At 45.2% G+C, this 72,089-nt stretch overlaps 2 long non-coding RNA genes across 4 annotated transcripts; both read right to left on the bottom strand.

Moving 5' to 3' along the window:
- Window positions 1–48,569: 48,569 nt before the first annotated feature.
- Window positions 48,570–52,561, bottom strand: LOC127348741 (uncharacterized). 3 transcript variants are annotated; one of them, XR_011756633.1, is made up of 9 exons: window positions 52,413–52,561; window positions 52,178–52,340; window positions 52,001–52,041; window positions 51,793–51,840; window positions 51,062–51,205; window positions 50,697–50,750; window positions 50,582–50,615; window positions 50,331–50,458; window positions 48,570–50,122 (listed from the first exon to the last, which is right to left on the bottom strand). It is a non-coding gene; the product is annotated as an uncharacterized lncRNA (long non-coding RNA). The 3 variants fall into 3 exon arrangements; XR_007879918.2 differs by having other exon boundaries at window positions 50,582–50,750; XR_011756634.1 differs by having other exon boundaries at window positions 50,582–50,750; window positions 51,157–51,205.
- A 155-nt stretch (window positions 52,562–52,716) lies between these two features.
- On the bottom strand, window positions 52,717–53,192 carry LOC127348740 (uncharacterized). Its single transcript, XR_007879917.2, has 3 exons — window positions 53,105–53,192; window positions 52,888–52,976; window positions 52,717–52,801 (listed from the first exon to the last, which is right to left on the bottom strand). It is a non-coding gene; the product is annotated as an uncharacterized lncRNA (long non-coding RNA).
- Between the last annotated feature and the right edge of the window lie 18,897 nt (window positions 53,193–72,089).

Here is a 72,089-nt window from a genome sequence, read left to right as displayed (position 1 = left end):
TTGTGTCCGAACTCATTGCTGAACATGAGAAGGAAACTGGAAAGCTTTGGAGCGACATCCTCTCACTTCACGACACCACCAACAAGCTCCAAGCACAACTCTATGACGTTCAGAATCAGAACTGTGAGTATGAAAACAGGTTTAAATACATAAGCCGTGCTGCCAGTTTCAGGATTCCCGAGACCAAGATGTCGTTTCTTGATGGAGAGCCTCTTCCTTGGAAGTTTGATGACGGGAGTTCATCACCACCATCGCCGCAGGAGTAATTCATCATCGGTATTGGCATCCCCTTGGTTTGTTCCAAGCTTGGGGGAGTGCCGCGGTATCACATTATCACTACCTTTTACTTTTTATTGTCAAGTAGTGTCATATCATGAGTAGGGAAGTTATCATATAAGATGGGTTGCAGTTTGGAAGTATCTCTCCTTTAGTTGGTTATCTATGTATCCCTTGGTGTGAGTTATCGTTATGGAATATTAATGAGAAGTCTTATCATTTACATATTGCACATCTTATTTTAGTTTGCAATCTCTACTATATGATTTACCTTGTTGTTAGTATTGGTATCACTTTGGGAGCATTGAATAAATCTATTTGGTTTTGGCAAACTTAGCATTGGTCAATAGCAACAACACTTTGAGGTTTAGTTAGAAAAGAGAAATACATATAGACGTTTCATTGTCTTTCTTTCTTGTTAGCTCATAGCTTATTATTCTGAAGTTAAAATTGTTTGTGCTTACAAGGAAGATGCATGATTGTTTCTATCACATGTATATTTGTTTGTTTCCCTCGACTCTTATGCTTGCTAATTAACCTTGCTAGCCAAAGACCTGTACTGAGAGGGAATACTTCTCGTGCATCCAAACCTTAGCCAAACCTATGTCATTTGTGTCCACCATACCTACCTACTATGTGGTATTTTCTGCCATTCCAAGTAAATATTTCATGTGCTACCTTTAAACAATTCAAAACTTAGTATCTCTTATTTGTGTCAATGTTTCATAGCTCATGAGGAAGTATGTGGTGTTTTATCTTTCAATCTTGTTGGGCAACTTTCACCAATGGACTAGTGGCTTCATCCGCTTATCCAATAATTTTGCAAAAAGAGCTGGCAATGGGATTCCCAGTCCCAAATTAATTAAACTAAATAGACACTCCTCCATGGTATGTGATTGATGGATGGCACCCGAAGGATTCGGTTAGCCATGGCTTGTGTAAGCAAAGGTTGGGGGGAGTGTCATCATCATAATAAAACTAAAATAAAAAGGCACTCCTTCATGGTATGAGATTGTTGGCAGGCACCCGAGGATTCGGTTAGCCATGGTTTGTGAAAGAAAGGTTGGAAGGAGTGCCACATAAAATGAAAATAATATGGGAGCCGCTCTTTGAAGGTTGTCTGGCAAGGGGGTTAGAGTACCCGCTACCAGTCGTTGACAACAACAAACACCCCTCAAAATGTTACTTTTTATTCTCTTTATATGATTGCAAAACTGAAAAAGCTCTAGCACATGATTTCATCCCTGCTTCCCTCTGCGAAGGGCCTGTCTTTTACTTTATGTTGAGTCAGTAAACCTATTTCCCTCCATCTCAAGCAAGCATTTGAGTAGTTGTGATCAAACCATTATATTGTGATTTGCTTCATCATGTCTTTTATTCTTCCTTGTTTAGTACAAGTTTTATCTGAATGAATATAGCTTTGCAAGTTATCAATGATCATGAAAAGACCATTATGATTGAGTATGCAAGTTGTGCCTTATAAACTTTAAACATGAGAGCGCTGCTCAATGAGATAAGTATAATCTGTTAATTGTTCTCTGACCAAGAACGAAGTTTGCCATCACCAATTATGATTTCTTATGCACCTTTACTTGTGATTACCTTATACTTGTTTCAAGTTGAGTTATAAGAGGTTGTTTACTATAATGTCTTGTGTGAATGAATATGATGCTTCTTGTCCGTATTTTATTTATCGACTCTTCACTCCATAAACATGTGGTCCTGTCTATCGAGCTCAGTTTTGCTTGGGGACAAGCGAAGTCTAAGCTTGGGGGGAGTTGATACGTCCAATTTGCATCACTATTTTATATCATAATTTGATGTTATTCATTGATATATTTCATATTGGGACACAATACTTATGTTATTTCATCTATTTTGCATGTTTCATCATTATTGGAGGATCAAGCACCGGAGCCAGGATTCTGCTGGAAAAAGCACCGTCAGAACGCAATATTTCGGAAGATCAACTGTGGAAGGAAATTATACCAAAAATCCTATTTTTCAAGATGACGAAGGAAGCCAGAAGGAGGAGCCAGGAGGACCCAGGGTGGGCCCACACCCTAGGGCGGCGCGGCCCATGCCCTGGCCGCGCCGCCATGTGGTGTGGGGGGCCCACAGCCCCTTTTGCCTCCTTTTCTTCGCGAAATCCTTCATCCCGAAAACCTAAGCCACAGAGGGTACCTCGCGAAGAGTTACAGCCGCCTCTGCGGGGCGGAGAACACCAGAGAGAAAAGAGCTCTCCGGCGGACAGGAATCCGCCGGGGAAATTCCCTCCGGGAGGGGGAAATCGACGCCATCGTCACCGTCATCGAGCTGGACATCATCTCCATCACCATCATCATCATCTCCACCATCATCACCGCCGTCTCCACCGCTGGACACCGTCATCGCCGTAGCAATTTGGGTTTGATCTTGATTGTTTGATAGGGGAAACTCTCCCGGTATCGATCTCTACTTGTTGTTGATGCTATTGAGTGAAACCATTGAACCAAGTTTATTTTCAGATTGTTATTCATGATCATATCACCTCTGATCATGTTCCATATGATGTCTCGTGAGTAGTTCACTTAGTTCTTGAGGACATGGGTGAAGTCTAAATGTTAGTAGTGAACTATGGTTGAGTAATATTCAATGGTATGATATTTAAGTTGTGGTGTTATTCTTCTAGTGGTGTCATGTGAACGTCGACTACATGACACTTCACCATTTATGGGCCTAGGGGAATGCATCTTGTATTCGTTTGCTAATTGCGAGGTTGCCGGAGTGACAGAAACCTAAACCCCCGTTGGTATATCGATGCAGGAGGGATCGCAGGATCTCAGAGTTTAAGGCTGTGGTTAGATTTATTCTTAATTACTTTCTTGTAGTTGCGGATGCTTGCAAGGGGTATAATCACAAGTATGTATTAGTCCTAGGAAGGGCGGTGCATTAGCATAGGTTCACCCACACAACACTTATCATAACAATGAAGATTATTTAGCCGTATGTAGCGAAAGCACTAGACTAAAATCCCGTGTGTCCTCGAGAACGTTTGGTCATTATAAGTAAACAAACTGGCTTGTCCTTTGTGCTAAAAAGGATTGGGCCACTCGCTGCAATTGTTACTCTCGCACTTTACTTACTCGTACTTTATTCAACTGTTTCATCAAAACCCCCTGAATACTTGTCTGTGAGCATTTACAGTGAATCCTTCATCGAAACTGCTTGTCAACACCTTCTGCTCCTCGTTGGGATCGACATTCTTACTTATCGAAAATACTACGATACACCCCCTATACTTGTGGGTCATCAAGGCGGCGCAGGAGGTGCGCCAGGCTCCCTCCCCATAGACCGGCGCGGCCAGGGAGGAGCCCGCGCGGCCCTGTCGTGTGGGGCCCCCTGGCCCATCTTTGTCTCCCCTTCGGTGTTCTGGGGTCTTCCGGGAAAAATAAGACTCTGGGTCTTTGTTTCGTCGAATTCCGAGAATATTGCCCGAACAGCCTTTCTGGAACCAAAAACAACAGAAAACAGGAACTGGCACTTCGGCATCTTGTTAATAGGTTAGTTCCGGAAAACGCATAAAAACATTATAAAGTGCGAGCAAAACATGTAAGTATTGTCATAAAACAAGCATGGAACATCAAAAATTGTAGGTACGTTGGAGACGTATCAGGCCCCAGCAATCGTATAGTGCTACGCTATACAGCACGGAAACACCTCCTCTACCTTAGGTAGGTGACTTGAAAGGCTAAGTACTTCGTCCAGGGACTCCGCAAAACGGACCCGTGGCTCGTGCTGGCGTGTAGTTGACACACGTCTGTTGGGAACCCCAAGAGGAAGGTGTGATGCGTACAGCAGCAAGTTTTCCCTCAGTAAGAAACCAAGGTTATCGAACCAGTAGGAGTCAAGGGCCACGTGAAGGTTGTTGGTGACGGAGTGTAGTGCGGCGCAACACCAGGGATTCCGGCGCCAACATGGAACCTGCACAACACAATCACAATACTTTGCCCCAACTTAACAGTGAGGTTGTCAATCTCACCGGCTTGCTGTAAACAAAGGGTTAAACGTATGGTGTGGAAAATGATGTTTGTTTGCGAAGAACAGTAGAGAACAGAGTTTGCAGTAGATTGTATTTCAGATGTAAAAGAATGGACCGGGGTCCACAGTTCACTAGTGGTGTCTCTCCAATAAGATAAATAGCATGTTGGGTGAACAAATTACAGTTGGGCAATTGACAAATAGAGAGGGCATAACAATGCACATACATATCACGATGACTACTATGAGATTTAATCAGGGCATTACGACAAAGTACATAGACCGCTATCCAGCATGCATCTATGCCTAAAAAGTCCACCTTCAGGTTAGCATCCGCGCCCCTTCCAGTATTAAGTTGCAAACAACAGACAATTGCATTAAGTATGGTGCGTAATGTAATCAACACAAATATCCTTAGACAAAGCATTGATGTTTTATCCCTAGTGGCAACAGCACATCCACAACCTTAGAACTTTCTGTCACTGTCCCAGATTCAATGGAGGCATGAACCCACTATCGAGCATAAATACCCCCTCTTGGAGTTACAAGTATCAACTTGGCCAGAGCCTCTACTAGCAACGGAGAGCATGCAAGAACATAAACAACACATATATGATATATTGATAATCAACTTGACATAGTATTCCATATTCATCGGATCCCAACAAACACAACTTGTAGCATTACAAATAGATGATCTTGATCATGATAGGCAGCTCACAAGATCTAACATGATAGCACAAGAGAAGAAGACAACCATCTAGCTACTGCTATGGACCCATAGTCCAAGGATGAACTACTCACACATCAGTCCGGAGGCGATCATGGTGATGAAGAGTCCTCCGGGAGATGATTCCCCTCTCCGGCAGGGTGCCGGAGGTGATCTCCTGAATCCCCCGAGATGGGATTGGCGGCGGCGGTGTCTCTGGAACTATTTCCGTACCGTGGCTCTCGGTAATAGGGTTTTCGCGATGGAGAGTATAAGTAGGCAGAAGGGCAGAGTCGGGAGGCGCGTGAGGGGCCCACACCATAGGCCGGCGCGGGCCCCATCCAGGCCGCGCTGCCCTATGGTCTGGCAGCCTCGTGGCCCCACTTCGTATGCTCTTCGGTCTTCTGGAAGCTCCGTGGAAAAATAAGACCCTGGGCGTTGATTTCGTCCAATTCCGAGAATATTTCCTTTGTAGGATTTCTGAAACCAAAAACACCAGAAAACAGCAACTGGCTCTTCGGCATCTCGTCAATAGGTTAGTGCCGGAAAATGCATAATAATGATGTAAAGTGTGTATAAAACATGTGAGTATTGTCATAAAAGTAGCATGGAACATAAGAAATTATAGATACGTTTGAGACGTATCAAGCATCCCCAAGCTTAGTTCCTACTCGCCCTCGAGTAGGTAAACGATAACAAGGATAATTTCTGAAGTGACATGCTATCATAATCTTGATCAATACTATTGTAAAGCATATGAGATGAATGAAGTGATTCGAAGCAATGGTAAAGACAATGATTAAACAACTGAATCATATAGCAAAGACTTTTCATGAATAGTACTTTCAAGACAAGCATCTATAAGACTTGCACAGGAGTTAACTCATAAAGCAATAAATTCTTAGTAGAAAGCTTTGAAGCAACACAAAGGAAGATATAAGTTTCAGCAGTTGCTTTCAACTTCAACATGTTTATCTCATGGATAATTGTCAACACAAAGTAATATGATGAATGCAAATAAGCAAGTATGTAGGAATCAATGCACACAGTTGACACATGTGTTTGCTTCTAAGATAGAAAGAAGTAGGTAAACTGACTCAACATAAAGTAAAAGAATGGCCCTTCGCAGAGGGAAGCATGGATTACTATTTTTGTGCTAGAGCTTTTCATTTTGAAAACACAGAAACAATTTTGTCAACGGTAGTAATAATTCATATGTGTTATGCATAAGATATCCTATAAGTTGCAAGCCTCATGCATAGAGTACCAATAGTGCTCGCACCTTGTCCTAATTAGCTTGGATTTACATGGATTATCATTGCATAACATATGTTTCAACCAAGTGTCACAAAGGGGTACCTCTATGTCGCTTGTACAAAGGTCCAAGGAGATAGATCGCATTTGATTTCTCGTTTTTGATAGATCTCAACTTAGGACATCCATACCGGGACAACATAGACAACAGATAATGGACTCCTCTTTAATGCATAAGCATTCAACAATAGATAATATTCTCATGAGAGATTGAGGATTGATGTCCAAACTGAAACTTCCACCATGATTCATGGCTTTAGTTAGCGGCCCAATGTTCTTATCTAACAATATGCATACTCAAACCATTTGATCATGATAAATCACCCTTACTTCAGACAAGACGAGCATGCATAGCAACTCACATGATATTCAACAAATGTGTAATAGTTGATGGCGTCCACAGAAACATGGTTACCGCTCAACAAGCAACTTATAAGAAATAAGATACATAAGTACATATTCAATACCACAATAGTTTTTAAGGCTATTTTCCCATGAGCTATATATTGCAAAGACAAAGAATGGAATTTTAAAGGTAGCACTCAAGTAATTTACTTTGGAATGGCAGAGAAATACCATGTAGTAGGTAGGTATGGTGGACACAAATGGCATAGTTTTTGGCTCAAGGATTTGGATGCACGAGAAGTAATTCCTCCCAATACAAGGCTTTGGCTAGCAAGGTTGTTTGAAGCAAACTCAAGTATAAACCGGTACAGCAAAACTTACATAATAACATATTGCAAGCATTATAAGACTCTACACTGTCTCCTTGTTGTTCAAACACCTTAACCAGAAAATATCTAGACTTTAGAGAGACCAATCATGCAAACCAAATTTCAACAAGCTCTATGGTAGTTCTTCATTAATGGGTACAAAGTACATGATGCAAGAGCTTAAACATGATCTATTTGAGCACAACAATTGCCAAGTATCAAATTATTCAAGACATTATACCAATTACCACATGAAGCATTTTCTGTTTCCAACCATATAACAATGAACGAACCAGTTTCAACCTTCGCCATGAACATTAAAAGTAAAGCTAAGAACACCAGTGTTCATATGAAACAGTGGAGCGTGTCTCTCTCCCACACAAGGAATGCTAGGATCCGATTTTATTCAAACAAAAACAAAAAATAAAAACATACAGACGCTCCAAGTAAAGCACATAAGATGTGACGGAATAAAAATATAGTTTCACTAGAGGTGACCTGATAAGTTGTCGATGAAGAAGGGATGCCTTGGGCATCCCCAAGCTTAGATGCTTGAGTCTTCTTGAAATATGCAGGGATGAACCACGGGGGCATCCCCAAGCTTAGACTTTTCACTCTTCTTAATCATATTGTATCATCCTCCTCTCTTGACCCTTGAAAACTTCCTCCACACCAAACTCAAAACAAACTCATTAGAGGGTTAGTGCATAATCGAAAATTCACATATTCAGAGGTGACATAATCATTCTTAACACTTCTGGACATTGCACAAAGCTACTGAAAGTTAATGGAACAAAGAAATCCATCAAACATAGCAAAATAGGCAATGCGAAGTAAAATGCAGAATCTGTCAAAACAGAACAGTCCGTAAAGACGAATTTTTCAGGGGCACTTAACTTGCTCAAATGAAAAAGCTCAAATTGATTGAAAGTTGCGTACATATCTTAGGATCACGCACGTAAATTGGCAGATTTTTCTGGGTTACCTACAGACAGGGCTACTCAATTTCATGACAGCAAGAAATCTGTTTCTGCGCAGTAATCCAATTCTAGTATCAACCTTACTATCAAAGACTTTACTTGGCACAACAATGCAATAAAATAAAGATAAGGAGAGGTTGCTACAGTAGTAACAACTTCCAAGACTCAAATATAAAACAAAAGTGCAGAAGTAAAATAATGGGTTGTTTCCCATAAGCGCTTTTCTTTAACGCCTTTCAGCTAGGCGCAGAAAGTGTGAATCAAGTATTATTAGGAGATGAAGCATCAACATCGTAATTTGTTATAATAATAGTATCATAAGGTAACTTCATTCTCTTTCTAGGGAAGTGTGCCATACCTTTATTGAGAGGAAATTGATACTTAATATTCCCTTCCTTCATATCAATAATAGCACCAACAGTTCGAAGAAAAGGTCTTCCCAAAATAATGGGACAAGATGCATTGCATTCAATATCCAAGACAACAAAATCAATGGGGACAAGGTTATTGTTAACCATAATGCGGACATTATCAATCCTCCCCAAAGGTTTCTTTATAGCATTATCAGCAAGATTAACATCCAAATAACAATTTTTCAATGGTGGCAAGTCAAGCATATCATAGATTTTCTTAGGCATAACAGAAATACTTGCACCAAGATCACATAAAGCATTACAATCAAAATCATTGACCTTCATCTTAATGATGGGCTCCCAACCATCTTCCAACTTCCTAGGAATAGAAGTTTCAAGTTTTAATTTCTCTTCTCTAGCTTTTATGAGAGCATTTGTAATATGTTTTGTAAAGGCCAAATTTATAGCACTAGCATTAGGACTTCTAGCAAGTTTTTGTAAGAACTTAATAACGTCAGAGATATGACAATCATCAAAATCTAAACCATTATGATCTACAGCAATGGGATCATTGTCCCCAATATTTTGAAAAAATTCAGCAGTTTTATCACAAACAGTTTCAGCAGTTTTAGCAATTTCAGCTGTTTTAGCAGTTTCAGGCAATTTTGCACGCTTTGCACTAGGAGTAGAAACATTGCCAACACCAATTATTTTACCATTGATAGTAGGAGGTTTAGCAATATGTGAAACATCATCATTACCAGTGGTGGTAATAGTCCAAACTTTAGCTACATTGTTCTCTTTAGCTAGTTTTTCTTCTTTTTCCCACCTAGCATGCAATTCAGCCATCAATCTGATATTTTCATTAATTCGAACTTGGATGGCGTTTGCTGTAGCAAATGACTTAATATCTTTATCTTATTTAGGCATAACTTTCAATTTTAAAAGATCAACATCAGAGGCAAGACTATCAACCTTAGAAGCAAGAACATCAATTTTACCAAGCTTTTCTTCAACAGATTTGTTAAAAGCAGTTTGTGTACTAATAAATTCTTTAAGCATGGCTTCAAGACCAGAGGGTACACTCCTATTATTGTTGTAAGAATTACCATAAGAATTACCATAACCATTACCATTATTAGAAGGATATGGCCTATAATTGTTACCAGAATTATTCCTATAAGCATTGTTGTTGAAATTATTACTTTTAATGAAGTTCACATCAACATGCTCTTCCTGAGCAACCAATGAAGCTGAAGGAACATTATTAGGATCAACATTAGATCTACCATTCACAAGCATAGACATAATAACATCGATCTTATCACTCAAGGAGGAGGTTTCTTCAACATAATTTACCTTCTTACCTTGTGGAGCCCTTTCAGTGTGCCATTCAGAGTAATTGATCATCATATCATCAAGAAGCTTTGTTGCGGCGCCTAAGGTGATGGACATAAAAGTACCTCCAGCAGCTGAATCCAATAGGTTCCGCGAAGAAAAATTCAGTCCTGCATAAAAGGTTTGGATGATCATCCAAGTAGTCAGTCCATGGGTAGGGCAATTCTTTACCAAAGATTTCATTCTTTCCCATGCTTGGGAAACATGCTCATTATCCAATTGCTTAAAATTCATTATGCTACTTCTCAAAGATATAATTTTAGCAGGAGGATAATATCTACCAATGAAAGCATCCTTACATTTAGTCCATGAATCAATACTATTCTTAGGCAAAGATAGCAACCAATCTTTAGCTCTTCCTCTTAAGGATAAAGGAAACAATTTCAATTTTATAATGTCACCATCTACATCCTTATACTTTTGCATTTCACAAAGTTCAACAAAATTATTAAGATGGGCAGTAGCATCATCAGAACTAACACCAGAAAATTGCTCTCTCATAACAAGATTTAGTAAAGCAGGTTTAATTTCATAAAATTCTGCTGCAGTAGCAGGTGGAGCAATAGGTGTGCATAGGAAATCATTATTATTTGTGCTAGTGAAGTCACACAACTTAGTATTCTCAGGAGTACCCATTTTAGCAGTAGTAAATAAAGCAAACTAAATAAGGTAAAGTAAATGCAAGTAACTAATTTTTTTGTCTTTTTAATATAGAGAACACAAACAAGACAGTAAATAAAGTAAAGAAAGTAACTAATTTTTTTGTGTTTTTAATATAAAGAAAGCAAACAAAGCAGTAAATAAAATAAAGTAAAGCAAGACAAAAACAAAGTAAAGAGATTGGATGTGGGAGACTCCCCTTGCAGCGTGTCTTGATCTCCCCGGCAACGGCGCCAGAAAAATTCTTGCTGTCGTGTAGTTGACACACGTCTGTTGGGAACCCCAAGAGGAAGGTGTGATGCGTACAGCAGCAAGTTTTCCCTCAGTAAGAAACCAAGGGTATCGAACCAGTAGGAGTCAAGGGCCACGTGAAGGTTGTTGGTGACGGAGTGTAGTGCGGCGCAACACCAGGGATTCCGGCGCCAACGTGGAACCTGCACAACACAATCACAATACTTTGCCCCAACTTAACAGTGAGGTTGTCAATCTCACCGGCTTGCTGTAAACAAAGGATTAAACGTATGGTATGGAAAATGATGTTTGTTTGCGAGGAACATTAGAGAACAAAGTTTGCAGTAGATTGTATTTCAGATGTAAAAGAATGGACCGGGGTCCACAATTCACTAGTGGTGTCTCTCCAATAAGATAAATAGCATGTTGGGTGAACAAATTACAGTTGGGCAATTGACAAATAGAGAGGGCATAACAATGCACATACATATCACGATGACTACTATGAGATTTAATCAGGGCATTATGACAAAGTACATAGACCGCTATCCAGCATGCATCTATGCCTAAAAAGTCCACCTTCAGGTTAGCATCCGCACCCCTTCTAGTATTAAGTTGCAAACAACAGACAATTGCATTAAGTATGGTGTGTAATGTAATCAACACAAATATCCTTAGCCAAAGCATTGATGTTTTATCCCTAGTGGCAACAGCACATCCACAACCTTAGAACTTTCTGTCACTGTCCCAGATTCAATGGAGGCATGAACCCACTATCGAGCATAAATACCCCCTCTTGGAGTTAAAAGTATCAACTTGGCCAGAGCCTCTACTAGCAACTAAGAGCATGCAAGAACATAAACAACACATATATGATAGATTGATAATCAACTTGACATAGTATTCCATATTCATCGGATCCCAACAAACACAACATGTAGCATTACAAATAGATGATCTTGATCATGATAGGCAGCTGTTGGCGTCCGAAACTCACCGGCAAGTAGCGACGGGCAACACGTGGAGCCGGGAGGCTCCCAGAACTGCGGTAGGCCCTGGTCCCTCGTGCGACGGCCCGCAAAGCTCCGGCACGCACGTCCGATGCTGGTGCAAGGGCGTGCCACCTGACCTATACCTGGTCAGGAAGGTGATGGATTGCTTCGCTTAGTTTCCTGCATGGCATACACGTAAACATTAAATACGAGCCTCGATCGGCTCTCAGGTTGTCCTGTGAATCGGCTCAGGGAGCCGATCCACCCATGATTCGTATGAGGTCTACGATAACATGGTGGTCCTGCTTGATCGATATAAAGCTAAAACGACCTACGACGATTTAGGGTTTTCACCACATAATCGGAACATCCTACACGTGATTGAGCCTGGCAGCCACGCAAGATGATAATAAACCAGCCCTAGATAAGGCCTAAAAACCAACATGGAGTTGATTCCCGGAACATCTTATCTAGGGCTAGCAAACTATACCCTACGTGCTACTGGATCCTTCAACCCGTTTGCAAGGCCTAACTATGTAGATATTAAACTAATCCTTGAAGAACAAGGAGCAATCATAACGGATCGGATCTACTAAACAAGGATCAAGCAAGGTGCTGCCCTTACACCTAAGATAGATGTAAAGGCAGCTAGATGTCTAAGGGCAGCATGGATAAAAGCATATATCGTGGTAAAACAATGCTAACCCTAACACATCTACGATAACTACGTTGCTCGCCATCAACAAGGCTTCAGCACGAGCAACGCATGAACAACGAATAAACGTATACTGCCTAGATCGCAAGATGCGATCTAGGCAGCATGATGCTTACCCGGAAGAAACCCTCGAAACAAGGGGTTGGCGATGCGCCTAGATTGGTTTGTTGTGAACGTGATTGTTGTTTTTCTTAATAACCCTAGATACATATTTATAGTCCGTAGACTTTCTAACGTGGGAATAATCCCAACCGTGTACGAGCCAAATTCTACCTAACCGACACGTATTCTACTATATTTACAGATACACGGGCAAACTAGCCCAAACTTCGTGTACAAGGCCGATTCATGTATATCTTCCGTGTATATTCTTCAAGCCCATCTTAATCACGGCCCACCTCTGATCCGGTCAAATTCTGGTGATAACACATGCCCCCCTGGTTTTGGAAATGATAATTCCAAAACCACTCTGCCTTTTCTTCGTTGGGTCACGTCGTGGCAGGGTAAAACCGCCGCAGTATCCTTCATCATGATGCCTTGCCTTCTCAACTTCTCAGCGTGATTTGACAGTTGTTTTTTTTTCTTTTGGCACCACTTCCTCGGAAACTGATGTTGCATTAAATCCACTATACCCCCTTTTATTTAACCGCGCTGAACAGTTCGCCTCTTCATCCCCTTGCTCTGTTCTAGCCATCGGCACCCAAAAATTCCCCATCTCCTGTAGCAATGTCTTCCTCTTCTTCCTCCTCCGCCTCATCGGATCTTTCTTCCCAGTCCTTCTCCTCTTCGTCCTCCTCCACCTCGTCGGATCTTTCCTCCCAATCCTCTTCATCTCGTGAGCCGACGCCGGAGTGGGGCTCGCTGGCGGAGCACGACATCCTCGCCCCACCGGAGTGGGACAAGGAGGACCACGAGCCCTTCGTCTGGTCCGAGGACGACAAGTCCTTGACCAGCGGCGATGATGACCTCCAGTTCCTTGCCGATGGGGAACTAGAGGCGACGAGTGAGGACGACTCGTTCTCCTGGGACGGTTACACTTCCTCCGAGGAGGAGGAAGAAGAAGACGACGACGACGTCTCCCTCGAGGACTATCCGCCGGCGAAGTGCTTCCGCGCCGGATCGGATGACGACGACGACGATGACGACGAGGAGGAAGCTCCCATAGAGGGCTATGGGAGCAGCGACGAGGAGCCCGCCGGCAGCAGCGCCGACGAGAGCTCCGATGGCGACGACGAGGGCAGCGACGGCCCGTAGGGTAGCATCTACTAGTATAGGTCTAGTAGTAGTAGCAGATTGGTCAATAGACCTTTCTTTTGTTCTTCCTTCCTCGAGCAATCGGTTCTTCCTTTGTAAGAAATCCCCTTTATTAATGAAGAAAATATTCCTCTATTGATTTTGCTTTCTTGTCAATTTTTGCCGATTGCCAAACGAAGTCAACGCGCAAAGAGCCGATGGCAGGGCATCGGCTTTTGCTGAAAAACGCGATTTAAGGCCACAACAGGTCCAATCCGTGTCCGCGCCATCCTCCAATCTCAAACGCACAGATTCAACACCTCAGCAAATCCAATGGGAGAATCATCTCAAATGCCATGGACTCTGGCCTGAAACTGATCTGTTAACCTGCTCAACTGAGCTTGTTCCTCTATAGTCGATGAACATGCATCGGCTTTTTCATTATTCTAAAGTCGATGTCCGAGCATCGGCTGTACTGGTATCCATGTTCCTAAAGTCGATGTCTGTGCATCGGCTGTGATTTGCAGATAAATTTTTTTTTATTGGCCGATTTTATACATCGGCCCCCATGTTTCACTGTCCATCGTCCCACATGCTTGGGAAATATTTCTTGAGGTGTTGACCATTGACGGCTACTGGGAATTTAACACCGTCCAGCTGCTCGAGCATGTATGCATTGCCCTTCAATACCTGATCGACTTTGTACGGACCGTGCCAATTAGGAGACCATTTGCCATATGCTTTATCCTTAGTTCCTAATGGTAACACGGCTTCCCATACTAGATCACCAACCTGAAACTCCTTTGGTCTCACCTTCTTATTGTATGCACGAGCTACCCTGGCTTTGTTCTCTTTAATCTTCTCCAAGGACCAAAGTCTAAGTTCCGTTGCATCCTCAATAGTATCACTCATCAGGGCTGCATATTCTTCAGCTGTTAGATCATTTTGAAACGTAACACGTCTCGATCCAGCCGTAATTTCCCAAGGCAATACGGCTTCTTGCCCATAGACCAGCTGGTATGGCGAAGTTTTTATGGCTCCATGGCATGACATACGATAGGCCCACAAAGCTTCTGACAATGTCTCATGCCAAACCCTAGGGTTCTCGTCAATTTTCCTTTTAATCAGCTTGATCAGGCTCTGATTGGACGCTTCAGTTTGCCCGTTGGCTTGAGCATAGTATGGAGATGATCGGATCAGCTTAATTCCCATGTCATCGCAGAACTTTCTGAATTCTTTAGAGATGAAGACCGAACCTCCATCGGTCGTGATGGTTTGGGGAATCCCGAACCTATGAATGACATGTTCTTTCACAAATTTGATAACATCTTCTGATTTTACCTTCTTCATAGGGACGGCCTCCACCCATTTAGTGAAGTAATCCGTAATGGCCAAAATCCACTCATGGCCTTTGCTCGACGCAGGATGGATTTTACCGATCATATCCATGCCCCAACCTCGAAATGGCCAAGGCTTGATGATGGGATTCATTGCTGATGCGGGTACCATCTGAATCTTCCCGAACATCTGACACGCTTGGCACCCTTTGTAGTAGTTGAAGCAGTCATCAAGCATGGTGGGCCAGTAAAACCCTGATCGCCTGATCAGCCACTTCATCTTATGAGCCGATTGGTGAGTTCCACAGGCGCCTTCATGCACCTCATGTAAGAGCCGATTAGACTCAGTTGGTCCCAGGCATTTGAGTAATAACCCTTCCAACGTCCTGTAGAACATGTCATCTCCTATAAGGACACATTTCATGGCCTTGTACCTTATCCGTTTAGGTGCCCCCCGAGCCGAATCCTTCAAGTAATTGAAGATATCGGCTCTCCAGTCATCCTGTTCCAGGAACTGCACCTGAACTTCCGACCCGTTTGTTATGTCCTTGTAGCCTGACGCCATATGTGCGAGATCGTTGGCCTCGGTATTTTGAGATCTTGGGACCCAATTGAAGTTGATGTACCGAAATTGTGCCATCAACTCGCGGCATTCCATCCAATATGGGAAGAGTGACTCACTTTCGCACTTGTATTCGTCCGTGAGCTGGGAGATCACCAACTTCGAGTCTCCAAAAAGTTCCACCGCTTCTGCCCCGGCTTCCAAAAGCAACTCCATTCCCTTGCGTATCGCCTCATACTCAGCGACATTGTTGGTGCAAGGGGTAGATAGCCTGATGGAGAAGGAATATGTTGCCCCCCGAGGCGACACGAGCAGAATGCCGATGCCACAACCATCATCACAAGCCGATCCATCGAAGAACATAGCCCATGCACGTACAGATAGTGTTGCTATATTAGTATTGATCCGTTCAGCTATGAGATCGGCCAATGCTTGTCCCTTGACTGCTTTCGCAGGCTGATACCGGAGATCGAATTCCGATAACGCAAACATCCACTTACCAAGTCGGCATTTCAAAACAGGAGCCGACAGCATGTGCTTGACAACGTCTGACTTGCATATGATGATGATTTCTGCCGTCAAAAGGATGTGATGAAGCTTGGTGCAGGTGAAGAATAGGCAGAGGCATAACTTCTCGACCTCAGGGTACCTTGTCTCCGCATCCAACATCCTTCTGCTGAGGTAGAAAACGACCTTTTCAACACCCTCATAGAGTTGCACCACCACTGAAGCGATGGACGTGTCAGCTACTGATAAGTAGATATAGAACGGCCTGTCTTGCTGAGGTGGAACTAGCACAGGCGGCGTTGTTAGATACCGCTTAATCTCGTCAAACGCTCGCTGTTGTTCTGCCCCCCAGTGAAACTCGTCATCAGATTTGATCTTCACCAACGCCATGAACGGCTCAATTCGTCCTGACAGATTAGAGATGAACCGTCGGACGAAGTTGATCTTGCCGATAAGACGTTGGAGTTCCTTCTTCGTGGTAGGCGGCTGCATGGTACGTACTGCCTCCTGACTTTTCAGGCCGATCTCAATTCCTCGTTCATGAACCAAAAAACCTAGGAACTGACCGGCCGTCACACCAAAGGCACACTTCTTTGGATTCATTCTCAGCCCGAATTTTCGAGTTCGGTCTAGGATGCGTCGCAAATCATCCAAGTGTCCTTCCATGGAGACAGACTTGACCACCACATCGTCGATGTAAATTTCCACCAACTTGCCGATCAGATCATGAAAAATGTAATTCATGGCTCGTTGGTATGTTGCACCGGCATTCTTCAGCCCAAAAGTCATGACCACATATTCAAACAAGCCCACCGATCCTGGTACTCTGAATGCAGTCTTGTGTATATCTTCTGGAGCCATGAAGATTTGGTTGTAGCCGGCATTGCCATCCATGAAGCTTAACACCTTGTGGCCAGCAGCTGCATTGATCAATGTTTCTGCCACAGGCATTGGACATTCATCCTTTGGAGTGGCTCTGTAGAGATCTCGGAAATCTATGGCCACACGCCATCGGCCGTCCTTTTTCTCTACAGGTACGATACTGGAGATCCATTCAGCATACCTGCATGGCCTGATGAACCCGGCGGCCAACATTTTCTCGATCTCTTTCTTGACTTCTTCCAGAATTTCATCCTTCATCTGACGTGCTCGTTGTTGGAATGGCCGAAATCCTTTCTTGAGAGGGAGCCGATGCTCAATGATGCTCATGTCTAACCCAGGCATCTCTGTGTAATTCCATGCAAAGCAATCTAGGTATTCTTTTAACAGAGCTATCATCTGGCTCCTGAGATGTGGATCTAACTTTTTGCTGATGAAAGTTGGTCGTGGCTTATCCCCAGGACCAATGTCGACTTCTTCTAGCTCATCAGCCGATGTAAACCCATACCCTAGCTTTCCATCACCTGCTAGATCGACGCTGAACACAGGCAAAACGTATGGCGAGGATAGTATGGGCCGATTGCTGGAATCGGCCCCCATTTTGATTGCATTGCTCACTGAAGGTTTACATCGTGTTCGTGCTTTACTACGACTACGTGACATGCTTGACACAAGATCATCACTTTTTATTTTTTGGGGCCGATCGCAGGGATCGGCCTTGCCACGTACGTCCATAGCCTTTGCTCTTGTTACACGGTCAGGCCGGTGGATAAGACCAGCCTCACCCTGTTTTTTGTCACGTCGATGCGCTCACAGTCGTCCAAAGTGATGCCGAAGAGTGGCTCTTGGCCTGCCGTCTCCCAAACGTTCATGCCAGCCGTTGAGATCTTGGCTGAGTCATCTGCGTGGACGATCTCTACTTCATCTCCATCCCACTGTATTAAGCATTGATGCATCGTGGATGGAATGCAGCAGTTGGCGTGAATCCAATCTCTCCCTAGCAGGACAGCGTAGGTGCTCTTTCTATCGACAATGAAGAATGTCGTAGGGATGGTCTTCCTTCCTACGGTCAGATCCACGTTCAGAACACCTTGTGCCTCTGATGCTTGGCCGTTGAAATCGCTCAATGTGACATTGGTCTTGATCAGATCCGAGCTAGAGCGTCCCAGACGACGTAGCATGGAGTATGGCATGATGTTGACTGCCGCTCCGGTGTCGACCAGCATCTTGTTGACCGGCTGCCCATTGATATAACCTCGTAAGTACAGGGCCTTCAGGTGTCTGTAACTTCTTTCTCGTGGCTTCTCAAAGATAACCGGCCTTGGGCCGCAGTCAAGTTGTGCCACAGGTGCCTCTTCGGTTCCAGGAGCACAAAACTCCGCCGGAAGGATGAACACCATGTTTGTGCCAGCCGATGTCTCATCATCGGCTCTCTTTTGTTTGGGGCGCCACTCTTTCTTCTGTGGTCGACCCTCATCGTCCAGAGTTCACTGAATTTTCGCGGCCAGATCAGGCCGCGCTTTCCTCAACGTATGCAGGTATAACCTTTCGGCTTCCTCCAAGCAACGTAGTCGCTGAACTCTACGCTTTTGAGAGTGGCCGAGTCCATCAGGGCACTACCTTGGACGGTGGTACTTATCTTCTTCTTCTTCTTCTTCTTCTTCTTCTTCGTCTTCTAACTCCTCGAGATCTTCCACCCGAGAGGACTCAGCTTGCTTGTTTCGAGATGGGAGAGGTCCTAGACGCTTGAATACTGACACGTCTCCCGTGCCCTTCTTCTTCTGTCTACATTAAGGCGCTTGCCGATTGTGGGCAATCGGCTCATTCCTGAATCCCAGCAGTGTTTGAAGAAGGGACAGTCCCAGTGCCTGTCCACGTCGTCCTGCTCTCTTGACTTTTCCTTGGCATGGCGCTCATATCTTTCATCGTCTCTATCATGCCGACGATATTTCCTGTTGTCCCTGCTAGACCGACGATCTCTTTCGTCGTCGTCGTTGTATCGCCGGCGTTGGTCATACTGACGCTCATATTTGTTGAGGAGATGATCAGAGAGAGGTCGCTGATATCGCACATTCTTCACTTCTCCCTCTGTGATGTAGCGCTTGCCATCGTGTCGGGACCGATCGCGTGGAACGGCCTCCTCTTTGTCCTTACCACGAGAGCGGCTGCCCTCGTCTCTGTCCTTACCAGGGTGGTGCACAGGCCCGACCATGTTAATGCTGAACGAGAAACCTGGCTGGCACCTCCCGGGGTAAGCGCACTCCACCATGTTAACGGCGGGGAAGGGGTGCGTGTCGACTTTCATGGCGTACTGGCTGAAAATTAGACGCCCTTGTTCTATCGCCATTTGGATCTGCTGACGCCACACCCTGCAGTCATTGGTGGTATGGGTGAACGTGTTATGCCACTTGCAGTATGGCTTTCCGTTCAGCTCCTGTGCCGTGGGGATCTTGTGGCCTTCGGGTAACTTTAGCTGCTTCTCCTTGAGTAAGAGGTCGAAAATTTGCTCAGCTTTGGTCACGTCGAAGTCAAACCCTCTTGGAGGACCTTGTGGCTTAACCCACTTGCAGGACACGGGGCTTGCCCCCCGAGCCCATTCAGCCACTGCTACCTCTTGATCTCCTGCAGAGACTTCACCTTCCTCTGTCTCAACCAGGACTACCGCACGCTTGAACTTGTCCTGGTACAACTCTGGGTGGCGCTGTTCATATAATGACAGTTTCTGAACCATATGCGCAAGTGAAGCGTAATCTGCTTGGGAAGCCATATCCTTGATTGGCGATGCGAGACCCACCACCGCCAGCTCGAATGCTTCTTTTTCAGTCAAACGAGCCGAATAGCATCGGTTCCTGATGGTCCTCAAGCGCTGGATGTATTCTAACACTATTTCTCCGCGCTTCTGTCGTACTTGTGCTAGATCAGCAATGCCAGCATCAGAAGCCTCTGAGTGATACTGCATGTGGAACTGCTCTTCCATCTGCTTCCAAGTCCGGATTGAATCTGGTGGCAGCGAGGTGTACCACCCGAAAGCCGGTCCTGTGAGGGACTGTGCGAAGAACCTCATGCGTAGTGCGTCTGATGCTGAGATCATGCCCAACTGCGCCAAATATCGGCTCACATGCTCGATTGAACTGGAGCCATCTGACCCACTAAACTTGGAGAATTCAGGGAGCCGATATTTGGGTGGTAGTGGGATCAAATCGTACTCGTTGGGGTACGGCTTGGAATAACCGATTGCCCTCCTTTTCGGCACCATGCCGAACTGGTCTCTCAAGATAGCACTGATCTGATCCGCGGTGCTAGCTGCAGGAGTCGAGCTTTGAAGATTCGCTGGAGTGGCATACTTAGCTAGCTACGCTTGCTTCTCAAGATCTGAGCTAGCTGCAGGAGTTGAGCTTTGAAGGTTTGTTGGAGTGGCATACTTAGCTAGCCACGCCTGCTTCTCAAGATCTGATCCAGAAGCCCCTCCTGCTGTTCCAGAAATCCCTCATTGCGATCTGGTTCGTGAGTGCCCGCCATCTGCAGTCTGGCACATATGTGCACGTGTATCCGTGCGGGATCTCCTTAGGCGCCTCATACAAGAACTGGTAATCACTAGGATCGCCACCGATCTTGTAGACGATGAATGCCGGTGAACTCGGCACTTCTGGTGCTGCCAGCGCGAACGGCAGCGGTGGTCGGGTCTGGAGTGGTATCTCTCCTTGGTGAGTCCCTAGAGCAGGTCCTGATGGAGAGTACTGATGCTTCATGATTTCCTGGACCACGCGAAGCGCGACACGCTCCAAGGCGTTCACCAGGCTCTCAGAATGGCGGTGTAGAGAATGAGCTACCATGTGATTAACCTCCTGACGCAGAGACCTGGTGCGTTCTTCTGAAGGGGTAGACAGATCCACTCCATCGAGCGCGCCTTCAGGTGAGAACCATTTCCACCTGATGCCGTGTGAGCGGGTCCTCTGGAAAGAGCCGATGAGGTCAGCTTCGAAGATAGCTTTGACATCGTCATACTTCTTCTTGAGCTCCTCAGTCAGATCTTCGTACGTGACTGGATCTTCCGCCATCTCAGATGCAGATGGCGATGCAGTTGATGTCAAAGACTGTCCCACCGGGCGTGCCAGAATGTGTTGGCGTCCGAAACCCACCGGCGAGTAGCGACGGGCAACACGTAGAGCCGGGAGGCTCCCAGAACTGCGGTAGGCCCTGGTCCCTCATGCGACGGCCCGCAAAGCTCCGGCACGCACGTCCGATGCTGGTGCAAGGGCATGCCACCTGACCTATACCTGGTCAGGAAGGTGATGGATTGCTTCGCTTAGTTTCCTGCATGGCATACACGTAAACATTAAATACGAGCCTCGATCGGCTCTCAGGTTGTCCTGTGAATCGGCTCAGGGAGCCGATCCACCCATTATTCGTATGAGGTCTACGATAACATGGTGGTCCTGCTTGATCGATATAAAGCTAAAACGACCTACGACGATTTAGGGTTTTCACCACATAATCGGAACATCCTACATGTGATTGAGCCTGGCAGCCACGCAAGATGATAATAAACTAGCCCTAGATAAGGCCTAAAAACCAACATGGAGTTGATTCCCGGAACATCTTATCTAGGGCTAGCAAACTATACCCTACGTGCTACTGGATCCTTCAACCCGTTTGCAAGGCCTAACTATGTAGATATTAAACTAATCCTTGAAGAACAAGGAGCAATCATAACGGATCGGATCTACTAAACAAGGATCAAGCAAGGTGCTGCCCTTACACCTAAGATAGATGTAAAGGCAGCTAGATGTCTAAGGGCAGCATGGATAAAAGCATATATCGTGGTAAAACAATGCTAACCCTAACACATCTATGATAACTACGTTGCTCGCCATCAACAAGGCTTCAGCATGAGCAACGCATGAACAACGAATAACATTATCTTTTGCCCTAGATCGCAAGATGCGATCTAGGCAGCATGATGCTTACCCGGAAGAAACCCTCGAAACAAGGGGTTGGCGATGCGCCTAGATTGGTTTGTTGTGAACGTGATTGTTGTTTTTCTCAATAACCCTAGATACATATTTATAGTCCGTAGACTTTCTAACGTGGGAATAATCCCAACCGTGTACGAGCCAAATTCTACCTAACCGACACGTATCCTACTATATTTACAGATACACGGGCAAACTAGCCCAAACTTCGTGTACAAGGCCGATTCATGTATATCTTCCGTGTATATTCTTCAAGACCATCTTAATCACGGCCCACCTCTGATCCGGTCAAATTCTGGTGATAACAGCAGCTCACAAGATCTAACATGATAGCACAAGAGGAGAAGACAACCATCTAGCTACTGCTATGGACCCATAGTCCAAGGATGAACTACTCACACATCAGTCCGGAGGCGATCATGGTGATGAAGAGTCCTCCGGGAGATGATTCCTCTCTCCGGCAGGGTGCCGGAGGCGATCTCCTAAATCCCCCGAGATGGGATTGGCGGCGGCGGCGTCTCTGGAACTATTTCCGTATCGTGGCTCTCGGTAATAGGGTTTTCGCGACGGAGAGTATAAGTAGGCGGAAGGGCAGAGTCGGGAGGCGCGCGAGGGGCCCACACCATAGGCCGGCGCGGGCCCCATCCAGGCCGCGCCGCCCTATGGTATGGCCGCCTCGTGGCCCCACTTTGTATGCTCTTCGGTCTTCTGGAAGCTCCGTGGAAAAATAAGACCCTGGGCTTTGATTTCGTCCAATTCCGAGAATATTTCCTTTGTAGGATTTCTAAAACCAAAAACACCAGAAAACAACAACTGGCTCTTCGGCATCTCTTCAATAGGTTAGTGCCGGAAAATGCATAATAATGATGTAAAGTGTGTATAAAACATGTGAGTATTGTCATAAAAGTAGCATGGAACATAAGAAATTATAGATACGTTTGAGACGTATCAGCTCGCCAAGGAACAACGCCACACCAAGAACCCCCTTTGGAGTCGCCAAGCGACTGGCTCACCGAGCCACGACGAGAGGCGCGCTATACAAAAAACAGTGCAAAATAAACGACCCACTCCTCCACCCATGAGGCTGCTATTCGCACTAAAATGACTACGTACTGCAACTGGGGACGCCAAGCTCGACAAGGAAAACAGTCGAGTCGATAGCCTTCATCGGGGTCGCACGGCGACTGGCCCCTCTGGCCTTGGAGAGTCGGCTCGCAACAAACACTCGAACAAAGAGATCACCAACAACAATTCGCCAAAAGCAATTTACTTATATACAACTAACACCCACGAGTCACATGCTCGCAGGGACAAAATTTCTTATCCTTACAGGTCAGGGGGGCATCCCCACGCAAAGAACAACTACTTGGAGGGCCCTGGAGTCTCCTCTATCACCGGCTCTGCACCACCCTCCCCATGATGGAACTTAGGGGTGTACCAGACGACTGGATAGGTGGACAGGGCATTGGCGGCCGCAGCATGGAACAGGCGCTCGGCGGGGAAGTCCATTGGGCCCGCCTCCTTCCCCGCATCCTCTGGAGCCGACTGGCTGACGAGGTGCGTCTCCAAATCCGCGGTCGCTAACACTCGGTCGGCATAAGGGCGAACCGCCTCCATCAAGCGCAGCACCTCGGCAACGTCGAACTCGCCAGTCTCCGACGAGAAGCCGGCCGTCACCTCCTCCACGTCGAAGCCCTCTGAGTAGTGGGCAAGCACCATGCTCAACGCCATGGTGATGCCCACGCGGCAAGAAGATCGGCGGAGCTAGTCGACCACCGCCGGGATGTCGGAGACGGCCTTGAAGACCGACGGTGCATCACAAGGGATCACCTCCCGCGGACTCAGGTACTGGAGCGCCGCCAGAATTTCCCCCGCGCATGCGATGATGCGCGTGGTCGCAGCCTCCAGGCACTCCCGAGGGGTCGCCGTCTCCACGAGCTCACACTGCACTGAAAAATACAAAAAATCTCAAAGTCAGCACTCGCTTCCAATGTGGACTCGCCACGCCCGGGGACTGGCCCTCTCAGCGGATTCGCCACGCTCGGGGACTGACCCTCACAGTGGACTCGCCACGCTCGGGGACTGGCCCTCGCAGTGAACTCGCCACGCTCGGGGACTGGCCCTCGCAGTGGACTCGCCACGCTCGGGGACTGGCCCTCGCAGTGGACTCGCCACGCTCGAGGACTGGCCCTTGCAGTGGACTCGCCACGCTCGGGGACTGGCCCTCGCAGCGGATTCGCCACGGACTCGCCACGCTCGGGGACTGGCCCTCGCAGCGGACTCGCCACGCGCGGGGACTGAACGCCGCAGCGACTCGCACCGGCGACGCCACGATACAAAGGAAGGTTAACGAAAGGCAGCAAGGGAGAAGCGCTTACCAAGAAGCTGTCGTGACATTTCATGGACGAAGGCCTCGAAGCTGGTCTTCTCGGCCTGCAGCGCCAAGACAGTACCCTCTGACGCCTCCTTCTCCGCGGCGAGCTCCTTGGCGTGCTGCAGCTTCAAATCCGCAACATCCTCCCGCAGGGCCGCTGCGGCTCCCCGAGCAGCGTCCCTCGCCTCCGCCGCAGTCTCGAGCTTCCCCTTGTACTCGGCGATGACATCCTCGAGCTCCTTACTCTTTCTCTCCAGGACCTTCGTAAGGTCCGCGACCTCCGCCTTCGCCCTCTTCTTCGCCTCCTCGGCCTACATCACCCGGAATTCAGCCTCCCGGTAGAAGGATTCTTTCACGAATCCTTCACGGGCTTCGGCAAGCGCCTTCTGTTGCGCCTCTGCTGCAGAAAACGGAAGATAATGAGAACAATCCCAATCATAAGGAAACAAAAGTGAAACACACAGGCAATAAAAAGTGGGGAAACTCACTGCCAATGGCAATGAGTTGGCGGTTCTTCTTGGTCGCCTCCTCTACAAACACCGTCAGTCGCTTCACCTCCGCCTGCACAAAAGAAAACCGAGTGTAAGTAACAAGAGCAGTCCGGTTTCAAAAAGGAGACATGACTCACCCCTTCAGCCCAAGTCGACCCTCGGGGACTGGGGGGAGACCGAACTGCGAGCAAGGAAAACTTACCACATGAACTTCACCGAGCGCCGTGTCAAGCTCAGTAAAGGACAAAGTCGACAGCGGAGGCCGACGCGACTCGTGCGCCTCGCCCTCCTGCAACACCGCATCAGTCGACGACTTCTCCTTAGCCGGCGCCTCGGGGTCGCTGGGACGAGCTTGCTCCCTGGCGGCCTTCGTCCGGCGCTCCTTCACCTTCGCCGAGAGGCCGCTCCCCTCAGCGGCGCCTCGCTCCTTCTCCACCACGGGCGGTACAGCATCCGGACTCCGGGCGATGGCCGACTCGGCGCCCGCCGTCTCCTCCTCCACCACGGGGGGAACGACGTCCGGACCCCGAGCCATGACCGTCTCCGCGGCCGCCTTCGTCACCTCGCCACTACTCGCGCTCGCTGAGGGACCGCCTCCGGCGACCGGCCCGGCCGAACTGGTAGTCGCGCCCGCCGCCTTGCTCACGACAGCGGGCTCTTCCCGTGATGATGCCATGCTCGCGGGGTCGGCGGCCGCCTTCTTCGACTCAGCGGCTTTCTTCAGCTCAGTCGCCTTATTTGCCTCGGCGGCCCTCGTAGCCGCCACTCCGCCGACCGGGGTGGGTCTTGATAGAACCTTCCTCTTCGACCTGCAGAAGGTTGACGTGAGCCCCTCGCTAGTCCAGCGAGCGGTGAAACGAGGTTTAGTGGGGAGTACTTACTTCACCGTCGGAATCGCCTTCACGCCCGGGCCGACTCGGGCCCCGGCCTCGAGGGCGTCCTTCAGGGGGCGCCAAAGCTCCATGGTGCCCTCAAGGATGGCCTGACGCAACCGCTTGGGCCGCGGCTCGTCTCCCCCCTTCGCGGGTCCTCTTCCTTCCGGAGGCGAGGTCTCCTCTTCTTCCTCGTCACCTTCCGGGGGGTTCGCCCCCGGTACGCCATGCGATGAGGAGGTCGCCCCTCTCTTCGTGCCGCGCGGGAGTCGGACGAAGTCCCTCGTGTCGGAGTTCGACTCGGTGCGCTCCTCTTCGTCCTCGGCTTCGTCCTCCTCTCCCTCGGTCATCTCCGGAGATTCTTTCCCCGCGAGTGGGGGAAGATGGTTAGCAACCTTCTGCCATCGCTACATCCAGGCCGAGAAAGTGCGTCAGCGGACTCGGAACTCCAATCAAGCATTCGAAATTGCTGAAAAGAATGGGCTAGTACCTGGGGCGCCGTCTTGTCCTCGGAGAAGGGCTGCAACCCGTCGTCGAAGGAGGTGAAGGAGGCCGTGGTGACCTTGGTGAGTGCCTTCCGGTACTCGTCTTCGTCCCACTCGGTTGCTGTCGACCGGGTGCAGTCGTTCTGCCCCCGGTACTCCCACATGAAGTGGCCTCGGCAGCGCAGGGGAACCAAGCGGCGGCCGAGCCAGCAGTTGTACATATTGGCCACCGTCAAACCGCCGTCCTTCAGCGCCTGGATCGCCAGGCGCATTCCCTTCACCACCTCCTCCTGGTCGCGCGGCAGCGACCGCATGTTGAGGCGCCGAGGGACGCTCAGCTCGGCTGTGTACTGGGGAATACGAACCTCACCCGGGGGAGTGTACTCCTGGGCGTAGAACCAGAACCGGCGCCATTGCGACTGCGCCTTCTTGGGGAGCGCCATGTCGATGAAGCTCTCCCCAGACTTCACCTGGAAGTTGATCCCGCCATTCGGGATGAGCGCCTGGTCGCTCTTGCTGGCCCTGGTCGCCCGCCCATGGAAGATCGACACCCACAGGGGGAAGTATGGCGGGCAACCCAGGTAGCACTCGCACAACGCCACTAACAGCGAGATCTGCTGAATGCTGTGCGGCCCGAGGTCAGAGACCTTGATGTTCTAGAAGGCCAAGAGCTGCCAGAAGAAGTCGGAGGTGGGGAGAGCGAAACCGCGGTCCAGGAAGCTCAGGAAGATCACAAACTCCCCAGGCCTCGGGAGCGGCTCCACCTCGTTTGCCGCTGGGACTCGCCACCGCTCCTGCTTGAACTCGGGGATGATCCGAGAGGCGAGGTACGGGAGGAGGGATTCCCGCATAACCTTCGACTTGCCCCAGCCCTTCGTCGCCATGGATGCGTGTGGGATTTGGGATGAAGAAGAGATGAAGGAAAAAGGAGATGAGAGTGCGGTGGAATGATAATCCCTAACCCCCGTGGTAGTCCTTTATACCGCCGCACTCACCCGGAATAAGGATGAGATCCACCCGTTGATCCGTTCCGGAATCGTCGCCCCGCAATTAACGGTCGGGATTTGCGTCGGTTCAGGCTGAATAGCCGTTAAACTAGCCGTTAACGGTCACGTCAAGCCCAATGGTCAACAATATGCAAACGGTTCGTGCCTCGGTCAACGTGAAATCTAGCCGTTGGCTCCTCCACGTGTCCCTGTGGCGAATGCGCGCCGACCGGCAGACAACGACTGGCCAACGCCGACTATCATACGACGACTGGCCAACGCCGACTGCCATACGCCGACTGGCTGATCGAGTTCTGGGGACCGGAGACGCGACTTCGTTTCTGAAGAGCCCGATGGCGACTCATCTTGATCCATCATCGCGCTGCTTCACGACTTTCCTCGGATCTACGCTTCATCACCACCGCGCTCGGGGACTACTGATGGGGATATGCCCACAGGGGGTGGGTCGCCAGTCCCACTCGCCATGAAGATGGAGCCCGAGGTGGGCTTCTAGTCGCCCAAGCGACTGGGCCCTAAAGCGACTGGGCCGCGATCCCAGGGTGAAGATCTGCGCGGCCAAGATAAGAAGATTACTTGCGATAGGGGTGGCGAATCCCGGATTAGTAGCAACTGATACGGTTCGGAGTTATCTTCATGTAACCCTGGATCGGGGGTGTCTATATAAACCCCCGAGCTAAAACCCAAAAGGACACCTCATCTGAGATCCAATCTCCCCCTTGTAAGCTCTTGGCTCTCCGCCGACTGAGCCCCCCCCCCCCATTGTAATTCACCACTGAGCAATAAGATATAGCAGGACGTAGGCCTTTTACTCTCCGGAGGGGCTAAACCTGGGTAAACCCTTGCGTCTCTTGCACCTCGATCCGCAGATGGCAATGTTCCCTTGCCCCCGCATCAATGAAGTGTTACCCCCTGTAACATCTGCCGTGGTCAGATCCACGACACCGTCCCAAATGGGCCAATTAAGTGGGCTGGCCCAAATAGGCCAGGGGGTTATTTTAGTCTTTTTAGATTTTGAAAATAGTCTAAATTTTAAACAAATTTTAAATAATAATTTATACCTTAAAAATCCATGAAAAATGGGATTAGTGAATGAAAAATTATTCTTAACAAGAATAAAATAAGAAATGAAATTTAGATCAGAAATTCAAGTTTTGAAATTTATGGAAATTAAATTCAAACTTGAAAATTTTATTTATACTTTTCCTTGTATTTAAAAATCAAGGAAAATTACAAATGAGCTTAAATATTTGTTTTCAAATATTTCAAAGAGGAAATTTTAATAATTCAAATTATTTCCTTCAAAGATAAACATTTCCCAAAGGAAAATATTTCATTCTTCTTATTTCAAGAATATAGAGAAAACTCTATTATTTCAAATTATTTTTGAAATAAACAATTTTCACAAAAGTGAAGTTGTATTACTTTGAACAATTCTTGCTTTATGAAATGAAAGTGTTTTTACAATTAAAAGCAACTACAAATTACTGCCAAAGGCACAAACCTTAATTCAACCCTAAATCTTAATAAATAAATGGGGTAAGGGACTCAACATAAAATAATACATTCATGACTGCATTATTTTGATTTTTATAACATTGTCCTTACTGGACAATGATGCTTCTTTACAGAACCCGAGGTCCAGGTTCCATCCACTGCATTACCTCGCAGTCCACAGGCAAGTTCACCCTTGCTCATATCAACTTGAGTATTTTCTACCAATTTAATGCAAAGCTATATACTTACCATTCCTGCATTGAAAATGAAATGTTACTTTTCCAATTATGAATGTGACTATGTGGCTGGCAATGGAACCATGGTTGATATTGATATGGTGGAGGTTCCATTGCATGGGTTTTATTAACCTAGGATTAATTACCAATGTCGTCCAGTGATTCTAGCGCCTTACATATCGCGTTAACCATAAGATCTACAATGGCTCTAGAGAAGCCAGCTGTATCTTTTCCCTCCTGTACGCCAACGGACTTGATAGGGCCTGGCGGGGTGTTGGGAGAACACTGTCGTAGGTTGGGAAATCCTTTAAAATCTCCATCCGTGTGGATGAGAGGCTCTACCGTCTATGAAGGATTGTCCATATTACATCGGGGGTAAAGCCGTATGAACGGGAGATGTCTACCGGGGGTGTACGGATGGACAAAAGGGTGGGTTTGCAGGGTCGCGGGAAAGGCGGTGTGGGCTTGGATCTTCTTTCCTGGCCTCACACCAAGGAAGTGTGAACGGGGGCAAGTCCCTGCGGATGGCAAAAAGGATGAGGTCTCTTATGGGAAAAGTAACGCACCTCTGCAGAGTGTATCAAATTGTGGCTGTCACTCCTTGTTCCGGGAAGGGAACTGCGAACGCGACAGGAAAGGAACTCCATGAAGTTCTGGTCAACCTTTGAAGACTGACGGGCATAGTTTTCAGAATAAAACCAATCTTTTGAAGAAATGTTTTCGAAACATGCATTGACCTGAGATTTCCTGATCAACGGTCGTAGCTAGTGCATCAAACACATTTTACTCTTTTGAACTTGCTGAGTACCTCTGTACTCACTTTCTTTCGACACCCTTGCTAGACTGTGATACGGAAGTGGAGGCCATCGCTGATGGAGCACCGGAAGGAGACTACGAGCTGGTCTACGTGGAACCTGATCTGACCGGAGGAGTTGAAGGAGTAGACTATGGGATAGTCTACGGACCTGACGAGAATGAGGCGGAGGAGTAGTGACATACCTTAGTACCATAGAGCCGAGCAGCGTAGAACCTACCTAAATAAGTTGCTGAGCTCTCTTTCATATATATTTGAGTTGTAGTACTTAAGTAGTTTCTTAGGGTGTTCTCATCGGACCTGTGAGAATACCAACTTGTTAAGACTATGTTTGTAATAATATTTGGAGTGTTATGACCTGCAATGTTTCTGTTGTATCACCCTGAGGGATATGACAATTGTGAAGAAGTCCCTTCACAAAGATCATATCAACGATTTGTATACTACAACATGCAGTGGTATGCTGGGTCACCGCAGCCTCCTCCGCCGCCGTCTGGGCCACCGCCGTCGCCTCCGCCTCCTCCTTCGTCTGGGCCGCCTCATGCAACCTCGCCAGCTGGGCGAGGAAGCGGGCCCTGTCCCTAGCCGCCTTCGCCACCGCTTCGTCCCTGACGGCGATGGCGCCCGCTAGCTCCCGGTTCTCCTGCTCGACCCGCGCGGGAGAAGGGCCCCTACGCTGGAGCGAGTCCAGGTCGGAGCACATTAACCCCAGTGCCATGGTGATTTGCATAGCTGTGGGCTTCCTCGTCCGCCAACCAAGCCTGACGGCGCAGGGTGTCCCCAGCTAGGGACTCGAAGGACGCGACCAGAACGAACTTGTCCCCGGCGCACTCGAAGCAGCCGGGCACGGGGGGGGGGGGGGGGGGGGGTCGTCCGCGATGTCGTGGATGACGGCGTCCGGTGGAGGGGCCGCCAGCGCCTCCGCGAGCTCCGCCCTTGCGTCGGCGAGATCGGCCATGGCGTTGGCGATCTCCGCCCTGGTCGCCGTGAGGCGCCCTTCCGCGCGCTCTACCGCCTCCGCCTCCGTCGCCTCTCGGTCCAGCTGCTCGGCCTCAACGCCGCCGGCGACTACCTCCTCGTCCTCATCCGGGTGGAGATGGCGGCACATCTGAACAACGTGTTCCCAACTACGGTTGTGGTCGGCCATTGATGGATGCTATAGCTTGAGGTGTGCCCGTCACCCCCGCCGGTGTCCACCATATATAGCCACGGCGGGGCGGGAAACGGCATTGCCGCGCAGATCGTTTCCCGCGCGCGAAACGCTGGCGAAACTTGCGAATGTATTGGGCGCGTGCGGGAACGACCGTCGTCGCACGGGAACAGTTAATCGCCGGCGGCAGTTCTCGATGGGACGTAAAATGCCATTAACGAGCTTGATGTTGTCTCTGCTAAAAAAAATACCGTTGGACGTATCCGACGCAAACGATCGCCCTGAGCCGCATGGCGTCCATGGACCGATGCAAACGAATATTTCATTCGAAATACGTCGACCCGTTGGAGATACCTTAGAGCGAGAGAAGGCGAGTACGACGTATGGAAATTTCTTGTTTCCTGATCGCATAAGGCGCGCAGGTGCATACACACGCTTATAAAGAAGCGTAGCTATTTAAAAAACAAATCGTAGATGACGGCCTTTGCCGAGGGCGAGCGGATGCATGGTGACTGGTGAGCAGCCAACACGTACTTGAGTAGAGATGTTCGATGCGAAATCGCAATTCATAACTAGCATAAATTACAAAGGAAATCTAGTGGTCTGGACATTTTTCTCGGTTGTTACAACTTATAACTAGCATGAATCACGAAGAATTCAACAGCCTCGAGCATTTCTTTCAGTTACAAGTAGCGAAATTTCAGTAGTAATAATTAGTTAAACCGTACGTAATTCTTGACATCCTCCAAAATCTTTTCTCCTCCAAAATCCTAAGAATTTATATTTGATAGAAAATTTAGAAATTTATATAATTATAATTGGTTAGACTTATCAAAATACAAAAAATTATAAATACTATAAAATATCATACAACTGGACTATAATTCTAACCTTTTTAAAACAAGAATCAATCAATTTGGAATAAATAAAAGGTGAAATGTGTTTATAACTCTTATTTAACACTAGCACAATACCCGTGTGTTGCTACGGATAGTTTTCAGTCCATGTATTTAGAAAACATTTTGGTTTTTATATTGAATGTCCATGATCATATCCTAATTTTTGGTCATTTCTAACCACGCCGCTTACATACTCCTTGCTGGCGATGCTGATTACGTGGAATAAATAGGTAAGGTAGTGGGTCCCCACGGTAGGATCAGTTGTTTACTTATTCGGGACGTTCGTAAGCTTGCACCATAGGTGATATGTAGTGATAAAATTCCTTTGTTTTCCTAAATATTATGATTTAATCATGTCTTGTTTCCCAATATTTTTTTGAGAAATTCTGCTACAAACTCTTCAATTTTTTTTGAGAAATTTTAAGCCCACTTATGTCAGCCCATGGCCCAGTATGACAGTATGTTAATCTTATCTGCAAGTATTTCTTTTTCACGAAGCACTTTAGTGCAATCATCCTCAAATCCCCAAATCATCTCCACAGCTTTATCCCGTGCACATACGAAAAAGTAACCAGCCAAATTTTCTGCTCGCTACCTACGGAAAAGGGAATTTGGGAATGACCAGGCCACATCAGTGGATCGCAAAGTGTAGCATAAGGCCCGTGCGTTGCTACTGTTATCTTAAACTAAATGAATAACATTTCACATGCTTTAAATTGTATGTCAATCTAATCTAAACATGCCCATGCGTCGTAGCGATAGCGGGGAAAAAATCTGCATCGTCACGGAGGCTCACAAAGTAAGTTCTTTTGAGGCCACGACATGCTACCAAAACCAGCCAATTTCACCTGGAGAGAAGAATTGTTATCCAGACCAAAGATCTCACGATGCCATTTCCTATACTAAGTGCAGATCCGACTACATGATTCCGAACTGTGAGTTTTGATGCATCCATGTTTTAGCTTCCGACATATTTCATAACTTAAAATCGTGAAATTCTCACATTGTGATGTAGCATGTTTGTATTGTTGCTTAACTAAGAATAGCTTTCAGAAATTGCCGTTTTGATTTACATCTAAATTGTGATGAAATCTTTACTTTTCGAACTATATTTTATCGATCTATATTTTTAATTTCTTGAATCTGAGATATAAGAAACCAAAAATAATATTGATCTATATATCATTAATGGTTAGTCATATTAGTTTGAACCTTCATTTTTAGTATGATCTAGCCATCAGACAAAGCATTGATCTTTTCCTTGCGTGTACCCCTGCAACATAAAATTGAGCTCCATAGTTGTAGTTTGTATAAACACGGCGTAGCTGAAACTTGAAAGGCAGGTGTTCATTGCGGCCAGCATGGGCGGAGCCACCACCGGGTCGAGGAGGGTCACTCGACCCGGCTCAAAAATTGGGGAAAAATAATCGATCCTAAAGCATCTCCAATGAGGCGACGCATTTCGGACGCCTAAAAGTGGTCGCGAGCGTCCGTTTGCGTCGCTCCGCGGACATATTTTGTTCGCGCGTCTGTTCGCGTCTGGTGTGCCTCATCGGGGTGACCCATTTTTTTAACATTTGCAACATATATAGAAATCATAGAAACCTAGTATATTCAAACTATACAAAGTAGTTCTAGAAGCCTAAACTACTTGCTGCCTGACGGGCCGGCCCCGTTGTTGCGTCGCTCCCTCGTCTGCTTCTCCGCCGCCTCCCACGCGGCCGCTAGGGCTCGGTGTGCTGCCGCGTCCTCTAGCAGGCACTGCCGCAACCTCGCGTTGGCGGCGTCGTCCTTGAGCGTCTCGAAGGACTCGACTATAGCCCTCTGCTCTACCGCCTTCTCCTCCAGGATAGGCGCATCAGGGTCATCGGAAGATCATGATATGTCGGAGTCGGAGTCCTCTGCGGCTGTGGCGGCCGCCACCCTGAGCTGTTCCATCTCGGCGTCGACCGCCGCATGGGCCGCCCGCTCCTCCTCTGCTTCCTTCTCCGCTTCAGCCAGGGCCTCTGCGTCCCTGACCAAGTCGAGGAGGTTGGTGTTGTCGTCGCCGTTTCGGCGGCCCGCTGCATTTCCCCGCCGGCCCACCACCGCCTTTCCTCGCTGGCCCGCAGCCGTCGCCTTCGTCTCCAGTCGCTTCCTCCTGCTCAACGCCTCAGCTCGTCCCCATCTCCGACTCCAATCGCCGCCTGGCCTCTGCTCGGCCGGTCGGCCTGCCTGTCTGCCCCCAGCTCGGCTCGTCCCCGGCTGCCTTCGATGGACGCCGACGAGGAGGCAACTTAATGGTATGATACTATCTTATCAAAATGTAGCTCTATTTTGGTGTTCTTGTTTTTTATAGTCATTTTGTTGTTTTACTTGATGAAATATGCAAGTTGAATCTGCTTGGACCTCTTATATTGAATACATTTGCTCTTTTCCGTGAAAAAAAATTTAGAGCTTGGTTTCGACCCCCTCAGTTCAATTCCTGGCTCCGCCACTGGCGGCCAGTACATGACAAAATATTCAGACTGACCCATCTTCCGTGGAGCTGTTTCAGGAACAAATGCCAGCTTCAAACGGTAGTACACCATGTGCACATACACTGATACGCAGGCCGTATATATGCGCTCAATCTTCAAAGTAAGGCATCTGCATGTACGCACAACGACGCCATTGCACCGTGGAGGAAGCTTCTTGCTGTTGCTCAACGCTCCAACCGGTGGGTACGAGATGATACCGACAAACCGTTGGCGAGCTGCAGAGGGTGTACTTGTCGCCGTTTGACCATCTCCTGCTACACCGTACCATCTTGCACTGCAGCACTGGTCACACGCGACCCCCTCACCTTCTTGCATCCGGCGCCGCTTGCCGTGGCCTCCTCTGGCGCCGCATCTGTTTTGGCGGGCACGCACGAAAACGCGCACCGTCCTGTTTCATTCGGCCGGTTCGCAGCCTCTTCTGCACGGCGTCCCGCGATGGCGTCGAATCGGACGACCCGTGAGAGCAAAGGCGTCGCGCGCTGCGCTTCCAGGCCGCCAACGACTACAGCTTCGTTCGTTCCCCTCTCCTCCAGCTCGTCTCCCGATTCATCGTCCGCTCCACCTCCTCGTCTCCTCGACGGCCGCCACATCCTGTCCTCCGTCTCGAAACTGTACGTCTAGCCCGCTGCCGCTCCGATCTGGTGGAAGCCAATGGCTTTATAATGGCCGTCCGCCGTCTAGCCAGGCAAATCCGGTCTTACTGCCTACGATTTGCCAATGAAGCGAAGGATTCCATATCGGTATGTTGTCCATGGTTGCGTGCTCTGACCGGACTCGGCAAAGAAACAAAGGATTCCATGTGGAATACGCGATGTGCGGCGCTAGGAGCTCCCGTATGCGAGGTTTTCCACCGCGTGAGACGTACGACGTACCGGTCCTATTGCCGTTTAATAGTAAAAAGATGATGATGAGATATTGGGCCGAAACGGAAAAAACTTTTCGGGTTGTTTGTGAGGCCCGTTTGTGACACCAGGCAGTCACCTATTGCAATTTAATAGTAAAGATTTTGTGACATAGCACCTTAGTCGGCTGGCAGATTATGCTGACGTGTGGCGTGCAGTTTTCAAGTTGGTGGGGAAAAGTGTAGAGTAAAGCACGCTTGTGTGTGTGGTGTAAAAGTAGGAAAAATACTAAGCTTGGGTAGTGACAAGTGATAAACACGGATAAAAGTAAAATGTATTCTTTTATTGCTGTGTATCACATAGTAGAAGAGTACATAGATGAATGCAAAAGCACACGTGGAGCAGTAGTAGTAAGACTTAAACACATGCGTAGCGTAGCTACTTTTATAGACGGAAGACTCTGCTCCTTTAAATTAATAAAGCCCTATCGGCAGAGTAACAGCAGAGTGCAATAATAGGTAACAACACCACAACACCACATAAGCAAGCTAGTTTTACAGCCGAAGATCGAAAGATAACCATAACAGCAAACCACATGCCGACAGGTGCCCCAACACCGCCAAAAGCCAACACCGGAGATACATGACCACAGGAGAAAGACTACTACTCTTTGTCCCTGATGGTCGAATGGAGAGCGCTGATCCGGCCGATCGCCAACTCCACTGCCTCGCGATTGTTCCTCCTAGCCACTAGCTTCCACACATGCAAGTACATAGACATTTTGTATAAACCATCAGCTAGTTGGCGAGGGACACCCCGTCAATCGAGAACTTGTTCCTAAGGTTCCACATCGTCCAAAGCAAAGAGGCACACGCCATCCAAAGAACCCGTTTGGATTGCCCCTCCTGAACACGGAGGATCCTAAAGACATCCGCGAAACAGGAAAGGTTCCAAGAGCAGATGAGCAGATCCCTAACTACACTACACATAAACTTAGGGAGGGGGCAGGAGAAGAAAATGTTATTATTATCTTCTACCTCCCCGCATAAGGCACACAAGCCCAAAGAGGGGCCCTTACGCTGCCGAATGTTGTCATTAGACGGAAAGCGTTTCCTAGCCAACTACCACAGGAAGATGTGAATCTTCATGGGAATCGTGAGCCTCCATAGGTCAGTGAAATATTTAAAGGTACCCTAAAAAAGTTGAGGTAGAGAGAGTGCACAGAGAATCTCCCCGAAGATTCAAAGGCCTAGGTCACCTTATATGGCAATGCCGAGGAGGGGGCACCACAACTTCCCTCAAGAGATTGGCCCAGGCTGCACGATCCCTAGGGCCAAGCTCGCGGCGGAGTGGGAGGTGCCAAGCCTCCCCGTGGTGGGCGGAAACCACTAAGAGATCTTGGTTAGTGGCAATGGAAAGGAGCATGGGGAATCTGTCGCACAGGGGTCCCGACCCCTGCCACCATTCCCGCCCGAAGCTCGTCGCCTTGCCATCAAGCACACTATGTTTGGCTCCCAAGCAAAACAGGTATTTAAGTTTCTGGATGAAGTTCCAGAACTGAGAACCCGGTCGGTGCGTATCCAACATCAAGTCCTTGTCCCTTGATGGCCCACAAGTATAGGGGATGACAACAGTTTTCGAGGGAAGTAAAATCCAAATTTATTGATTCGACAAAAGGGGATACAAAGAATACTTATAAGCCTTAACAACGGTGTTGTCCATTCAGTTGCACCTAGAAAAGCACTAGTAATATGGGTGATATGAAAGCAACAGTAATATCAGAGCAATAATAATAGTAACACAACATCAGTAGCAGTAACACAGATACAATGGCACCAGAAAATATTCCAGTGCGTAGTTGAATGTAGAGCAATGATGATGACAGAAGGACCAGGGTTTCCATCTATCTACACGAGTGGTAACTCTCCAAATAACATGTGTTGGGTGAACAAATTACAGTTGGGCAATTGATACTTGTGAGGGCATGTCAATGCATGCTATCATAAGATAAAGTTTACTGTAGTATTTAATTGGGCATTACAACATAATAAATATACCGTAATCTAACTGCGTCTATGACTAATAATCCACCTTCAGGTTATCATCTGAACCCCTTCCAGTATTAAGTTGCAAGCAAAAGATTATCGCATTAAGCAATGTGTATAAAGTAACCAATAGAATTATCATTAGAAAAAACATTGTTGTTTTCTCCCTGGTAGCAACAACACATCTACAATCTTAGAACTTATTGTCACTCTTCCAGAAAACTAGAGGCATGAACCCACTATCGAGCATAAATGGTCCCTCTTGGAGATACATGCAACTACTTGATCAGTGTAACTACAAGTACCGAAAGCATGCAAGATCTTAAATAATAGTAGTATGATAATAGGATGAACAATCTGATCACAATTCCACAATTTATCGGATCTTAACAAATACAACACCGATTACATCATATGGATCTCAATCATGTAAAGCAGCTCATGAGATCATTGTATTGAAGTACATGGGAGAGAGAGTACTAACTAGGTACAGCCGAGAACCCGCGGTACAAGGGGGAACTACTCACGAACCATCATGGAGTTGAAGTGGAGGCGGTGAAGTCGATGGAGATGGCTCCGGGGGTCAATCCCCATCCCGGCAGGGTGCCGGAACAGGAACTTCTGACCCCCGAAACTTGTCTGGATGATGGCGGCGGCGACGGAACTTTTCGTGGATGGAGGTTATTGTTTTCAGGTTTTTCCTGAGATCGTGAATAAATAGGCAGAAAGGCGAGGTCGGTGGAGGCCAGTGGGGCCCACACCACCCCTTGGCGCGGCTAGGGCATGGGCCGCGCTAAGTCATGGTCTGGCCGCCCTGTGGCCCCTCTTCATCTCTCCTCTGGACTTTGTCTTCATTATGGAAAAATAAGATCTTCGGCTTTTGTTTCGTCCAATTCCGAGAATGTTTCCTGTACAAATTTTCCGAAATACAAAAATAGCAAAAAATAGGAATTAGCACTGTGGCATCATGTCAATAGGTTAGTTCCAGAAAATGCATAAAAGTGCCACGAAGTGTAGACAAAACATATAGAAATTGGTGTAAAACAAGTATGGAGCATCAAAAATTATAGATACGTTTGCAACATATCAGCATCCCCAAGCTTAACTCATGCTCATCCTCGAGTAGGTAAGTGATAACAAAATAATTTTTGTGGTGACATGCAGCCAACACAATCTTGATCAAGTTATTGTAAAAGCATTGTGAGCTGGGATTAAAGTGCTATAAACATAGGCATGATAGATATAATACAATAGAACTTAGCAACTATCTTATAACATGAGAATTAACCCAAACAAAAGATCATGAATAATAATGCACTTGAAGCAACTGTTTGTTTATAGGCATAGTGAAAATATAGCAAAGTGGTATTCAGCTTGTCCTTTATGAAATAGCAAAACATAAATAACATGACACCTTTAAAGTTTAGAGGGTGACTAGATACAAATAATTTGAGAACAAGAAATAGTCATAATCATGAATAAACCAATAATAAATTTTGGGACTATGCACATTATACTCAGAATGACAACTATGCTCTCTTAGTGGTGCATAAAGTAAGAAGATGATGACTCAACATAAAAGTAAAAGAAAGGCCCTGCGCAGAGGGGAGTAAGATTACTCATGTGCTGAAAATGTATTTTGAGAGGTATGTATGTCTATGTCAACGAAGTGTATCAAACAATTCATCATCCTTTCATATAGTGACTTCAAGAGCGGCCCCATGTAGTCCTCCTATTGCACACCATTATTTAGGATCTCTCCAATACATAATGTGCGGAGCATTATTTGTTTATTTGTTTATTTTGTACTTATTTGGGATGGGCACCCAGTTGCCTTGCTCTTTTCCAATATTAAGGACTTTAGCACATTATGCATGCTAGTCAAGGTGTGAAGTCATGAAAAGACAATAAACCATTCAATACTTTCTCATGAGCTAAAACAAAACACAAAACTGGTAATAATTTTGAAGGTTTAAAGGTAGCACACAAGCAAATTACTTTGGAGTGGCGGTGAAATACCACATATAGGTAGGTATGGGGGATACAATTGGCAAACTATGGTTTTTGATGGTTGGATGCACGAGTAGAGCTCATACTCAGTACAGGTGAAGGCTAGCAAAAAACTCGGAGCGACCAACTAAGAGAGCAATAATGGCCATAATCATGCATAGCGACAAAATGATATTAATCAAAGCATAAAGTGATATTACAAGTCAAAAAGTAAATGATCATAGAGGCTTTAGTTGACTGGTTTGTAGTCATAACATGGTGTAAGCATGTCCCAAATCGACCCAATAATAGCATTAATGGAGAATACCACAATATTATGCTTTTGTATGATGGAAACAACACATAATTCTTTCAATGATGCATTAAGCACTCTCAGATATTTGAGACAAGTCATGATACAACAATAATTACTAAGAATATGATTAAAATAACATCTAAAATGACATGCCAAAGTCTATGCCACTGTCTAAACAAACTCCCTTTTGCATCACTATAAGCATAAAACATTTTACTCGTCTCCAACACCAATTAATTTATTTGAAACAACTCTCATAGTTAATAATCAATAAAGACCAGAGGGCTAATCATACCTAACTAAATAAAACTAACAAGGTTTGAGCAAAAATAAGAGTGGAGAAACCAGAGCTAAACGCAGTACTAGAAAAAGAGAACACTCGTTGAACAATAAGAGCTACTGAAAACTAGAATGTTCTATGCAATAAAAATGGAGAGTGTCTCTCTCCAAAACAAATATGTTAGGTTACAACCATATGCTACAGAAAACAAAACAAAAGAAAACTAGAAACACAAATAAAGATGCTTAAAGACCAACACATAGTATATGAAGCAATAAAAATATAGTGTCTTGAAAGATGACCTGATATTTTTGTTGAGGAAGAAGGGGGTGTCTTGGGCATCCCCAAGCTTTGACACTTGTACATCTTGGATATTTCTTGGGGTGACATGGGCATCCCCAAGCTTTAGCTTTTGTCCATCCTTCATCTCATAACATCATTCTTCTCTCCCTACACTTGAAAACTTCCTTCATAGAAAACTTCACATAATTTTCATTAGCAGCATTAGTATCAAAATAACAAATCCACTTGGTTCCGTTCTAACATAAGTCAAACAGCCATTAAAACATTTAGCTACTGCAACAACTTCTTTGGAAAGCTCTTTCTCTCAACTCAAAAAAATATCAAGAGGCAAATGCAAATGGTGATAGGAATCTGTCAAAACACAACATCATGTAAAGATTGATTTTTTCGAAAATCCTATGTTGCTCAAATCAAAAAGTGCAAACGTAACGAAAGTTAGATAATAACCTGGGGCATATGCTCAAAAAAATTTGCAGCTCAAAATTACATTCTAGTTGGTAATACGAATTTTTATGGTGACATCACATAATCTGTTTCAGGACAGCAACTTCCCCAAATCTTACTTTCTTCCTATTAGAGGCTATTCTTGGCACAAAAAACAAAATAAAAATGAGAAGGAGAGGTTATTACATAGGTAATAACTTCCAAGACTCAACAAAATGAAAACTACAGAAATAAACAATGGGTTGTCTCTCATAAGCGTTTTTCTTTAATGCCTTTTAGCTAGGCTTGATAGTTTTAATGATGCCCTTATGAAAATAGAAAATGAAGCAAAAGGAGGATCAAGAAGCAAATTCAAAACACATTTAAGTCTAACCCACTTCCTATGCATAGGAATCGTGTACACAAATAAATTCACAAAGAACAAAGTGACGAGCATAAGGGGATAAAACAAGAGTAACTTCAAAACTTTTAGCATATAGAGAGGTGTTTCCGTACCATAAAAACTTCTACAACCATATTTTCCTCTCTCATAATAATTTTCAGTAGCATCATGAATAAACTAAAAAATATAACTATCACGTAAAGCATGCTTTTCATGATCTACAAACACATAATTTTTATCAAGCTCAAAACTAGTGGGATTAAAACATTCAAACCCACTTTTAACAATTTTATAACAAGGTGATTGATCATTCTCAAGAGGTATGGGGCTCAAAGATAAAGTCAAGACCCCTACAATCTCATTTTCAATAGTAGTACAATTAATATTATAAACCAATATAGGACCAATAAAGTCGAAGATGGTGACCTGGCCAACAAGTACAGCTGATCTCCAACATCGTTGTTATTCATGAGATGTGTTCGCAGTCAACCGCCAATAGTCTCCATATGTTCATGTGTAATCCATGAGTAAGACAGCCCCAGGTGTTGGGAGCGTACAATATTCTTGTTTTTAGTGATATACGGGGCCACCAAGGTGGAACTTTGTAGAACTGTGTAGTGTGCTTGAGTGAAAGAAATCCCGTCCCTACATATAATTGATTTCTTTGCTAGCATGCCTTTTCCACTTAGTATCCCCTCATGTCGCGATTCAGGAACATCAATCGACTTAAGGTCAAGAATAAAGTCAACACAGAACTCAATGACCTCCTCTGTTCAATTGCCCTTGGAGATGCTTCCTTCAGGCCCATCACGATTATGAACATATTTCTTTAAGACTCCCATGAACCTCGAAGGGGAACATAATATGTAGAAATACAGGACCGAGAAAGGCAATCTCTTCGACAAGGTGAACCTAGAGATGTGTCATAATATTGAAGAAGGATTGTGGGAAAACCAACTCAAAACTAACAAGACATTGGACCACATCCTTCTGTAACCTTGGCAGAATATCTGGATTGATTACCTTCTCAGATATTGCACTGAGGAATGCACATAGCTTCACAATGGGTACTCGAACATTTTCTGGTAGAAGCCCCCTCAATGCAAACGGAAGCAACTGCGTCAGAATAACGTGGCAGTCATGCGACTTCTGGTTTTGGAATTGTTTGTCTGACATATTTATAATCCCCTTTATATTCGATGAGAAGCCAGACGACACCTTGATACTATGAAGAACTTCAAAAAATATTTCCTTCTCTGCTTTGGTAAGAGCGTAGCTGGCAGGACTTAAGTGACGCCCTTTATCCGTCTTGTTCTATTGATGCATGTTGTTTGGGTCTTTCATACATTGCTAGTCCTCCTGTGTTCTAGTGTATCTTTTGCCTTCCCATAAACTTCCAAGAAGCCTAGCAGGTTGATAACCCACAAGTATAGGGGATCGCAACAGTCTTCGAGGGAAGTAAAATCCAAATTTATTGATTCGACACAAGGGGAGGTAAAGAATACTTATAAGCCTTAACAACTGAGTTGTCAATTCAGCTGCACCTGGAAAAGCACTAGTAACAGGGGTGATGTGAAAGCAGCAGTAATATGAGAGCAATAGTAACAGTAACACAGCAGCAGTAGCAATAACACAGAGGCAATGGCACCAGAAAATAGTTGATACTACTTCCAATGACATATAGAAACGAGTATATGATGATGAGAGATGGACCGGGGTTCCCAGCTATCTACACTAGTGGTAACTCTCCAATAACAAGTGACAAGTGTTGGGTGAACAAATTATAGTTGGGCAATTGATAGGATTGAAATAGCATTAAGACAGAACATCAAGATTATTAATCATGTAGGCATGTTTTCCATATATAGTCATACGTGCTCGCAATGAGAAACTTGCATAACATCTTTTGTCCTACCAGCTGGTGGCAGCCGGGCCTCAAGGGAATCTACTGGCTATTAAGGTACTCCTTTTAATAGAGCACCGGAGCAAAGCATTAACACTTGGTGAAAACATGTGATCCTCATATATCTAAGCCTTCCCCTCCAGTTATCCCAGTTGTTGTCACTCTGGGGCCTCGGGTTCCGGACATAGACATGTGCAAACAATTTGTAGATACAATCTAAGCAATAAGTGTAGAGCTTAAATCTAAGATCATGCCACTCGTGCACTAGTGACAAGCATTAAACACAACAAGATTGCAGCAACAATAACTTCACAAACTTTATAGATAGACTAATCATAATGTAACAATCCATCGGATCCCAACAAACACAACACCGATTACATCAGATGAATCTCAATCATGTAAGGCAGCTCATGAGATCATTGTATTGAAGTACATGGGGGAGAGAGTACCAACTAGCTACAGCTAGAACCCGTAGTCCATGGGGGAACTACTCAAGGAGCATGATGGAGGCGGTGGCGTCGATGGAGATGGCTTCCGGGGGCACTTCCCCATCCCGGCGGCGTGCCGGAACAGAGACTTCTGTCCCCCGAAACGGAGTTTCGCGATGGCGGCGGCGCCCCCGGAGTCTTTTTGGAGTTTCGTCAATTGGCATCGAGGTTTTAGGTCGCGAGGACTTTATAGGCGAAGAGGCGGAGTCGGAGGGGCCACGGGGCCCCCTCCCCATGGGCTGGCGCGGCCAGGGGGCCACCCGCGCCGCCATATGGTGTGGGCCCCCTGCTGCCCACCTCCGACTCTCCTTCGGTATTCTGGAACTTTCCGGGGAAAATAAGATATTTGGTCTTTGTTTCGTCGAATTCCGAGAATATTGCCCGAACAGCCTTTCTGGAACCAAAAACAACAGAAAACAGGAACTGGCACTGTGGCATCTTGTTAATAGGTTAGTTCCGGAAAATGCATGAAATCATTATAAAGTGTGAGCAAAACATGTAGGTATTGTTATAAAACTAGCATGGAACATCAGAAATTATGGATACGTTGGAGACGTATCAAGCATCCCCAAGCTTAGTTCCTACTCGCCCTCGAGTAGGTAAACGATAAAAAGAATAATTTATGTAGTGACATGCTACTTACATAATTTTGATCATACTATTGTAAAGCATATGAGATGAATGCAGTGACTCAAGGCAACGATCTATAGTTTGCTAACAAATAGATAACATATAGCAAAACTTTTCATGAATAGTACTTTCAAGACAAGCATCAAAAAGTCTTGCGTAGGAGTTAAATCATAAAGCAATAAATTCAAAGTAAAGGCATTGAAGCAACACAGAGAAAGATTTAAGTTTCAGCAGTTGCTTTCAACTTTCAACTTTCAACATGCATATCTCATGGATAATTGTCAACACAAAGTAATATGATGAATGCTAATAAGCAAGTATGTAAGAATCAATGCACAGTTGACACAAGTGTTTGCTTCTAAGATGGAAGGAAGTAGGTAAACTGACTCAACATAAAGTAAAAGAAAGGCCCTTCGTAGAGGGAAGCAGGGATTAAATCATGTGCTAGAGCTTTTCAAGTTTTGAAATCATAAAGAGAGCATAAAAGTAAAGTTTTGAGAGGTGTTTGTTGTTGTCAACGAATGGTAGTGGGCACTCTAACCCCCTCATCAAACAGACTTTCAAAGAGCGGCTCCCATGAAGGACGTTATCTCTACCAGCAAGGTAGATCATCCCTCTTCTCTTTTGTTTACACATGTATTTTAGTTTTATTTATGGATGACACTCCTCCCAACCTTTTGCTTACACAAACCATGGCTAACCGAATCCTCGGGTGCCTTCCAACATTTACATACCATGAAGGAGTGTCTATTTGCAAAATTAAGTTGCTTACTGATGAATCAGGGCAAAACATGTGAAGAGAATTATTAATGAAAGTTAATTAATTGGGGCTGGGAACCCCGCTGCCAGCTCTTTTTGCAAAATTATTGGATAAGCGGATGAAGCCACTAGTCCATTGGTGAAAGCTGCCCAACAAGATTGAAAGATAAAACACCATATATTTCCTCATGAGCTATAAAACATTGACACAAATAAGGAGATAATAACTTTTGAATTGCTTAAAGGTAGCACATGAAGTATTTACTTGGAATGGCAGAAAAATACCACATAGTAGGTAGTTATGGTGGACACACATGGCATAGGTTTTGGCTTAAGGTTTTGGATGCACGAGAAGCATTCCCTCTCAGTACAAGGCTTTGGCTAGCAAGGTTGTTTGAAGCAAACACAAGTATGAACCGATACAACAAAACTTACATAAGAACATATTGCAAGCATTATAAGACTCTACACTGTCTTCCTTGTTGCTCAAACACTTTTACCAGAAAATATCTAGACCTTAGAGAGACCAATCATGCAAACCAATTTCAACAAGCTCTACGGTAGTTCTCCACTAATAGGTTTAAACTACATGGTGCATGAGCTTAAACATGATCTACTTGAGAGCTCAAAACAATTGTCAAGTATCAAATTATCCAAGACAATATGAGGCATTTTCTGTTTCCAACCAAATAACAATAAGTGCAATAGCTTCCAACTTTTGTCATGAACTTTAAAAGTAAAACGAAGAACACCAGTGTTCATATGAAAAAGCGGAGCGTGTCTCTCTCCCACACAAGGATTGCTAGGATCCTATCTTATTCAAACACAAACAAAAATAAAAACACACAGACGCTCCAAGTAAAGCACATAAGATGTGACCGAATAAAAATATAGTTTCACTAGAGGTGACCTGATAAGTTGTTGATGAAGAAAGGGATGCCTTGGGCATCCCCAAGTTTAGATGCTTGAGTCTTCTTGAAATATGCAGGGATGAACCACGGGGGCATCCCCAAGCTTAGACTTTTCACTCTTCTTGATCATATATCATCCTCCTCTCTTGACCCTTGAAAACTTCCTTCACACCAAACTTCTCATAAACTTCATTAGAGGGGTTAGTACTCAAAAAAAACTTTAATCCACTTTAGTCCTGTAGTGACACAATGCAAGAACTCAATAAAACATTAGCTACAGCTCTCCACGTCTAGAAAGTCTCACTTAAAGTCCACAAGAGACAATGCAAAAAACAGAGACATAATCTGCCAAAACAGAACAGCCAGTACAGACGAATTTTTAAGAGGTACTTCCGTTGCTCAAATCAGAAAACTCAAAACTAATGAAAGTTGCGTACATATCTGAGGAACACGCATGAAAATTGGCAGATTTTTCTGAGTTTCCTACAGAGAGACCTACTCAAATTCGTGACAGATAGAAATCTGTTTCTGCGCAGAAATCCAAATCTAGTATCAACCTTCTATTAGAGACTTTACTTGGCACAAAATTGCAATAAAATAAAGATAAGGAGAGGTTGCTACAGTAGTAACAACTTCCAAGATACAACAAAACTGTAGCAAAATAAATACATGGGTTATCTCCCAAGAAGTGCTTTCTTTATAGCCACTAGATGACCCGTTGCGCTATCGCGCAAATGGCAGAATTCAATCAGAATGTGAACCATAAGTTTTGACTTATTTTAATATCAGAGGCTCAGAGCGGAGCTCTACTCTTCTTGCCACTGTCGTCACCATAGTGGTAAAGGGAGGGCATTCGGGTTGGGTGGCCATCCAGGCGAGCTATAACATCATCCGATGGCGTGAGTTGGATCCGATGGTGTGAGTTGGAGAAAATGTTCTCGATGGTCCATCCACCGTCCTTTGGCTACTCCATTTGCTCCCATGCCACGGCTCCTTCTGCCCCTCGTATGATCTGCTGCGCTATCGTGCAAATGACAGAATTAAATCAAAATTTGAACCATAAGTTTTGGCTTATTTTGATACCGGAGGCTCAGAGTGGAGCTTAGCTCTTCTTGCCGCCACCATCATCGTAGCGGTGAAGGGAGGGCATTCGGGTTGGGTGGCCATCCGGGCGAGCTATAGCAGTATCAGATGGCGTGAGTTGGAGAAAATGTCCTCGACGGTCCCTCCACCTTCCTTTGGCTACTCACTTTGCTCCCATGCGACGGCTCCTTCTGCCCCTTGTACACCCTCCTTTTCCTCTTCCGACCCCTTAGACGCACTTGGCATCCGTGATGCTAGTAGCCATCCTCAGACGAATTTATGTTAATTGTACAACAGTTTAAGACCTCTATCAATCAATGGTAGAGTTATATCTGCATGGTATCTTAATCTATGAAAGTGTAAGAATACAACAATGGTATTGAAGATGAAAGGTAAGTAAGATATAGCAAATCGGTTAGTGGGTAAATCAAGTGAGTTCGTGGTCAGACAACACATAAGCTCCATGTTTATGTATGTATGCACACGTAAAAAAAGTGGGGAAAAAAAGGAGATAATATTGTAACCATTCTGATAGATCCCTCATACGGAAACAGAAAGGAAAAAAAGATGGCACAAAACAGAGCACATAGACACATAGCTGATCACATACAGAGCAAGCATATGAGCTACTCCGGCTCTGTGAACACGACCACCAACAACAAGTGGTCTTCGGCAGTTTTTGAGACTGGTGCTTCCGTTCTCACAAAGATCTCGAGATTCAGTCGAAAATTCAGAAATAACACAATTGCACCGCCGATAATGCATGACATATCAAAACAGATTAACAAATGTGTAATGCTCACGGTAGTTGCAGAATCTTACAACTTCCAGCAAAGTAATAATAATGTAGAAAAAGCACCACCAAAAAGAAGAAAAGAAGTGCAAAAAGAAAAACCTCCCAGAGCAAGATATGAAATGCAGAAATAGGCCTCTCACTAAGTTAAACAACAGATATAGCACTACAGGTTCAACTTGGCTACATGGTACTACAAAAATAATCTAGGGAACAACGAACAGATCAGATCAGATACATAGTACATAATGAAGTATAGGAGCTAGGTCTAGCCTAACTTGCAGCCCATTTCGATTTCCCTTGTCTGAGAAGGTTATAATGGAGCTTCCTCCGCTTGTTTGACTTGTGGTTCCCAAAACCTGTGTCTTCGGCAGCTTTCGAGATGGTGGTGTTTCCCTCTCAAGCTCAGGTTCTTTTCTCCAGTTTGCTCAAGGATATGCTTTCTGGACTGGCAATATTAAAGTCTCTGAATATTTATGTCGTTGATACGTCATCAGTTCTGCAGTTTCGTTACAAATTGGCGTCATATTGAGAAACATCAAAACTACATGTCAAAGAAAGGTTGATGCATAAATCCATCTGTAAATACAAGTGCTCTAGTGAATATGTTGTCCATGGCACAACCCTTTATATGCCGTACTGGCAGGATTCAAGAGATCAAGCTGAATCTAATTGTTATCAGTAGTTTGAAAAAAAAGAACTGACATGAGATCATAACTAAATGAAAATTTTCCCATTATGTACGAAACTCCTACAGTTTTTAATTCCATGAACCCATAACTTAATGAAACAAAAAAGTAAAATGCAATCATTCTTCACTACACCATGACAATATACACTTCTATATAGTTCCTTTGAAAACATATATGATATTTGAGCACTTCAAAAGACATGTCCAACTCAACGAAAAAGCTAGAGCCTACATGTTTCCTTAACATGCCGATTACCATAGTGGCCCATATTCACCGATGATAACTAAATGTCGATTACCATAGTGGCCCACATAAATAAAAAAAGTAAGTAAGTATCATAGCATACCAGTAAAGGACATGCTAGAGCATTGTCGATGCTTCCATCTCCCTGAATCATAAGTATGAGACTCCGAATCATCAGGGAAGCTGGAGAAATGCAGAATGCAAAAAATGGAACAAGCAAGAGGAGTAAGGAGACAAATCATGCCACAACGTGAGCAAAGAAAAGGCGATCTGCAAACTGGCCTTAACATAAGGGCCCTCTTTTGGAACAAAGAATCTCAAGAAATTTCAAAGCAACAACTCAATTAATGCGAAAATGAAAAAAAAATACATGTACAATGCACCAGACAGGGACTATGAAAGAAATCCAATTCAAGGCAGTGCTATGTTGACACCATATGAGCAAAAGCTACCCTGTCAACATAGCCAATAAATATATGGAAAACACTGCTAATCATCCGGCGGATCGCATGCATTGCGTCGTCCGGGCACGCGACCATCGGATCAAATCCATCGAGCAAACTCATTTTCGTCTGCCCCACTGCATTATCCTCTTCCTCGTCTTCTCCCCACGGGCGGCCCTCAATGCTGCCATCCTCCGTGGGCGTTGCTGCAGAGTGCCCACGCCGCCACCGACGCAGAGAATGAAGGTAAACACATCAAAACTCTAAGCCTTGCGTTAGGAGCTGCGCCCATATTAACATGTAGATTGCACAAATGTTGGCTCCACATATGAACTTCTGTGAAAAAATATATCTAACACTATTTCGAATTAACAATTGCTGCTACTGAATGGCGGCTTAAGTATAAATGCAGCACTAAGAGAATATCAATGTAGGACCTAACATCATCGTCGTCACTATCAAACATGATATCCTTAGGCTCCAACATCATCATAAGCATATATACTCGTTTGATTGCAAATATGTGAGTGAATGCAATAGAGGATTGATTGTCAGCAAGAATGCTTTGTTAAATCTTGCGCAGCACTAATTAATCACACGAAAAAAGGGATGCAGAAGGTTTGAAGTGGCTAAATTCTGATCCCAAATGGTCAGGCAAAAAACATGGAGCTGCGGGAGGGGTGCACACAAAGAGAAGAACATGGAGGAATAAAACCCTGAGAGCGGAAACTGCTGCAAGCTATAAGCATATAAAATATCAGGTATGTGATAGTTTTGGTATCAGAAAAGATGAATAACACACAAAATCATGTTAGAAGTTATTAAATATCAGATATATGGAAAACGCTTAATTGCAGCATGCCGGACATTTTCTAAGTGATAATATGATCATCTGTCAGTGCTAACGAATTCAAGTCTTCTTTAACTAAGTTACCACTGCAATTTCTAAGTGACAAAGCAAAGAGCATGCGAGTAGGGAAATAACATCGGCAACAAAAAAAACTGCTCTCCTGCATTACAACTGGACGGTTCAACCAGTGGGGCAGTGGAGGTAAACATGGCCGGGTGTTCAAGTTATTTTTCAGCTTCTACTTTACTGCTAGAACTACACTTGACAGACTACAATGAATGGATACACCTTCAATCATGTGTGTTTGTGATGAACAAGCAGAACTGTATCAGAATTAAGAATGGAGTAAGGAGAATAGGAGATAGGTGACCTGAGTTGATTGCTTGATGCCCTCATGGTGGGGACGGTGGAGATTTCTATCGTCACAAGGTCCAGGGAGATGCTAGCAGATGGTACAGTTACATGGAGAACTAATAGTTACCATTAGCGTATCAGGGACATGAATAGTTCTGTAGTAGGATCCTCGTGACCTGGCACAAAAACAAATAACGCACAAAATAAACAAACAGCCAGGGGCTTCATTATTAGCCTAGAACTGGAAGACATTTAAACTTTGTTGCTGGTTTCAGTAACAGAGGCAAATATATGTAATTTGTGGGTGATGCAAAAATTGTCACATCAAGAAGAAAACATATGTGTTCATTATCAATACAGAAGAGAGGAAATGTGACGATGTACCTTGTTGCCTGGTGCTTGATGTGGAGGATCAGACCTGAATTATTTTCACAGTTTCCTACTTGCTCCCTTCCTATTCCACCAAACAGAGAGAGCCATTCCTAGGAGGAGAGGAAGAAGTCGATCCTAAACTGACAGAAAACAAACCGAAGGGCATTAAGACATGATTATAAAATTAGACAACCACCTCCACCCGTGAAAAAAGACAAGCATGATGGAATAGAGGAGAAGAGAGGTGAGTGGGATAATCATACCTACAGATGGTTGTTGTCGATGTCTGTGAATCTCCTGGATAACCAAACTGTAGTGGCTCAGAGAGTTTCTGAACATGACCTAACACCAGTTGATAAGGTAGTAATGCAGGGGTACCTAAGGAAGACCTCACAGTCGATTCACAGCTGCCAGAACACTTCCAGGTACTGCCTGCATCATAGTAATATTATCATCAGCCAAAATTAACCGTGACGCAAAATTACACACATCAGCGATGTGTCGACCAACTACACCATTGAATCAACCATTTGGTTTTCGAACCATATAAATAAAGGGCACATTAAAATAAATAGCACATTAATTCATCCATATAGTCAAGCTTTACACATCACATATATAAATAACTCCAAATGAGATTTGTTTTACACAAATCAGCTTGCTAAATAGTAGCTTCAGTTGTTATTCTAGTTAGTAGTAGCAGCAAGTAGCTGGGTGTCCGAAATCTAGAGCTTCATACTCACCGGTTGGAATTTCTTGCATGTGAACTGCATGCATATGCAAAACCTCTAGATAGTAGTAGCAACTGGGTGTCTGAAATCTAAAGCTTCATACTCACTGGTTGGAATTTCTTGCGTGTGAACTGCACGCACATGCATGACTTGCTGCTGCAAAAATCAAAGACGTTGAAAAACAAGATGCATCAGATACCAAAGGCTAAATCAATCAATATAATGAACCTGAAACTCATAGAGTAAATAGTCACAAGGACAAAATGTTGCAAGGACAAGGCTAAAACAACTTCAATTTCAATATGTTCCTGAGATGCACATTTCTTTAAGCAAGGACACAATATTGCAGGGAATGTTCGCAAATTACTAAGTATTTACTCCACAAACTATTCTTTTGTATTGAAGGACTGAGGTCCATTCTGTGGTTACTGCGATGTGCTTAACATTATCTGTCCATGGTGAGGAAATAAAACTTTGTTACTCATCTAAGTATACCAGACTAAATGTAACACTTCGAAATTTAATGAATGTCCTACTTCTACAACCTTTCATCTCATATATTTTGCACCGCGAAAACATATATATCCTTAGCAGGTAGCCAAACAACCAATAATCTAAAACCAGCTCAGACCGACGAAGGCGACGGAATACGTAAACATAACCTGAGCAATATAATCACAGAATACAAAGCTTGACGAGTAAGATAAATCACACGTTAGCAGCATGAGTGCAGGCTCTTATACCTTGGTGGAGGTAGTGTCATTCTGGCGCAGCGGCGACAGGAAGGGTACCTACAGAGGACACGCATAAAATCATATATTTGCTTTTGAAGATGAATCAGATACTACAAATTTTGTACTACAACATAAAACATAAGTTATCATTTGTATATAGTCCAAATACACCTTGCATATAGAAGTAGCAAAGGGAGTGAACTATGAAGAGGCAAACCTGGCATATTATCTCACTGCATCATAAGCAGAATATTTGAACTACATCAGCAAAATAAAGAAGTCAGAATACACATAACAAATGTAAAAAGGGAAAAAATTAGTAATCATTGTATTGCCTAAGTATTATTGGTACAGATTTGAAAATTACTATGATATTAGATGTCAACATTCTCACCTCAAATAGAGTATGACCAGCTGCCAATCCAAGTTCATGACGGAGGTAATGGCGGTCACTCGATGCAGTGACGCTGCTATTCAATAAACCACAAGAAGGCCAAGAAGATAGTTGCTTGTCGTCCTCCATATCCAACAGAAGGGTTCGACATGACCAAAAAGACCTATATCAACATCATTCAGAGGAAGTGATCAACATCACCATAGGGGAACCAATCCTTTTTTTAGCAGCTCACCATGCATAGACCTTTCCATCGTCTGGGTATTGGATCATGGACGAGCTCCTCAAGGCGAGCGCCACCCTGCTCCGTGCGCCCTCATGCATCGTCGTCCTGCTGCGAGCTACTGTGGCCATCCGTCACCCTCCTCCGGGACTCCCGCCCGTCATGTCTGCCATTAGAGCAAGATAATTCCAACAACAGTGAAAAATATAGCTAGAAAAACATTAATTACCGCTACAAATATGGCATTGTAAGGTAAGGAAATAATAATCAGCACTGAAACTATAAAAGTAATGGTACATCATGAAGATGAGTTATTCCGTGGTAGATATTAGCATAGTACACACTTGGGTGAGTGCTACATGGGCAATGTCCAACCAATATTCAGAGAAATCAACAAACGCCTGCAGAAAAAAAAAGGTAGAGCTAGCTAGGATAATGCGAACAAAATGAACACACTCATACAAGGAAAACAGAGAGCGAAGTATACCTGAGCAAGGAAGAAGCGCAGCTGAGTTGAGACCTTTCCAGAGCAGCTCGAACCGTGATTTCTATAAAATTAGATGTGGATCTCATCTCCTGCAGCAAAAGATCGTTCAATTAGATGTGGATCTCATCTCCAGCAGCAAATATCTTTCAATTAGATATGGATCTCATCTCCAGCAGCAAAGATTGTTCAATGGCTAAAAGTGGAAAACAAACTCAACCAGATGGATTAAAAGAAGAAGGAGAGGGGATCCCGGACGGCCGTAAGGAACGCCACTGAGCCTCGAGTCCTCCCCGGGTTGGCTCCTTGCAACCCAAGGTCATAGAGGACAAGAAGAAGGGACACCCAACCCTAGCTGCGAAATCCAAATTAAATTAGAGGCGGAAATCCAGGGAGGGTGGAAGAAGGGAGAAGAGGAGGTGTTGGTTACCGGCGTCGCTGTAGATGTAGGAGGAGGAGGACGTAGCCGGCGTGGAAAGATTCGCTCACCTTGGCTCACCATTGATTCACATCGCCCGATCCGGCGCTCCGACGCACTAGAGAGGGCGACCACCCTGTGGGGACAGAGAGAAGACCGCTGGGGCGGCGGCTGATGCGGCCACGGCCTGATGCCCGCGACCGGTGGCTACCATGGCCTCCTGGCGCTCTACGCAGCGGCCCGAGCGAGGCACGAGGCGGCGGCGCCCGCGCTGCCTCCCGACCATGCTTCTCCAACGCTCGGAAGAGGAGCGGCGAGGTCGATGCGCGGTCCACTGTGCTCCGACCTCCTGGGCGACCTGAGTTGGGCAAAATGGGAGGAGGAGAGAATGCGGCGGATTGGGGAAGACAGGAGGAAGCGGAGCCAATCGTGGTGTCTAGGTTTTCAGCTTAGCCAAGAGAAATGACAGACTCACAGCACGAGCCCTCTTGCCTCTGCCACGCGACCCCACTCAAAGAAGACCCCAAATGTCATAGACTTCTCAGCACAGCGCTAACGTGAACGAGGAAGAGGTAAAATGGACGGTGGTCAATCGCTGCGGGAGGCAAAATTTACTGTCCAGCACCGATCGGATGACCAACGAAGGTTTGCCCCTTTGGATGCCCTGGTTGGCCGGGTATTCTAGGAACATTTATAGAAGTAATTAAGATGGGCTCAGCAGTTTTAATGATGCTCACATAAGAAATGAGAGTTGAAGCAAAAGGAGCATCAAGAAGCAAATTCAAAACACATTTAAGTCTAACCCACTTCCTATGCATAGGAATATTGTACACAAATAAATTCATGAAGAACAAAGTGACAAGCATAAGAAGATAAAACAAGAGTAACTTCAAAATTTTCAGCATATAGAGAGGTGTTTTAGTACCATGCAAATTTCTACAACCGTACTTTCCTCTCTCATAATAATTTTCAGTAGCTTCATGAACAAACTCAACAACATAACTATCACATACAGCATGTTTTTTCTGATCCACAAACACATAATTTTTATCAAGCTCAAAAAGAGTGGGATCAAAACTTTCAAACCCACTTTTATCAATAATATAACAAGATGATTGATCAATCTCAAAAGATATGGGACTCCTAGATAAAGTCAAGATCTCTCCAATCCCATTTTCATTATTAGTACAATTAATATTATCAAGTAACATAGGACCATCATCTAGAGATTTATCATAAACATTTGCCAAGCAAAACTCTTTAGTACCATGCATTTCGACATCAGGCACAAACAAAGCATTATCATAAGATTTATTAAAATAGCATGGATTATCATAGATAACAGTAGCATAATTATTCTCACAAGTTTTACTCATAGGGAATATTTCAAGAGAATCCACAGGAACATAACATTCATCCTCCTTTGGTAAGCATGGAGGACAATCAAATAATGTAAGAGATAAAGAGTTACTCTCATTAGAAGGTTGGCATGGGTAGCTAATCCATTCTTCCTCCTTTTGTTCATCACTCTCCTCTTTTTTTCATCCAATGAGCTTTCAGGTTCATCAATTTCCTCCTCTTTTTCATCCAATGAGCTTTCAGGTTCATCAATTTCTTCTTCCACTGGTTCCTGCAAATTGTGAGTGCATTCTTGTGCATTAATGAAGGAGATATGCCCTAGAGGCAATAATAAAGTGGTTATTATTTATATCTCTATGTTTATGATAAATGTTTATATGTCATGCTATAATTGTATTAACCGAAACATTAGTACATGTGCGATATCTAGACAAACAAAGAGTCCCTAGTATGCCTCTAAACTAGCTTGTTGATTAATGGATGATTAGTTTCATAATCATGAACATTGGATGTTATTAATAACAAGGTTATATCATTATATGAATGATGTAATGGACACACCCAATTAAGCGTAGCATAAGATCTCGTCATTAAGTTATTTGCTGTAAGCTTTCGATACATAGTTACCTAGTCCTTATGACCATGAGATCATGTAAATCACTTATACCGGAAAGGTACTTTGATTACACCAAATGCCACTGCGTAAATGGGTGGTTATAAAGGTGGGATTAAGTATCCGGAAAGTATGAGTTGAGGCATATGGATCAACAGTGGGATTTGTCCATCCCGATGACGGATAGATATACTCTGGGCCCTCTCGGTGGAATGTCGTCTAATGTCTTGCAAGCATATGAATAAGTTCATAAGGGACCACATACCACAGTACGAGTAAAGAGTACTTGTCAGGAGACGAGGTTGAACAAGGTATAGAGTGATACCGAAGATCAAACCTCGGACAAGTAAAATATCGTGTGACAAAGGGAATTGGTATCGTATGTGAATGGTCCATTCGATCACTAAAGTCATCGTTGAATATGTGGGAGCCATTATGGATCTCCAGATCCCGCTATTGGTTATTGGTCGGAGTGAGTACTCAACCATGTCCGCATAGTTCGCGAACCGTAGGGTGACACACTTAAGGTTGGATGTTGATATGGTAGTACTTGAAATATGGAATGGAGTTCGAATATTTGTTCGGAGTCCCGGATGAGATCCCGGACATCACGAGGAGTTCCGGAATGGTCCGGAGAATAAGATTCATATATAGGATGTCATTTTATGTGAATTAAAATGATGCGGAAGGTTCTATGGAAGGTTCTAGAAGGTTCTAGAAAAGTCCGGAAGAAACCACCAAGGAAGGTGGAGTCCCGGAGGGACTCCACCTCCATGGCCGGCCAACCCTAGAGGGGGAGGAGTCCCAAGTGGACTCCCCCAAGGGGGGCCGGCCACCCCTTCCATGGAAGGTGGAACTCCCACCTCTAGTGGGAGTCCTAGCTTGGGTAGGTTTCCCTATCATATGGAAGGTTTTGGGTTCGGGTCTTATTCGGAGACTTGTAGTCCAACCCTTGGGGCTTCCACCTATATAATGAGGGACAAGGGGAGGGGGCCGGCCACCTTAAGACCACCACCTGGCCGCACCCCCCAAGTGGCCGGCCACCCCCTCCCAAACCCTAGCCGCCCCCTCTCCTCCATAGCTCCCGCGTGCTTTAGCGAAGCTCCGCCGGAGTTCTCCACCGCCACCGACACCACGCCGTCGTGCTGTTGGATTCAAGAGGAGCTACTACTTCCGCTGCCCGCTGGAACAGGAGGTGGACGTCGTCTTCATCAACAACCGAACGTGTGACCGAGTACGGAGGTGCTGCCCGTTCGTGGCGCCGGAGGGATCGTGATCAAGATCTTCTACGCGCTTTTGCAAGCGGCAAGTGAACGTCTACCGCAGCAACAAGAGCCTCCTCTTGTAGGCTTTGGAATCTCTTCAAGGGTGAGACTCGATAAACCCCTCGTTGCTACCGTCTTCTAGATTGCATCTTGGCTTGGATTGCGTGTTCGCGGTAGAATTTTTTTTTTCTATGCAACATTATCCTACAGTGGTATCAGAGCCGTGTCTATGCATAGATGGTTGCACGAGTAGAACACAATGGTTTTGTGGGCGTTGATGCTCTTGTTATCTTTAGTTTGAGTACTTTGCATCTTTGTGGCATAGTGGGATGAAGCGACTCGGACTAACTTTACATGACCGCGTTCATGAGACTTGTTCCTCGTTCGACATGCAACTTGTATTGCATAAGAGGCTTTGCGGGTGTCTGTTTCTCCTACTATAGTGAAGATTCAATTTACTCTTCTATTGAAAACATTAGTATCAACGTTGTGGTTCATGTTCGTAGGTAGATTAGATCTCTCTCGAAAACCCTAAACCACGTAAAATATGCAAACCAAATTAGAGACGTCTAACTTGTTTTTGCAGGGTTTGGTGATGTGATATGGCCATAATGTGATGATGAATATGTATGAGATGATCATTATTGTATTGTGGCAACCGGCAGGTGACATAGGCATCCCAAATGGGCCTGCCGAAGATAGTACCCGGGGTTTACTGAAGGCTCACTACTCGAAGAATAAGAAGATTCGGAAGCCCAAGATGTATTTAAGGAAAGATAGAGTTGTAATAGGAATTGTTATTTGTAATCTTGCGGGATGAGTTAGAAACCTTCCCGGACTATGTAACTTGTACTACACGAATCCTTCGGCTCCGCTTCCTATATAAGGGGGAGTCGAGGGACACAGAGATCATCGAATCATTGTTTACAAACCCTAGTTTTCATAATCATCGAGTACTTTTCGGCTGAAACCTTCGAGATCTACTTGCCCTCTACTTCCAACTAAACCCTAGCCTACAATCCATAGGCATTGACAAGTTGATACCTTGTCAATTGGCGCCGACCGTGGGGACTAGAGGCGTAAGGATCTGATCTCGATGGCACGTTCAAGATCTTCGACATCATCAACTGCAAGCAACGCAATGGATCGAGGTAAACAGATCGCTGCTGGTCCTGTCGATTTTGTTCCTCACCCACCCTCCCATTTGGATGCATATGCATATCTGGCGGAGCCTATGGAGATGACGTTCGGAAGGTTTCGCTTTCGCGTCGAGAAGGAAGGATCGTATCGTGTCGAAATTCCGATTTCGTCGGGATCGTCGGCGGTCGATTCCGATTTTTCAAGCTATACATCGTCAACCGAATCAGGAGAAGAAGAAACTTCGTCGACACGCTACGTCAGCACCAGAGCAAGAGAGAAACTCACCAAGATCTTCAGCGACATGTCGTTTGGGTCATCTGCGGACTCATATATAAGCGATGGCTCAAGCGATGTCGACAGTTACGACTTCATCGACAAATCTATCACAGTGGGCAAGGTCTTCATCAATCTCAACGATGATGTCACCAAACCCAACATAGATCTGAATACAAAATATCATCAGATTTATGCCATTGAGGATCAAGAGGAAACATCTGAGGCTTTCGACGATCTGGGAAATCCATACGTCGATCCCTCCAATCTACGACAAGGCCTGGGCAACAAATACGTTGGGCCACAGCCGCGAGACAGAGTTCAACTTTCGCAAGCAGCGTGGGATAGAGCCGCGAGAGCTATGAACGGTTCAGAACCAATGGCCACCACAGCCACACCAGAGGAATTGCAAGCATATCAATATAGGCTCGCACGAGCTTCAAGAGAATTGGAAAAACAGACAGCTGAGTTAAACAGAAGAAAGGAGGCAGCTTCTGCATCTAGCAGGAGAAGGGCAGATCTAAGTCGACAATCTAGAACTTCGGGTGATAGCCATAGGGAGGCGCGGAACAGAGCAAGATCAAGGTTGCAACATATACCCGAAGCAGAAAGAGAGCACTTGGTCCAAAACCTCGACATGTCCTTTATGTCGATAGATACAAGAGGAAACATCATCCCTAAGACACCAGAGGCTGGGTACATGGCGACACATGCTTTTATCCTCGCATCTAAACCACCGCCAGGTGATCCAAGGGAAACACTATACAATATGGCGGTAGCAGGAGTTGGATCTATGGGGACAGCGTTTGTATCAACGCCTCCCGAAGGAGCGGCAAGACAAAATAGTCCACGACCTGCAGCAGCAACAGCGGCAGCACCTGAAGGACCAAGTGGAGCAAGAGACACGGCAGCATAGGTAAGGGTCGACAGAGCGCGGCAAAGCAGAAGGGAACAGCGACAATCCCCAGAGCTTAACGACGAAGATATGTGTGGCTTGCCGTGTTTCACGAGGAGAGTCCGAAAAACTCAAGTCCCTTCAGGATTCAAGTTACCCGACAACTTCAAGAAGTTCGACGGCCTTCAAGATCCAGAGGATTGGCTAGTTGATTATCTCGAGACAGTGAAGCTCACAGGAGGAACCAGGGCAATAGCTATGCAAAGCATCCAGGTGCATTTGAGTGGAGCCGCACGATCTTGGATAAAGAAACTTACTCCAGGATCTATCGACAGCTGGGAAAGCTTCGAGGACGTGTTCGTCAAGAACTTCAGATCCACGTGCAAAAAACCTGCGTCGTTAGAGGAGTTGAGAGCATGTCGACAAAAGCCAGATGAGCCAATGAGAAAATATATCCAAAGGTGGAACATCATCAAAAACTCGGTAGAAAATATATCTGACGAGAGAGCAATAGATGCGTTTGTCGCAGGAATCAGGCATGGAGATTTTGTCGAGGACTTGGGAAGGACCAATCCAAAGACAGTATCCGCGTTAATGGAGATAGCAAACAGATGGGCAGATGGAGAAGATGCTGTCCACAACAAACGGCACAGGTCGCCAGAGGAGGACCGTGGTCGAAATTATCAACCGAGGCGACGATTTCCTCGGCAGTACCCGAACTATGACGCTCCCGGGCAAATTTCGGCAGGTTTTCGGGCAAACACAGGAGGAAACGACAGAGATGATTATCAGAGAAGAAGTGAACAGCGAGGTGATAACAGGGATGATTCTCGCAACAACAGGCAAAATAGCGGGCCTAGGTTCCCAAGGCCTTTCGTGTCCCCTGAAGAGATGATGAATGGGCCGTGTCAGATGCACTTTTTCCTCGACAGCAACGGTAAAAGACAGTCAGGGCACCTGCAGAAAGTCTGTCGAAATTTTCAGGCAATGCTAAGGTATGCAGAGCACGCTAACGCGTGGGCAACACAGAGAAATCCTCGAGAACCCAGGAGCGAGATTCACTTGCCGCCTCCTCCCGCAATTACAGACGACAATCGGCATCAGCTCAGAATAGCGGCAGCACCTCCACCACCACCTTATGTTGATCCTAACTCCAACGGAGCGGTGTCGATGATTCAGAAGGGAAGGCCATCCAATAGAGCTCAGAAAGTAATCTCACGACAGGTGTTTATGGCAGAAAAAATGCCTCCACCAACAGTCGAGTATCTCAACTGGTCAGGGCAAGATATTGGCTTCACCATAGCAGATCATCCGTAGCAAGTTCCTCGACCAGGGCAGTCAGCACTTATCTTGCCAGCAGTAATTGCGGGATTCGATGTTTCTCGAGTGTTCATAGATGGCGGCAGCAGCTTAAACCTCATGTATGCAGATACATTAAGGAACATGAACATATCCCTAGCAAACTTGAAGCCAACGGACACAAGGTTCCATGGTATCACACCGGAGAAACCAAGTTATCCATTGGGAAAGATCAATCTCGACGTTCAGTTTGGAACCCGAGAGAATTATAGAATCGAGAGGCTGGAATTTGAAGTCGTGGATTTTCCGTCGCAATACCACGCTCTGTTGGGACGACCAGCATATGCTAGATTTATGGCGGTGCCACATTATACATACCTGTTGTGGAGGTTGCCTGGACCAAAGGGACCAATCAGTCAAAGGAAGCTTCGCCTTAGCCGATAAATGCGATAAGGATTTTCACCGGATATCAGAAACTTTCGGGATGCAAGCTGAGTACCTGGCGTCAAGGAGTATGACTGACTACGACGTGCTGCCAGACGTTGGAAGGCCAAACAAAGAATCAACTTTCAATACAGAGAAAAATTCTAAGGAGGTGCAGATTCACCCGACAGACCCGAAAAAGACGACATCCATCGCAAACGACATGGACCTCGCATAGGAAAGCGCGCTCGTCGAGTTCCTCCGTGAGAACTGGAAGATCTTCGCATGGTGTCCAGCTGACATGCCAGGAGTACCCAGGGAACTTGCCAAGCACCACCTAAACTTGGATCCATTAGCGAGACCAATCAAACAACCTTTGCGGCGTTTTTCGGAGCCAAACCGCAAAGCCATGCTGTCAGAAATCGATCGGCTACGAGAAGCTGGTTTTATCAAAGAGATATTTACAGAAGCCACATGGGTAGCAAATCCTGTGTTGGTGCCGAAGAAAAACACTAAGGTCCTTCGCATGTGCGTCGACTTTACGTGTCTCAATAAACATTGTCCAAAGGATCACTTTCCCCTCCCGAGGATCGATCAAATTATCGACTCCACGGCTGGATGTGAACGTCTTTCCTTCCTGGACGCATATTCTGGTTATAACCAGATCAGATTGAAAGAAGAAGATGAAGTAAAGACAGCGTTTATTACACCTTACGGCGTGTTTTGCTACAGAACAATGCCCTTTGGTCTAAAAAATGCGGGAGCAACATATCAGAGGATTATGCAGAAGTGTTTGGCAACACAGATTGGGAAAAACGTGCAAGTATACATCGACGATGTCGTCATAACGTCAAAAAAGGGGGCAACACTGATCGAGGATCTCAAGGAAACTTTTGATAACCTTGACAAATTCTGCCTGAAGTTGAACCCGATGAAGTGTTCTTTTGGCGTCCCAGCAGGAGAACTTCTGGGGTTTCTAGTCTCAGCAAGAGGGATTGAAGCAAATCCCGATAAGATACAAGCCATCGTAACAATGAGGAAGCCAACAAAGTTGAAAGAAATACAGCAGCTAACTGGGCGAGTCGCAGCTTTGAGCAGATTCGTCGCCAGGCTGGGAGAAAAAGCGTTACCATTCTACGCTCTGATAAAGCAAGGAGATAAATTCCAATGGAACGAAGAGGCCGACAGAGCTTTCGAGGATTTGAAGCGCACAATCTCGACACCACCAATTTTGGTGGCGCCGAAGGAAAAGGAACCTCTCCTGCTGTATATTGCAGCCACGCCCCAAGTGGTGAGCACGGTGCTAGTTGTCGAAAGAGAAGAAGAAGGAAAACTCCACGGAGTGCAAAGGCCAGTATATTTCATCAGCGAAGTTTTGTCGCCTTCTAAACAGCGGTACCCGCAGTACCAAAAACTAGCATATGGAGTAATTGCAACGGCAAGGAAGTTGCGCCACTATTTTTCGGCACACCCGATAATAGTAGTCAACGAAGCACCTCTCTCAAATATACTGAACAATCCAGAAGCTACAGGGCGTGTCTCCCTTTGGGGAATAGAACTTTCCCCTCGGGACATCACGTATGAAAAAAGAAAGGCAATCAAGTCGCAAGTTCTGCCAGATTTCATTGCAGAATGGATGGAGCTACAAAACACGGGACCCCCAGATTTGTCGAGAACCTGGACTATGAACTTCGACGGGTCCAAGAGAGTAGAAGGAGCTGGCGCAGGAGTAGTACTCATATCGCCTGAAGGCGACAAGTTGAAGTACGTCCTTCGGATGACGTTCCCTAATGCATCTAACAATGAGGCAGAATATGAAGCCCTCATACACGGGATGAAGATGGCGAAAGCTTGCGGCGCAACTCGACTAAAAATCTTTGGCGACTCACAATTGGTGGCTCAGCAAGTTATGAACCAATGTGATGCAGTCAATGATAGCATGATGGCATACAAGGAGGTGTACAATGAGCTTGAGAAGCTGTTTGATGGATGCGAGGTAAATCACATCAGTAGATTGAGCAATGATGAAGCCGACATTCTCGCAAACATCGGGTCGCAGTGCCTCCCAATCCCGCCAGGAGTATTTTGGGAAGAAATAGCGGAGAGATCCACGAAGCCAAAAAAGGTGCAGAAAAAAGCAAAAGAAGAGAAAACTTCGGCACCCTTCAAAGAAACCACGGAGGATGAAGAGGACCAAGAGCTTGTGATGATGGTATAAATTCCTTGGATGCAAGCATATATATCATACATCCTCAGGAAAGAAATACCCGATGATCCAGTTGAAGCAAGGCGAGTCATTCGACGATCTAAAGCTTTTACAGTGATCAAAGGGGAATTATACAAGCGAAGTATATCAGGCATCCTGCAAAGGTGTGTCACACCCGAAGAAGGAAGAATAATTCTGAAGGATGTACACGAAGGAATATGTGGCCACCATGCAAGTAGTCGAGCTATTGCAGCCAAGGTTTTTCGAGCAGGATTCTACTGGTTGACAGCAATAGAGGACGCCAAGGAAATAGTAAGAACTTGCGACGCGTGTCAAAGGTTTGCCGCAAAACCTCACTCTCCAGCAGCAGAGCTAACACCAATACCATTGTCGTGGCCTTTTGCCCAATGGGGACTTGATATGGTGGGCAAATTACATAAAGCTTCGCCAGGAGGATATGAGTACTTGCTGGTTGCTGTCGACAAATTCACCAAGTGGATAGAAGCAAAGCCGATAAATTCACCAGATGCAGCATCAGCAATAAAATTCGTGAAGGACATCGTTTTTCGATTTGGAGTACCTCATAGCATCGTTACAGACAATGGCAGCAACTTTACGTCAAAGGAGTTCAAGGCATATTGTGCAGAGGTAGGTATCAAATTGCACTTCGCGTTAGTTGCACATCCTCAAACCAATGGTCAAGTCGAGAAAGCCAATGGCATCATCTGCAATGGCATCAAGAAACGCCTGTTAGGACCACTGGAAAAAGCTCGACATACCTGGCCAGAAGAACTACCAAGTGTGTTGTGGAGCATCCGAACAACACCAAATACAGCGACACAGGAGACCCCGTTTTTCCTTGTTCATGGAGCAGAGGCAGTACTGCCAATAGAAATAGAGCACGACTCCCCTAGAGTCACAGAGTATAATGAAGAAGCTTCCAGGAAGGCATTGGAAGACGACGTCGACGCACTCGATGAAGCTCGAGACGAAGTATTATCAAGGGTAACCAAATATCAGCAGGACCTGAAAAATTACCACAGTCGACGTTTGAGATCAAGATCTTTTCAAGTCGGAGACTTAGTTCTGCGACTCAATCAAGAGCGCACTGAAAAACTCGAGTCGCCATGGTTGGGACCTTACGTTGTCACAGAAATCATCGACGGAGGCGCATACAGGATCAAGGACAAGAAGACGGGGGTTCCCGAGAAAAACCCCTGGAACGTAGCACAGCTCAGGCGGTTCTACGCCTAGAGTCGAAATATAGTCCTCTTTTGTAAAAATACAATGTACTGAAACGCCCGCGAGTTTTCAGACGCACTCTTTTCCTTTTCGGGGCACCGAGTGGGGCCGGAAAGGTTTTTAATGAGGCGTGCTCGCAGTGCTGCAATATAATAAAGATAGTGGAGATATATTTCTTATTCTTCGACACGCTCGGGGGCTTATTGCCTTCAAGTTTTCAAAATACATACAATATAGACATATTAGACTTACCAAAATATTTCGCCTTGGTACACTAAATACCTCGCCAAATATCGGAAGCTAATAAAATTATAAATATAGTGTACGCGCCAAAAACTTATTGCTTTGGTCCAAGAACCTCGCAACAAAAATATAGAACTTTGACACCATGACACTCGGGGGCTTTCCACCCATCAATGAAAAAACAGAGATATCTTATTACGACAGGAGGAAAAATCTTCGAGATGGAAAAAACAGTACAACTCTAGCCAGAAGGCTCGGAGACTCCAACAATACAGAGCAGTTAACAATATACAACAAATTTCTTCGGGAATCAAAAAAGATACAGACATAATGTTGTTCAATATAGTACAAATCAGTCAAAACCTAGAATACTATCTATGGACAAGCCTCTGGTTGTTTTATGCTCAGCATAGGACCCCTTGATGAAGAATTCTGAGTCCATCCGAAGGAGTTCATCTATCATCGACTCAGCCACAGGAGTTACCATCTCATTGATCGAGTCAATGTCATTTTTTCGCCGCGATTTCTTGGCCAGGCAATCAGCAACAATCTTCGCCAGGTCTAATTTTGGATGGCAAATATTTATCATAATCATGGCGAACCTTGCTCCAGCAGTCAACTGAGCTCGCACAAAATTATGAATGCGGGGAGCATCTCTGAAAACCTCCATCAATTCAGGAAGAGTCTTTGAAATTTCATTCCGAGGAAACAGAGTTTTGTAAACAAGGGTTAATGTTGTCGTGCAAAAATTGAGAAATTCGCGCACTTGGCAAGCACGATCTTGAAACCTGACAATTTGCTGGGTTCGTTCAGGGGAGGCCCAGAATAAACAGCCATGGTTAAGGGAAAGATTGACGAGAAGATTTGTTCTCTCAAGTACTCTTCGATCTTCGGCGGCAGCATCAAGAACTGAGCCTATTAAAGCGACAAGGCAAAAAATTTGAAGGGGGGCACAGCAAAGTAAGGAGGAGGCATTGCGAGATTAGAAAAACATACCTAACATATCTGTGCTAGCCTCCAACATTAGCTCGAGCATGCTATTTTCTCGGGTAGTGGCTCCCTTTGCTTCCAATACAGCAGTATCCTTGGCAGCCACAGCTTCTTTGGTTTGTTGGAGAGCAAGTTTTTCTTGTTCAGATGCTTTTCGAGACTGTTCCATCATTGCGAGAGTTTGCTTCTTCATGGATTGAAGTTGCTGTCGAAGTTCTTGCAAATCTTCTGACGAATGTTTGCTTGAAGAACCTTCGAGAGGGTTATCAGCAATTGGCATTTTCTTCGAGAAGGAAGAAGCGGGAGAAGCATCGACAGAGCAAGGATTGGTCGAATAGTTGTCAAATATTAACTGGAAAAGAAAGCGCCAGGATCAATGATAGTGCCAGAGGGAATTTCATTAATTTCTAGAAATATTTACATAGGCATTACAAAAGAAGTTTCTCCTAAAGGACTACCAGGATAATTGTCGCCACAGCTAAATTGGCGACAAGGGCAAAAGAAACAGAGAACGAAAAAACAAAGAGGCATGCAACTAGGCCTCCGGCCTTGATGAGCTAGGAGTTGAAGCTGGTTTGATCCCAAGATAGGCCAGGATTTTCTTCGTGTTGGGCTTGGCTGCCTTAATCAACGACCTCCATCTTGACTGCTCTATCTGATCGGTGTCGCCAACCTTCATCCAATCAACAGTTTGTTGGCTGTCAGCGACCAGGGCAACAGTACTCTCGACAGCAATCTTCATGTTTTCCTGGCGCATCTTCAGTCCAAGGTCCTCTGATGAATTGAAGCTCTTGGCAAGGGCAAGGAAAGTCGGGGGCTCCTCTTTCTTCGGGAAGAAGTAGGGGAACAGCGTCGACAGTCCTGCACTAGCATTTGCCACGCCTTCACGAATTTCGGATCCATGAAGCTCCAGATAAGAAAGTGCGTCAAGGAGAGGATCATTGACGGGATTCTCCAGATCAAACTCTTGGTTTGTTTGGCCTACCACAGGAAACAAAACGTTGGTCAAAAACAAGAAACAGCGGGTCTCATAAAAATAGAAGAGATCAATAATATTACTTTGAGTGCGTCGACTTTGTGATTTTAGGCGCTTGAGGATCCCCTGCTCACGAGCAGCCTGTGCAGCTTTATGCTCGTTTAAAGCAGATTCAGCATCCTCAAGTCTTTTCTGCAGTTCCTCGACACTAGCAGCTTTTGCTTTGGCTTCATCAGCCTCTGTTTTAGCTTCGCTAGCAACAAGTTCGGCTTTCTTGCGAGCCGCTTCACTTTGCTCTAGTTTCTGAGCAAGTGCGTCGGCACGCTTGTTGGCCTCTGCAAGTTTCTCTGTCGAAATAAAAAAGAAAAACAAGAAAGGTCAAAAAAGTTGCGACAAATGACAGGAGCAAGAAGTCAAAAACAACGACAGCAAAAAAGTTATTACCTTCAGCTCTGTTGGCATACTCACGGTACCCAATGAATTGGGATCCGATGTGGATAAGCTCTTTGATCATGGGCTGTCAAAGAAGAACAAAGAAAGAGAAATACCAGTATGAAAACAGAGTGAAGGCGTGAAAAAGCAAAATAGAGGAAATATAGATAGCGGCACGAAAATGAAAAAACTTACATCATCCAAGAGCAGGGTAGAAGAGCTACCCAATTGAGGGGCAGGCTCAGTGATCGTCTCAATCCTTGTCCTTTTTGGTGAAGGAGCAAGGGGGCTTGATGGCGGAGTAGTGGTGATGACGTCTCGTTGAGGAGGCGAGGATTCTTCTCCTTCAACTAACGTGTCCGAGGCAAGTAAAGTATGTGACGTGCTCGTCCGAGGAGCCACGTCAACAGTTGGTATTTCTTCCTCATCATCGCTGTGATTAAATATCGACAGCATAAAAAAGCAAGACAAGATAAACATTTCGAGTACAGAAATAAGGAGAAGTAAAAATGACTTACGAGCTGACGAGGGATTCAAGATAAGGATCGTAAGCTGCCTTCTGACGTGAAGGATCAACTTCTTCGGCTTTGGAAGTGCCGGAATCTTCGACATCTTTCCTCTTCCTTTTTGCCTATTGGGGAGACAGCGGGAGGAGGAGATTGTGCCGACGCAGTGCCTTCGGAAGAACCCGCAGATTTTCGAGAATCTACGGGTTCATTCACAAAAGATGGGGCTTCTTGATTGTCATCAGTGACAATCGCCCTTTCTTCGACTTCTCCACCTTCAGGGAGAGGAGGAAGCGAAACAAGATCTGGATGATCCTGTGCAAAAAAAAAATATAGGGAGAGACGTCAGAAAAGGAGTTACAAAACAGTTAGCAAAGCAACAACAAGACAATAGGCAAAGATTACCTGGGGGAGTGGATTGGCGGCACTGAAAGGTTTTACACGACAAGAAGCAGGGACAGGATCTTTTTTGTTGAGAGATGAGATTTTTCGAACAAGCTTTTCCAAGTCTTTGACCTCCAAATCCACCGACAGTCGATCTACATCCTCGCTGCCAGCATATCTCCATAGAGGATATTTGCGAGCCTGAAGCGGCTGCACTCTAGTCCTAAGAAAATATGCAGTAATTTGGATACCCGATAACTCCTTGCCGCGAGTATTTTGCAACTCGTGGATACGAGCCATCAGGGCTTCTGTCGACACCCGTTCTTCTTCGGTGGCCTCCGCGTCCCAGGAGCGGCGGCGGAAAATCTTCTCGGCACCATCAAAAGGCGGGATGTTGTCCTCCGCACATCCATGGTTCTCCTCCTGAATGTACAACCACTTCTTGCGCCATCCTTGAACTGAGTCAGGAAGCTTAACGTCGAAGCAGTTGACAGTGGGTCGAACAGAAATCACAACGCCGCTGATGTCTACGTTCCCCCTCCTTTCCTGTAGACAGTGTTGGGCCTCCAAGAGCAGAGGTTTGTAGAACAACAGCAAGTTTTCCCTTAAGTGGATCACCCAAGGTTTATCGAACTCAGGGAGGAAGAGGTCAAAGATATCCCTCTCATGCAACCCTGTAACCACAAAGCAAGAAGTCTCTTGTGTCCCCAACACACCAAATAGGTGCACTAGTTCGGCGAAGAGATAGTGAAATACAGGTGGTATGAATATATATGAGCAGTAGCAACGTTGCCAGAAAATAGCTTGCTGGCGTGTAATTGATGGTGGTAGTATTGCAGCAGTAGTAACGCAGTAAAACAGTAAACAAGCAGTGATAGCAGTATTTAGGAACAAGGCCTAGGGATTACACTTTCACTAGTGGACACTCTCAACATTGATCACATAACAGAATAGATAAATGCATAATCTACACTTTTGTTGGATGATGAACACATTGCGTAGGATTACACGAACCCTCAATGCCGGAGTTAACAAGCTCCACAATAATGCTCATATTTTAGTAACCTTTAGTGTAAGATAGATCAAAAGACTAAACCAAGTACTAGCATAGCATGCACACTGTCACCTTCATGCATATGTAGGAGGAATAGATCACATCAATATTATCATAGCAATAGTTAACTTCGCAATCTACAAGAGATCATGATCATAGCATAAACCAAGTACTAACACGGTGCACACACTGTCACCTTTACACACGTGCAGGAGGAATAAAACTACTTGAATAACATTGCTAGAGTAGCACATAGATAAATTGTGATACAAACTCATATGAATCTCAATCATGTAAAGCAGCTCATGAGATTATTGTATTGAGGTACATGGGAGAGATGAACCACATAGCTACCGGTACAGCCCCGAGCCTCGATGGAGAACTACTCCCTCCTCATGGGAGCAGCAGCGGTGATGAAGATGGCGGTGGAGATGGCAGCAGTGTCGATGGAGAATCCTTCCGGAGGCACTTCCCCGCTCCGGCAGCGTGCCGGAACAGAGACTCCTGTCCCCCAGTTCTTGGCCTCGCGATGGCGGCGGCTCTGGAAGGTTTCTGTGGTTTTCGTCGAACGTATCAGGGTTTTCGATCCAGGGGCATTATATAGGCGAAGAGGCGGCGCAGGAGGGTCGAAGGGGCGATGACACCATAGGGCGGCGCGGCCAGGGCCTGGGCCGCGCCGGCCTATGGTCTGGGGGCCCAGTGCCCCCCCTCTGGTCATTCCCGGGTGTTCTGGATGCTTCCGGTGAAAATAGGAACTTGGGCGTTGATTTCGTCCGATTCCGAGAATATTTCGTTACTAGGATTTCTGAAACCAAAAACAGCAGAAAACAGGAACTGGCACTTCGGCATCTTGTTAATAGGTTAGTTCCAGAAAATGCACGAATATGACATAAAGTGTGCATAAAACATGTAGATAACATCAATAATGTGGCATGGAACATAAGAAATTATCGATACGTCGGAGACGTATCAGCATCCCCAAGCTTAGTTCTGCTCGTCCCGAGCAGGTAAAACGATAACACAGATAATTTCTGGAGTGACATGCCATCATAACCTTGATCATACTATTTGTAAAGCATATGTAGTGAATGCAGCGATCAAAACAATGTATATGACATGAGTAAACAAGTGAATCATAAAGCAAAGACTTTTCATGAATACCACTTCAAGACAAGCATCAATTAAGTCTTGCATAAGAGTTAACTCATAAAGCAATAATTCAAAGTAAAGGTATTGAAGCAACACAAAGGAAGATTAAGTTTCAGCGGTTGCTTTCAACTTGTAACATGTATATCTCATGGATGTTGTCAACATAGAGTAATATAATAAGTGCAATAAGCAAATATGTAGGAATCAATGCACAGTTCACACAAGTGTTTGCTTCTTGAGGTGGAGAGAAATAAGTGAACTGACTCAACAATGAAAGTAAAAGAATGGTCCTCCATAGAGGAAAAGCATCGATTGCTATATTTGTGCTAGAGCTTTTATTTTGAAAACATAAAGAGAGCATAAAAATAAAGTTTTGAGAGGTGTATGTTGTTGTCAACGAATGGTAGCGGGTACTCTAACCCCCTTGCCAGACAAACCTTCAAAGAGCGGCTCCCATTTTATTTTATTTTGGGTGGCACTCCTTCCAACCTTTCTTTCACAAACCATGGCTAACCGAATCCTCGGGTGCCTGCCAACAATCTCATACCATGAAGGAGTGCCTTTTTATTTTAGTTTTATTATGATGATGACACTCCTCCCAACCTTTGCTTACACAAGCCATGGCTAACCGAATCCTTCGGGTGCCGTCCAACAATCACATACCATGGAGGAGTGTCTATTTTTGTTAATTAATTTGGGACTGGGAATCCCATTGCCAGCTCTTTTTGCAAAATTATTGGATAAGCGGATGAAGCCACTAGTCCATTGGTGAAAGTTGCCCAACAAGATTGAAAGATAAACACCACATACTTCCTCATGAGCTATAAAACATTGACACAAATCAGAGGTGATAAATTTTGAATTGTTTAAAGGTAGCACTCAAGCAATTTACTTTGGAATGGCAGGAAATACCATGTAGTAGGTAGGTATGATGGACACAAATGGCATAGTGGTTGGCTCAAGTATTTGGATGCATGAGAAGTATTCCCTCTCGATACAAGTTTTAGGCTAGCAAGGTTATTTGAAACAAACACAAGGATGAACCGGTGCAGCAAAACTCACATAAAAGACATATTGAAAATATTATAAGACTCTACACCGTCTTCCTCGTTGTTCAAACTCAATACTAGAAATTATCTAGACCTTAGAGGAACCAAATATGCAAACCAAATTTTAGCATGCTCTATGTATTTCTTCATTAATGGGTGCAAAGTATATGATGCAAGAGCTTAAACATGAGCACAATAATTTCCAAGTATCACATTACCCAAGACATTAATAGCAATTACTACATGTATCATTTTCCAATTCCAACCATATAACAATTTAACGAAGAGGAACTTCGCCATGAATATTATGAGCTAAGAACACATGTGTTCATACGAACCAGCGGAGCGTGTCTCTCTCCAGCACAAGCATGATGTAATCCAATTTATTCAAACACAAACAAAAACAAACCGACGCTCCAAGCAAAGCACATAAGATGTGACCGAATAAAAATATAGTTTCAAGAGAAGGAACCTGATAATTTGTCGATGAAGAAGGGGATGCCTTGGGCATCCCCAAGCTTAGATGCTTGAGTCTTCTTGAAATATGCAGGGATGAACCACCGGGGCATCCCCAAGCTTAGAGCTTTCACTCTTCTTGATCATAGTATATCATCCTCCTCTCTTGACCCTTGAAAACTTCCTTCACACCAAACTTCTCATAAACTTCATTAGAGGGGTTAGTACATAATCAAAAACTCACATGTTCAGAGGTGACACAATCATTCTTAACACTTCTGGACATTGCTCAAAGCTACTGGAAGGTAATGGAACAAAGAAATCCACCCAACACAGCGAAAGAAGCAATGCGAAATAAAAGGCAGAATCTGTCAAAACAGAACAGTCCGTAAAGACGAATTTCTAATAAATACTTCCGTTGCTCAGATCAGAAAACTCAAAACTAATAAAAGTTGCGTACATATCTGTGGAACACGCACGTAAATTGGCATATTTTTCTGAGTTACCTACAGGGAGGTGGACCCAGATTCGTGACAGCAAAGAAATCTGGAACTGCGCAGTAATCCAAATCTAGTACTTACTTTTCTATCAACGGCTTTACTTGGCACAACAAAACACTAAACTAAGATAAGGAGAGGTTGCTACAGTAGTAAACAACTTCCAAGACACAAATATAAAACAAAGTACTGTAGCAAAATAACACATGGGTTATCTCCCAAGAAGTTCTTTCTTTATAGCCATTAAGATGGGCTCAGCAGTTTTAATAATCCATTCGCGGGAAATAGTATTTGAAGCAAAAGAGAGCTTCAAGAGGCAAATTCAAAGCAAATTTA

This window comes from Lolium perenne, chromosome 4 (genome assembly GCF_019359855.2).
Source record: "Lolium perenne isolate Kyuss_39 chromosome 4, Kyuss_2.0, whole genome shotgun sequence".
Classification (NCBI taxonomy): domain Eukaryota; kingdom Viridiplantae; phylum Streptophyta; class Magnoliopsida; order Poales; family Poaceae; genus Lolium; species Lolium perenne.
This window is presented reverse-complemented; position numbering and strand designations above follow the sequence as displayed.